At 44.9% G+C, this 72,089-nt stretch overlaps 3 protein-coding genes across 4 annotated transcripts in view; all 3 read left to right on the forward strand.

The window, feature by feature from the left end:
- The first annotated feature begins 528 nt into the window (after positions 1 to 528).
- Positions 529 to 14,331, forward strand: LOC119165470 (zinc finger X-chromosomal protein). Its single transcript, XM_037417640.2, has 3 exons — positions 529 to 806; positions 10,234 to 10,372; positions 13,892 to 14,331. Exons 1-3 carry the CDS (start codon positions 701 to 703, stop codon positions 14,253 to 14,255), a joined length of 609 nt encoding a protein of 202 aa, XP_037273537.2. The 5' UTR covers positions 529 to 700; the 3' UTR covers positions 14,256 to 14,331.
- A 2,892-nt stretch (positions 14,332 to 17,223) lies between these two features.
- On the forward strand, positions 17,224 to 38,942 carry LOC142768618 (uncharacterized). 2 transcript variants are annotated; one of them, XR_012885362.1, is made up of 4 exons: positions 17,224 to 17,364; positions 17,928 to 17,987; positions 19,956 to 20,029; positions 38,638 to 38,942. XR_012885362.1 is itself a non-coding variant. In XM_075870627.1 (3 exons), exons 1-3 carry the CDS (start codon positions 22,051 to 22,053, stop codon positions 38,847 to 38,849), a joined length of 399 nt encoding a protein of 132 aa, XP_075726742.1. In that variant the 5' UTR covers positions 21,969 to 22,050; the 3' UTR covers positions 38,850 to 38,942. The 2 variants fall into 2 exon arrangements, 1 of the variants encoding a protein (XP_075726742.1); XM_075870627.1 differs by lacking the exons at positions 17,224 to 17,364; positions 17,928 to 17,987; positions 19,956 to 20,029 and adding exons at positions 21,969 to 22,135; positions 28,621 to 28,722.
- A 19,973-nt stretch (positions 38,943 to 58,915) lies between these two features.
- LOC142768619 (uncharacterized) overlaps positions 58,916 to 72,089 on the forward strand; it is a 21,395-nt gene continuing 8,221 nt past the window's right edge. The window contains exons 1-3 of the mRNA XM_075870628.1: positions 58,916 to 59,104; positions 60,245 to 60,438; positions 70,025 to 70,128. Of these exons, the coding sequence (XP_075726743.1) occupies positions 59,000 to 59,104; positions 60,245 to 60,438; positions 70,025 to 70,128 (403 nt within the window). The 5' untranslated portion in view covers positions 58,916 to 58,999. The remainder of the gene's footprint in view (positions 59,105 to 60,244; positions 60,439 to 70,024; positions 70,129 to 72,089) is intronic.

Raw genomic sequence — 72,089 nt, forward strand, 5'->3', positions numbered from 1 at the left:
GTATTTTTATACCAGATTGATTGATTGTTATATGAGATGTTACGTTCCAAAACCACCGTATCATTATGAGAGACGTGGTAGTGGAGGGCTGCAGGAATTTCAACCATCTATGGTTTTTTACGTGCACCCCATTTCGAGAACACAAGCCTAAAGCACTTTCACCTCCATCAAAAATGCAGCCGCCGAACTCGAGATTCGATTCCGCGACCTGCGGTTCAGCAGCCGAGTACTTTAGCCACTAGACCACCGCAGCGGGGCTATCTTTATACCATTAGGGCGTGTATAGATTTATTTTTTGTGCTCTACATCTCAATATTCTCGTCAAAATTTCAGCCTAGGTTGTCGTTTTGTTGTTCTTTTTTGTCCTTTGAAAACGGCTCATACCCAATGCAGGTGACTGGCTCAGTAGTGGGTTATTGTTTTACACCATTTTATTCTCCAAAAGAATGGTAAGTTATGTTATTCAGAGGAACATGGCATAAGAAAGAGCTCACCTTCTAAATTTTCCCGCAACGACAAAATCCGTAACAATAAGGGCCCGAAGTTAACGCGTGAATGTAATGAAAAGAAGAAAAAGCGCGGGATTTTGCAATGCCCGGCTGCGGGATCATGTCAAGGTCGGTGACGAAGAAGAAGACACTCATCAACTGTGCGTTCGAACAAGAGGACGAACCAGATCGGCTGTCCTCCGCGTGTCACCATGTCATCTGAGCAAGGTTCACAAGACGTCTTCGTCGATGACGCCACCTACCTCGACGTCCCTTGCCTCAGCGCCACGGACACATGCAGCGTGACTGTCGAAACGAGTGAGTATATATATTTTTTTTCCACGAACCCTTCGGCGAGCCCTCTGTTTAATTGCGCGCGTACACCGCTCTCGGTCATCGCTCCGAGTGTAATTAGACTTGACGAATGATGCGAAAGAATGTTCCCTCGCTTCTCTGGTCGAATTCTTGGATTTCCGTGAAGCGATAGCTTGTGCGCCCTTAGCCACTTCCTTCTTTGTCGTCGTTAGCATTCGTTTAACTTTTAAAGCATTTTTTAACTTTTAACGTGGCGGCCGCCCACTGGAGGCGCAATAACTGTGCGCCATAAGATGCTAAAATCAGCCAATGGCCGTAAATTTCGGTATATAGTGCGGTAATTTCAATAGATGGCATGATCTGTAGTGCGAAGAGGGAGCGATTTTCGGGGGACTTTGAGAATTGACTGTAAATCCTTGGCCTTGTGGTGCGTTATCTAATGGCAACGTTTTCTCACCGTGCTTGAAAAGTGTTACAGAGCCCCTTAAGTAACCTTATGTTTCCGTCACACAAAAAATGTTCAGTTTTTTAGTTAGTTTTTTAATGCTCACAAGCTGTGACCTTCGCAGGACTAGTCTAGCAAAGTATAGAACGACTGTTGGAATTATTGTAGTGCTGACGAGGTAGTCAGCAGTCCAAGCGATATTTTGTTCTATTTCAGGGAATTTACATGGAAAAAATGTTTCATAGCTTTCAAGATACCGTGAAATAAATGTGAACTACCGACGTGGTGTGCACAACCATTTCACGTCGTCTTTCATGGCAATAACTTCACTGCTGCGGACATAGCTGCCCGAGAGCTACATTTTAGTACTATAGCGTCTCGCATATATAGCGATACTTAAAAAAAACGAAGCGATCTTTAGAAGTACGATGAACTCGAATAGATAAAGATGATTGATTTTTAGATTTGATTAGCCCAGATTGGAGCACTATTACAGTGTGTCATCGTTTGCCTCTGAAGTTAGTGAGATTGTCATGTAACAGTATGTTGATTAGAATAGATTGGCAAAAACGAACACGAGATATCAAAAGATTATAACAGCAAGTTTTAGCTTCTGGAGTCCGGACTTCGGCCGTCTTGTATTAGCCGTGATGGGTTAGTGGTTACTGCTCTCGGTTGCTGACGCGAGGTTCGTGGGTTTGATGCCGGCCGTGGCAGTCGCAAGGTGACATGCGAAAGGGCCACGTACTATTCGAAGTGAGCTCGCAATAAAATGCACCAGATGGTCTGAATTCGGAGCCCTCCACAACGGCGTCTTGCGAAATCATAACGTGGTCCTCAGATGTAGTGCCGAAGACACTATTATTATATACTATTATATACCCAGGTATATTAAACCTAATGCAAATGGAATTTCCCCAACTCAATTAAAAAAAACAAGTAAAAGGGTGATTGTTTTCGGAGTCATGAGCTGTGGGGCTCAGTTATGTACTGAAGTGTTCTTATTTGCTGTGCAATCTATATCGAACAGCACATACTGCCACATTTGTACAACTATTTTGTTGCTGTTTGTTTGTTGTTTATTTTCCTCTAGAAGCTACAAGAGCAGATGTTCTTTTTTATTTTCCTATTGTACTATTAAGTGCTATTGTGGTTATGTTAAGTTGTGAATGACATCACGCACTGTCACGACTGCTGTCGGAGTGATGCAACCTAATTGATTGATTTGTGGGGTTTAACGTCCCAAAACCACTATTTGATTATGAGAGACGCTGTAGTGGAGGGCTCCAGAAATTTTGACCACCTGGGGTTTTTAACGTGCACCCAAATCTGAGTACACGGGCCCACAGAATTTCCGCCTCCATCGGAAATGCAGCCGCCACAGCCGGGATTTGATCCTGCGACCCGCGGGTCAGCAGCCGAGTACCTTAGCCACTAGACCACCCTGGCTGGGCGGAGTGATGCAACGTAGTCAGGCACTTTTCGGGTATTTTGCTGCGTCTCCTAAGACAACCCTAAATTGTCCTAAATTTTCGTAAATAAATTCAAGAAAAGCATTCCGAATGAATTTTTGCACATACCGGACGCCCAGTATAGCATTGATTTGTGTGCACGTTAGAGAACCACAGGTAGTCGATATTTCCGCAGCATTACACTACGGTGTTTGTCATATACTGGTTTCGGGGCGGTAAGCCCCACGTACCAATAAGTCAATATAACATCTACTTTCGAGCCACTGCTACCAAGCCTAGGCACGTCTGCACAGCGAACAGAGTTTGGTGAATGCACGCGCCATTAAGGAGGTTTTGCAGCGATTGTCACTAAGCATTACCCTGCGACAACGCACTGTGGACACTAACTGGGGAGTTCACGTACTCAAAGCCTACTTCGTGCACTTTGACTTATTGCGCTTCAAAGCTGAGGCATTTGTAGTACTACCCCAGTGTACTCTATCTTACTGCACTAATCAGTCCATGTAACCAGTGTCACAGAACGAGCGCTAAACAAGAGCGCGCCGCCAAATACTTGCGACAACGGGCGGCAGAAACGCCGCGAGGTAAAAAGAAAAAAAAAAGGGAAAGCAAACATCCAGGGCTCCCGGGCGCGCGCTCTCCCCGCAGAAGCACGGCTTCGCAGACGATCCTCCTCACCCCACATCGGCGGCCCAGCAAGGCCGCGATTTTTCTCGAACGAAGGAGGCGGGGTCAGACCGAGTGAATCATCCTCCGGAGAGGGCAGCCGAACCGTCTCGTGCCTCTCCCCAGCCTTCGCTGCGTATCGCGCCGACGAAATGACGAGAAACATCTGGAAAGTCGCGCGCAAGGTATTTAACCGAGCAGCCGAGACGAGAAATCAGGAGGAGACGGAAAGTTAGCGCCGGAGCGCGTAGGAATTCCGCCGTGTAGTCGGCGAAGGTTCTGCCCGTAGTGACAGAACAGGAGGAGACGGAAGTGAGCGCCAGAGTGCGTAGAGATTCCGCCGTGTAGTCGGCGAAGTTTTGGTCCGTAGGGACGGCTCGAGCTACAGGCAAGAGCGTGGGTTTACCGCTATCGAGCGAAGACGCGGGCAACAGCTGCGTGTGTGAAGCCGACGGATTTCCGGCGAAGAAGTTGAAGTTTGAAGAGTGGCCTATTGAAGACGGGAGTTTTCCTGGAAGAGAAACTCCGGCGAGGTTTCCTGGAAGAGAAACTTCGAGGGCTGCGGAACGACAACAACGTTGGACTTTGAGTGAGTGATTCTCGGAAGAGTATCATTCAGACTTTTGTTCCAAGGACTTTGGACTGAATAGGTTTTATATCTCTTTAGTCTCTAAGTGTCTTGGTTGTTCAATGCATGTGACTGCATTGTAGTGCGTATTGTTGTCTGTGTCAGTTGTTTTGAGTGGGGCTGATTGTACTGTGTAGTACGTTGTCTGATTGGTGACGTATTGTATGTAACTATTGTGGAGTGTGCATTTTTGTGTATTATTTTCGATCTGCCATTATTGAGAATATAATTTGTTTGTTTATCAACTCTCGGCTCTGTCTTGTTCTTTGGGCCACAGCCGGCGTCCGTTGGCGCACCAATAAGGACCACTTCTAAATTGTCCACGCTTTCGTGGTGCGGTTCGGGGGGCCGATACTTCGGCTCTTGGAATTAGCCCGGCGATCGCCTCCCTAATAAACGGGACATGTGTGAAAATTAATCTGGCGTCCGCGAAACAGGACCTTTTGGTGCACAGTGTGTCCAAAGTAGTGAGAAAGAGCCTCGAGTTGTTGATAGTGCTATCGGAACGATTTTGTGTGTTGTTCAGTGTTCTCGTTAACGAGTGCAGGGGAGTGTTCCGATAGACTGATTTAGGCAGATACTTTTTGCACGCGGCAAGGTTTTAGTTGCGAGTTGCGAGACACAATGGATCTCGAAAAGTTAGTTGCTCTTGGTGAAGAGATGGGTCTTTCTGGCGTCGAACTACGGAAGTGGGTCACCCAGAAGGAAAAAGAAGAAAAAGAGAGAGCCAAAGAAGAAAAAGCAGCCGAGCTGGAAAAAGAGAGGTTGGCGGTCGAAAGAGCCAAAGCGGAAAAAGAAGCTGAGGTGGAGAGAGAGAGGTTGGCGGCAGAGAGGGCCAAGGAAGAAAAGGCAGCTGAGTTGGAGAGAGAAAGGCTGGCCGCTGAAAGGGCGAGAGAAGAAAGAGAAGCAAAGGAGCGACAGCTGAAAGAAGAAAGAGAGGCAAAAGAGCGACAGCTGAAGGAAGAACGAGAGCAGCAATTGAAGTTGGAGCTGGAGAGAGAGAAGTTGGCAGCCGAAAGGGCGAGAGAAGAAAGAGAAGCGAGGGAGCGCCAGCTGAAAGAAGAAAGAGAGGAAAGGGAGCGGCAGCGGCAGCACGAGATGGAACTCGAGCGGCTCCGTTTGCAACAGCGAAGTGAAACTCCCTTCCAAGCTAGAGTTGAAAGCAGCGAACGGGAAGATCACGGCTTCCGCTTGAACCCAAGCAGGCTGCTCGTAGCGTTTGATGAAAGGAAGGACGACCTAGACGCGTACCTCCACAGATTTGAGACGATTGCGAGGAGCCAGTATTGGCCGGAACAGCAATGGGCAACTGCTTTGAGTACTTGCTTGAGTGGTGAAGCGTTCAGTGTGTACGGCAGGCTGACGCCGACCGATGCAGCCAACTACGCAAAGGTGAAAGCTGCTTTGCTGAAGCGATTTAGATTTACTGTGGAAGGATTCCGGGACAGATTTCGGACAGGAAAGCCAGCTGATGGTGAGACGGCTACGCAGTATGCCGCCCGACTGTGCCATTATTTCGACAGATGGATTGAACTTTCAGGGACAGCGCAGGAGTACGATGAGCTTAGAGAGCTGCTAATTAGAGAACAATTTCTTACTAGTTGCCTCCCAAGCCTGTCACTGTACTTAAAAGAGAGGAAGGCTGACTCACTTGAAAACATGCTTGAATTGGCTGATCAATTCTTGGAAGCGCAAGGTGGCACTAATTTGGCCAGGGTCAAGAAGGAGTGTTCTGATGATTCGAAGAAATTGGCTCCCGAAGAAAAGAAGCGTGCACCAGAGAGCGTTCCGCGATGTTTTCTGTGCAACCGAGTGGGTCATCGCGCGAAAAACTGTCGAACGATCTTTACGAGCCCTACGACAGTCAAATGTTTCAAATGTGGTCAGACTGGGCACAAAGCAGACGCTTGTCGTAACGGAGTGAGTCAAACTCACCAGGTATCTTGTGTGCAAGTGGCACCGAAATCCGATAATAATGCCGTCACCGATGGATTCGTAGAATTGAAAAATGGGGAGAAAATTCCTATTGTTGGTGCTGTAATGTCAAAACAGCCAACCGGTGTTACGAAAGGAATGCCATCGCTGCCTGGAAAAGTTGCGGACAAAAAGATTACGGTGTTAAGAGACACCGCTAGCTCCACGGTTATCGTGCGGAGAAATTTGGTACGGGAAAGAGAGTTGACAGGCAGAACGAAACCGGTTTGCCTAATTGACCGTACGGTCCGGATGCTTCCCGAAGCAGAAATTGAGGTTGAAACCCCGTACTTCAGCGGGAAGGTTACTGCGTTATGCATGACGACCCCCCTGTATGACCTTGTCATCGGAAACATCGACGGGGCGCGAGGGCCAAGTGATCCAGAATGTTTGGGAGAAGACCCGAAGATAGAGCCCTCGCCAACACAGCGGCCGCGAGATACAGTGGAGGAGCATCCCGTGACGGATCTCACTAGAGCCCAAGGCGAAGCCACGGCGCAAGAGACAGCGAAGGAGAAGACGATCGTGTCGAATAAGTTCACGGGTCGAGCAACCGGACTTAAGTCGGCACGACCTCAACCGACCGACAGTGTAAAGGAGACGGAGTTGGCCAGCCGGGAAAAATGTAGAGGCATGATCAAGCGGGTAAATAAACAGACAGGACCCGTCGAATGTAATGACGCGTTAACGGTGTCGGAAGAGACAACGATGGCTGAGACGACGCCTCAGATATCGTCGTTGGAAAGGGCTCGCCGAAAAAGAACGTGGAAGCACAAGAAGAGATCGAGCGAGCACCGCAAAAGGGGGCGCAAGCGCTGTTCGAAGTACTCAAGATAGGTGCTGAGGTGGAATCAGAATGTGTTCGGCAGGGCTGAGTGACATATGTTGTGTTAAGGTTCTTGTTATCCTGTGTCTCAAGTGTATGTCGAGTGAGTCAGTGTTCTGTGCGATGGTGTGATGTATAGTGTTGTATAATTGTTGGATAGACAGAACTTTGTACGGTTGTATTGTTTAGAATGTGTGATGAAGTGTTGTAGGCATGTACCTGTGGCTATATTTCATGTGTTGTGGAATTGAACTACAATGTACGATTGTATTGAGTGATATATTGTGAATGTGAAGTGTCATGAGCGACGGATTGTGTTACAGTCTGTGAGAATGTGTGGTGACTGTTCGCGCTCGTCTGTGTGGTTTTTGAATATTATGAGATAATATTCTTAAAGTGGGGGGCAGTGTCACAGAACGAGCGCTAAACAAGAGCGCGCCGCCAAATACTTGCGACAACGGGCGGCAGAAACGCCGCGAGGTAAAAAGAAAAAAAAGGGAAAGCAAACATCCAGGGCTCCCGGGCGCGCGCTCTCCCCGCAGAAGCACGGCTTCGCAGACGATCCTCCTCACCCCACATCGGCGGCCCAGCAAGGCCGCGATTTTTCTCGAACGAAGGAGGCGGGGTCAGACCGAGTGAATCATCCTCCGGAGAGGGCAGCCGAACCGTCTCGTGCCTCTCCCCAGCCTTCGCTGCGTATCGCGCCGACGAAATGACGAGAAACATCTGGAAAGTCACGCGCAAGGTATTTAACCGAGCAGCCGAGACGAGAAATCAGGAGGAGACGGAAAGTTAGCGCCGGAGCGCGTAGGAATTCCGCCGTGTAGTCGGCGAAGGTTCTGCCCGTAGTGACAGAACAGGAGGAGACGGAAGTGAGCGCCAGAGTGCGTAGAGATTCCGCCGTGTAGTCGGCGAAGTTTTGGTCCGTAGGGACGGCTCGAGCTACAGGCAAGAGCGTGGGTTTACCGCTATCGAGCGAAGACGCGGGCAACAGCTGCGTGTGTGAAGCCGACGGATTTCCGGCGAAGAAGTTGAAGTTTGAAGAGTGGCCTATTGAAGACGGGAGTTTTCCTGGAAGAGAAACTCCGGCGAGGTTTCCTGGAAGAGAAACTTCGAGGGCTGCGGAACGACAACAACGTTGGACTTTGAGTGAGTGATTCTCGGAAGAGTATCATTCAGACTTTTGTTCCAAGGACTTTGGACTGAATAGGTTTTATATCTCTTTAGTCTCTAAGTGTCTTGGTTGTTCAATGCATGTGACTGCATTGTAGTGCGTATTGTTGTCTGTGTCAGTTGTTTTGAGTGTGGCTGATTGTACTGTGTAGTACGTTGTCTGATTGGTGACGTATTGTATGTAACTATTGTGGAGTGTGCATTTTTGTGTATTATTTTCGATCTGCCATTATTGAGAATATAATTTGTTTGTTTATCAACTCTCGGCTCTGTCTTGTTCTTTGGGCCACAGCCGGCGTCCGTTGGCGCACCAATAAGGACCACTTCTAAATTGTCCACGCTTTCGTGGTGTGGTTCGGGGGGCCGATACTTCGGCTCTTGGAATTAGCCCGGCGATCGCCTCCCTAATAAACGGGACATGTGTGACAACCAGTTTCTAGCAGGATGCTGGTTACATGGCAGTGAAGAAAATAGAAGGTTGCCACTCCAGTTAGCAGTGGAACATAGAGGCGAAGTGTAAATTCACACCGCAAATCTTACCTTACATCCGCGTTCATGATTGCACGTGATTAGAAATAACTATGAGCCCCGTTGAAGAGGGACTACGATGGCGTCATGAAGTCTGATTCAAAGTTGTAGATTTTAATCTGTTTGTAAATTTAACATTCCCGCTCGAGCACCATAACCGAAATTAAACACAAAAGGCAGCGGTTAGAATGGTCAAAGTAGGGGCTAGTTGGTTAAAACATAGTTGACACTTGTGATTGATTATTTCATGCTCGTTCTGTGATTTATCATGCGTCTTTCTGCGGTTTCAAACAGCTTATTGCAAGTGTTAACTAAAACAGAACATCATTCTTGTATAAGCTTGGATATCAATGCAGGTTTAAGAATTTCATCTCTTGGTAGCCTATATATAGTAGTCTTCTCGCGTAAAAAAATTTCATAAAGTTTCATATTGAGGGACAAACGAAGTTAACAGCGCGTTGAATCGATAGCGCCCTGTTACAATATCTTGTTCCACGCTAGCATAAAAGGAAACATAGCATTGACCTTGTCCACCCTAAACACCTCTCTAAAAGGCTACTAAAGAGAAATAATAAATCTGAACATATTAGTAAGATGTAAGGTTTATTGTCGGTAATTTGAACATCGTATCTTTATGTGTTCTTGATGCAAATGTCACGTGGTGGGTTAACGCTGCTGGCTTCAAAGCGGGTGGGCTCGCAATATCTGGTGGCGTGACGTCACGTTTCCCTCTCTTTTTTTTCTCCAAGGCCGCCACCCTCATTTACTTTTTGGATGTTGTTTCGCTTACTAAGCGTTTTTTCGCGGCAAGCATGACGTTTTCGGAATAGCAATATAGCAGTTTATTGATACGGAAAAAATCATTTTGCTTATTAGCATCCGCTAATTACACAAGCCGCTGAAACAATAGCGTTTACTCTACTGCACGTGAAAATCGTTTGCTATATCTTGTATAAAAGTAACAATAATTTTTGAAGGTAAATATAGAGGTTCTGTGAGGCTTGGAACACCTTTAGTATCTGCCCATTACACATGGACGAACCTACATACACGTGGAAGCTTGCTGGTGTGACGCCTGGAGCTCGCACCTTGAAAGAGCCCTGACACGCTTTTTCACTCAGGTCAAAAAACGCTATATACTGATCGGTAGTAGAGGCTACCGACAATACGCGATCTGATTGTTATTGCGCAGAACGCGGCTGGGAATTCATAATCATTTCTCGACCACTCGGAAATCGCTTCCTTCTTCTAGAGAAATGAAGATACAATTTCATAAATTACACGTCACAGCCATTGTTTCAGCCACTGTTATATTATAGCATGGGGAGCTCGGTCGTTTCTCAGGCCGCCGTGGCAGGCCGCGACTGGTCATGCACGCACTTGAGATCGCACTGAAAAGCTGTGTATTAGAAGAAAAATAGTGAGAGAGAGAAAGCTAAAGTGCCCAACGTCACAAGGCGCGCGTGACGTATTTTCTTTCTCCATGCCATCTCTTCCTGCTTAGCTTGCAGAGCTTTCGTCGGGACCACAAAAGAGAGAAAGCAATTGCAGCGAAGGATAAATCTTCATAACTCCGCCCGTATAAGGGGTGGATCCGAAAAATTTTTGTGGTGGTGAATTCGTAAAGCAATAAGCTCTTTAAGTGAATCTCTTCAATGGCTACTTCAAGCAGCGTTGCAGGGCGCATTTAAACAGTCTGAGCATTATTATACTCGCAGGTGAGGAAGCGGCGCCGAGTACTTCCACTGTTGGGTTCGACTGTGACATGTGTTCCTCTTCGTATTCAACGTACGACTTCCTGATGAAGCACCGGCGCAACTACCACGCTAAGAGGCTTCAAAAAGCAAAGCAAAACGGGTAAGACGCCAGAGCGCTGAGGCATGCTGAATGGTTGCTGGTTCACACGTTTAGATTTGTCGGGAAGTATTGGAGACATTGTGAATTATTTAGCTTATCTTCAAATGCATAGGTGTGCGCAAGGTTAGAGGCGGACATGTTGTAAGCCCGTGTGCTCAGATTTTGGGTGGATGTTAAATAACCCCAGGTGGTCAAAATTTCCGGATCCCTCCACTATGGCGTCTCTCATAATCATATGGTAGTTTTGGGACGTTGAACCCCACATATCAATCATCAGTGAGGTGTGCGCAAGGGGGGGGGGGGCAAGGGCGGAGTTGGGAGAGAAACGCAAAGCCAGTCCCAATACATTGACATTACAGGGAGGGGGTGAGAGGGGGGTCCAAAGTCGGCCCCATACCCTGACGTGATAGACAGGGTGCTTTGCGATGAACCCTGAGACATGAGTGCTTAGATATAGGCACACGTTGAAAAACCGCAGCTGGTACCAATTTCCAGAGCCCTCCACTTCTGTGTCTCTCGTGATGATATGATGGTTATGGCACGTTAAAACTCAACAATTATTACTAATGTGAACTCCTCCCCTCTCTGAAAGGGAACTCTGGGCCACATTACCCTCAAATGCGAATATCGAAGCCGTGAGCGATAGCCCAGTAGGTGGTTCCACCTCGTGGGGTCAGAGTAAACCATACGAACACATAGTCGGCAATGCAGAAGTTCAATCCACTCTACTCTTCAAGCATAAATCCCTTGTACACTGTACTTTTCTTGTGGGAAAATTTGTTGCAACAGCTCAAGTTAGATTCTGTATTACAATATTTTCTCCCTCAAAACCAATAAATGAAAACATTTTTGTCTTAACTTGTGATTGAACGAAGCGCAATAGTGTGTTGATGCCATCGTGCGGATATTCGCTGTTCCGCGTTATCGGAACCTTGCGTTATGGCGTACTTAACCTATAGTGAAATACTAGCACATGCATTCTGAGCGGAGAGTCAACTACGCTTCGCACGACATGTAGTTTAACGTACCGTTAAATTTAGATGTAATAAAATCCTTGCAATCAGTAAGTATTACAATTTTGACTACTCTGCCTATGAACATCATTACACCAGATTTATTACAGCTGAATCAACTGATTACGATACTCATGACAGGCCCATAGCCAGAGGATTGCCCTAGGGAACCGGTCCTCTCCATATACTCAGAGAGGGGTGTGTTTGCCTCTAACGCATAGAAAAATTTATTACTTAGTGCTAAAAACATTCAGAGTGTGATCTACACCTGAAATATACCTGGCCACGGGCCTTACTCAAGTCTTATAAAAGTTTCATTGGTAAAAGTGATAATTACTATAAATTTGTTACACCAAAAAAGTGAATTGAGTGGATGGAAGGCTGATGGGAAGAAACTGTAGTATCGGGTGGGATATAACCACTGACTTCAGGGACGACAGTGATTACCTGCCAATTTGTCGTATTAGTTTGAAAATTTCTATACTTTAAAGAGACCGCCACAAGTCCCATACAGCCAACGTGTGAGAATGCTTGACGTTTTGGACATTGAAATTACTCGCAGTTTCAACTTCCTAATCAAACTACATGCTTTAACATATACCACCTTTGCTCTCACGTCATGGGTAGCACGCTATGTTTGCACAACGTTGACGCAACCTTTAAATGCTGCGTCAACAGTTTGTCAAAATTTCGTGCTACTTAGAAGCGCATCTTAAAAGTCAGCTTGGCCATAACATAATGTCAGAGGCTATGCGCTGCAGCATATAGCAGTTCCCAAAGGGCACTGTGTTTGGTTGAGGTAGCATTCAGGTGTTGAGCAGCTTATATTTCTTGCTTTCTTGTTTCTTTTCAAAGATTTTGCCTTACATTGTCTTTTTAATGGGTTCCGAAGAGCCAAAATAATTGTTATAACCGATAATGTAGCTTCCAGGCCCTGCTGTAAGGCGGTTATTGGAACCTAGAAAAATACAAACGTTTGGGGTGCAGTGTTCTTGTTGTTGTTATAAACAATATATTGTGAAAAGCGGTATCGTAATAAGTGAGTTCGGCTGTAAATGGAATCATCTTTATCCTTGGTCTCAGTACAAAAAGGCTTCGGGGCTGTCACAGGAAAGATCGAAGCGATAAATGAACTTTGAGCTGGGACCAATAACAATGATTTTAGCTAGCTTCTTGGACGCGTTGCTTTTATAGGATTTTACACCGCAGCTCAATCAATCAATGAAAACAATGGACTTTGTACTTTCATGATAATGTTCAAAAACAACAAAAGACTGTTTGGACCGACAACCTGAAGGGACTGGTGGCCAGTCCAGTACAATATGCAACAATAGATTCACAGGGCAGCATTGAGGGATGAAACAAAAGCAATAATGCAAATACAGACAATACACGCATTTCTTTACTATAGTAAGCAAACATGCTTTCATCTTGTAACTACCTTTTGCTTTTTTGCAGAGTTGGGTGGCTCTAAACTTCCCCCGTTCATCGAAGCGAGCGAACAATGAAGGGTTTTGGTTCAGTTATTGCTATGGCATCCGCGTTTCACTACTCCGAAGAACTCTCCAGGTTTTCATCAGAAGCCGTGCCAGCACAACCGGCTCAATAGCTTTGCTTAGTCTATATTATCATGGGGCCAATGGCCTGCATTTGTTTCGGACTAATGCCGTCTATGTGATGAGAACGTCTCCCGTTCTTCATCTACCGTGCATGGTTTTGTAATTAAATATTGCAGTCAAGAAAAAATATCTTACGGAAGAAAATGTTTGTCACAGCGCTGTTGCCTAAGCCTTCCTGCAAAATTTTTCGTACAGGAAGCACTGTCTAGCTACAGATTCCGTAAAAAGGCGAAATACTAAGGTAATAAATTTTCAGTGCACATTTCCAGAAGTTGTTTGGTTTCTTTTCGCTCCTCTTATATAGCTTATTTTGCACGCGTATTAGGCGATATGCTTCGCCCACGATATGTCTAAAACATATAACCGAATTTTTTTAAAAGAAAGTTGCTAGTAACTCTATTTTCTTTCTTTTCTTAAGTCATTCCGTGTTTTCTCAGTTTCAATTACAATACAATGATATAAACTGCTGATCAATTTTATTTACCTTGTAGATGTGAAGCGCACATCGTCAAAATACCGCTACTTAGCTTCAAATCTATCATGCCAGTTTCAACAATATCGGATGGTTGGAACAGAAACAATGAGTGGGGGTTGCGAAAAAGCTTGAAAACACGCTTTGTGGTTCATCGTTTAATGTCTATGCATGCTTGGAAACTTCCAGATAGCAGATAATCTCACATCTCGGTGGAAAACACAAAACCATTGTGGTTAGCATAGTGTTGTCTTCCAAATCTCGATACTTTCAATCACTAAAACATGATTCCTGGCACTTCTTTTGCGCGTGGAAGTTCCAGGGCGTGGTGCTGGTAGGTAGATGTTCCACTGTATTTCGTCTTGACTCTTTTCGTCAAGCTAAATTTCTCTTTGCGTCGCATTTGCGCGTTCAGTGAGGACGGCAAGCGGGAGAAGCCACCCTTCATCTGCGACGTGTGCAACCGGAGCTTCGAGCGGAAGAACGCTCGCACGTCGCACGTCCGGATCCACGCCCGGACGGGCTACGAGTGCACCGACTGCGGCCGCCGCTTCTCGAACTCGTCGCACCTGTCGCGCCACCGCCGCGTCCACCTGGAGGACTCGGAGTGGTTCGTTTGCCCCGAGTGCTGGGCGGGCTTCGCCCGGAAAGACGTGATGCAGCGCCACATGCTCTCGCACACCGGGGAGAGGCCGTACGCGTGTCGCGTCTGCGGCGACGGGTTCACCCAGCGCGTGAGTGCCAGGAGGCACGAGAAGAACTCTCACGGCATTGAGTGACCCACGCCGTCAAGCGCAGCATGTTTTTCGTCTTCTTTTTTTCAAAGACAAGAGAAATAAAGCAGCTGCGACTAAACCTGGCTAGGTGTAGCAGAAAGGTACGCATTTGCTTCGGTTAGCGAATTCTTATTCAGAGCGCTTTAATCACTTCACACTATCTTGTAGTGTTCTCCCCTGTCTGTAATCATGATCTGGCAGAGAGGTGTGCATTGATTTGTCTCGCCATATTCTATAGTGCTTTTCCCTGCATATATTGGTGGAATGCAAACTACCACCACGCGGCTTCTTCATAAGAAAGCTCAGATTGTTAGCATGGAGCTCAAGTACTTATCACTTTTCGTTCGTTGCAAGTGGAAGCCATGTTGGTCAGATTTTGCTCTTTGTGTGTAAGCAAGTCCACGTAATGTTGAACTAGAGCAAACTGATAACATAACACATTTAAGGCGATAAGTATAGCGGTGGAGCTGATATTGCAACGGCATCTTGTCTGCATTCAAGTAATGTGTCTTAATAGTACAGCGCACGCATGCTCGTCGCATTGTAGTACCACCCAGAGCACCGGTACACGAGCACCGGGCTAGGCCCAGCTCGTTTGTACCATGCGGTCGCACGGCTTTTGGATAGGAAGAATACAGATTATTGGCCTCCTTGGTAATCTACTTAGTCGTACACTTGTAGGACCACATTCACTTCGAGTTGGGGTAAAAAGTTCGCCTTAATAAGCAGATTTGTTTGAATCGTACCTGCGCTTCAGCTTCGCTATATGAGGAGAGAGAGAAACAAACGTTTAAATCGAAACAGTGTTCAGAGCGATGCGCGGTATCACCCTAAAGTGGGAGGGTTTCAGGACTAGGAAACTTCCAGGGAGGGTTTTTCTGGGAGAGACTAGGGAGGGTTCCTGTATTATAGGGTTCCTGGACTGTGGCTCCAAGTGCCCTCTTGGTCCTGGCAACGAGTTGTCGCTAGTCATCCAAGTTCTCGAAAACATGCTTGGCCTCCCATATTTTAATTAGGTGGACATCGTTCGTTCTTGGTGCTTCGTCCCGGTCCGTTTTCGTATCGCGGTTTGCATGGCACTAGCAGTCCAGGAGCAAGTGTACTAGGGTGTCCGGTACGCTGCAGAGCGGGTACAAGTAACCATGTGTCATTGGGTAGAGGCGTTGCATTAATACCTGTTCCTTCACAGGTGTCTAAAGATCACGCTTTTTATTCGGTTAGTTTTTGATGGGGTGCAGTGTACACCCGTCGCTCCAGTTTGTAGTGTTGGAGCAGTGACGAGTATGTGTTTTCTAACATACTGCAATGGCGAAGCTCTCCACTTCTATATACCTACGTGGGTACATGAAAAATTATGCTGCTTATAATCAGCATTATGCAGACGGCACCCGGTGCTTAACTTGGAGGTCAAAATATCGCTGTTGTCGTTCAGCGAATTTCTTTTTTATTCTCGCGAAACTCGCCAAACTTTCCTGGTTTTTACGACTGCACTGAGTAGGGTGGGTCCGTGATCTTTAGGACACCAGCAAACAAGTTCACTACTTTGTCCTGCAATCATACAACTTTACACTCCGAACACCAGAGGGTGCTGCCACACTGGGGGGAGACCTGTGACATCTTCCACATGATGTGGACGTGTACGAAAAATTACCAGTGCTTCTCTTCTTCTACCCTGGGCAAGAGGCATGCATGGTAATACTGTCATCCTCGACTGCTCCAAGGTGTGGTCTCAACAGACTCTGTTGAGACGTGCGCGAGATTTGGCCTTATAATTTGGTGTCCCGGACTATAGGCATGCCGTTCATTTATGGTGGGGTCGTGCCTTGGCCTGAAATTTTTTCCCTCTCTCTTTTTAAGAAATGTTTCATATCTCTCGCTGAAAACTTTCAGCACAACACAAAGGCACAAAGAACAACGCTCTAAAGGAACAAAGCTATATACGCAAGACAAGCACCAACAAACGACTGTAATAGTTGGGAAGAGCAGCGTGCTGCAAGGGGGGAGAGGGCAGCTGCTGAGTCTCTGATATTTTAAAACTGCGGCGCGTGAAGTGACTCCTCTGGGTCAGCTGCCACGTGTTGGCGTCTGGTGCATGATGTGCCCTGTTTCTCTTTCATTACGTTTTTCTACATCGCGAGTTGGTACACAAAGAAACCGCTTTCTTGTGTGTGTCTGAAGGGTACTTTTCAAACTGGTACAAAAGGTACGAGCATTACGGGAAGGAGAGCACGCTGAAGCTCTTTCAAGATCTTCCTACCGGTAGCGGTGAATAGCGTACACAAATATCCCGCCATCATTCCGGTGGGGGCATGGCGCGTTGCAGAGGCACACCAGTCTGGTGCTTGAAATTCTTTCTTCTGACTGATATTGTAGCGACGTGAAGACAGAGGTCGCATTCGAAGAAGCTGAGAAAGAAGCAGCGGGTCCGTCTTTTTACTTACCGTGCACCAGTGAGTACCTTGTTTTTCTCGTTGTTGCGTTCTGCATAAAAGCGTGCAGATGCGCGTATGCACTGTTGCCTTCGTCTTTCTTGCAGGACGCACGTGACAATATGCGTACCCTACATATACATCTACGGGACATAGCGGTGGGGGTAAAAACCCTGCTTAGCCTATCAACATAACTGCAATCCTGACTCTAAATGATACACCACAGCACTGACTTGAACATTGATTTTGATTCAAAACAAGTTCATATTTAAATACTTACAACGCAACAACTATTCGTTCTCTTGTAAATCGGTGTTGGTCGAAGCGGCACGTTTTCTTCTTTGAAACTTAGGACTCTGCTCTGGAAAAAAAAGGTAGTTATAGCCACGAAACAGTAACGTTTTGTGTATCCACTACCCGCGCTTACACAAAGAAAAACAGCTGCACCGAATGAATTTTATTGTAGGAACAGCAGCTGCTGTTAGGGCTTACCACAAGGCATCACCTTTTGTTCTTAAAAAAACAGTAGGCCAGTTGCTGATGCCGTGCTTATGTGAATGTATGAGTGCGATAATATGCATTTACAACACTTCTTTCTTAACTCCCTCTTTTTCAGCATAGTGTTAAGCGGGCAGAATAGCGCTCGAACTAACGTATATTGAACAGTAAGAGATGGATGGAAGGTAAGCAAAATTATTTTGATCATTATAGTTCATTCTTATGCCTTTTTTGTTGTCATGTAACTTGCAGGGTTTATAGAACTATTCAACTATGGCACATTTGTGAGTTTTATTGATAAACTATAATTAGTGAAAATGAGGGCATAGTTAAATAGCTATGTACAAAGTTCGCTCACCTTAGAAACTCACCTTACAAACTCACCTTACAAACTCAAGCAATGAATAGGACAGGTAATAAATTGAAATGAACAGATTTTTGGGGAAAAAACGTCACGTCTGGATTGTCATACCGTATGACGACCTCTCAATAATATCTGGGGTAAATCCCAAAACCGGGATATGATTATGAAGGATGCCGTAGTGGATGATTCCAGAAATCTTGACCGTCTAGCATCGTTTACCACGCACTTACACCGCACATTACACGGGTGTCTACAATTTCGCCTCCAGCGAAATCGAAATGTGACTTCAGCAGCCGAGTTCCACAACTGCTACGCCACCGCAGAGGGCCTGATTTAGGCACGAAAATGCACGAATGGGTTATCAGTTCATGCACTTTTTTTCAGATGTTCACTCTGCTACACCTTCGCCAGTGAATTCCAAGTCAAATTTTTGAAATCGATGTGGTAAGCATATGCTGAGAAGATCAAAACTGTCATGTTGTTTTAGCATAAAGGTGTGCTACAAATATATATATATATATGTATCAGAAGATTATACGTAGTTTCAGAAGGGCATTTACCGTACGTTATTTGCGCATTGCTCTACCCATCTTCACTTACAAACGTTCGTCATGATGGAGCGAAGTATTTGTCACCCGCTAATATTATATATATTATCCGGCTTCCTTTAAAAACATGAATTGAGCGCAAAAATTTCTGCGGGCGTCTTTTATAATGAGTGACGGTGCTTGACAAGCTCGAAACCATGTTTTTTTGTAATCTCATTGGATTTTCGCCACCCTTACAATCGAGTTATTTGTGTATGCAGAAAATATATGGTGTGTTAAACACACGGAGTCTTCATTCCCCATATGTATTGAAGTTCTTCTTTATTGCTGTAATAGGTTTTTCAACAGTAACTTTTCAAAGCTTCAAATTCACCGCTTAGACTGTTAGGTGAGTATCCTGCTGTTCTAGTGTGGGCAAAACCGGATAGTTTCGGTGAAAGCCAAGTGTCCATATTTAATTGAGCGAAACGCAAAGTTATCCACACTAAATTTGTCGCAAGTATGCTTAAGATCAAATGTTTTTGTTAACTGCCAATAACGTTGTTCTTTTATTTAGATAGCAACTATATGGACAGTCTCAGTCAGTTTTTGTTGTTGCTACCACAGTCATTCTTGTATATGCATACATATAATATTATTTAGGGGGAAGGATGCGCAAGCCTCATTTTTCTGCAGAGCGAACACCGCCATTCCGACCGGGCTCGTCTGCGCGCGTGCTTATCTGACCAGCGAACAAATGGGAGGAGACGCGCGTATGGTTGCCGTGCTATCGCGGCAACGATCAGTGCGCCTTTTGCCTCCACAGCAGGCGGGAGCTTCTACGGGCGGCGCTCCCAACACGAAAATACAGTGCCAAAAGTTTACATGGAACGGCTGTGTTCTCTTACCCCAACATGTTGTAGAGTTACGTTAGATCAGATCTTAATGACTTGCCTGCCAGCTTCACTTCCTATATCGATGCCGTCACTAGGTATGAGTCTTGTTGTGGTCTTCTACTGTGGCCGCACCGCAGAAAACTTAGTTACTAAGCAAGTGCGTGTTTGCTACAATTATTATTGCTCCTAAAAATGCTGGCCTTGCTTCATAACCATTCCAATATGTTGCTATCGCATTCACTGCTTCGCCTTTTTGGCAAAACTGTGACTTTTTGTTTTATTCTTCGAAGTGAAAAGTTGCCCGAGTGCCAGGGTCTTACCGGTTTCAACAGTTGCTTTTAAGGGTTTGTTGAAGTTGCCCTGAACGTCAATCACATCTGCCATTACTTCCTTCTCCTCAATTTCAATGCTCGCTGCACCAGCTGAGGCTGCTTTTTTGAAGTAGCGAATGCTTCTGCAACGCCTTGAACCGATAAACACCACCTCGAGCTTCCAAGAATACATATGTAGCCAAAGTCTCTTCAAACAAAAACAAACAAACAAGAAGCTTAGGCACTTTTATGCTGTTAGTACCCATTTTTTCTGGTTTACAAAAAATTAACGACTTAGGCTTGCCAAAAAATTTAAACATTTAGTGTGACTGTTAAAATATAAATAGGAAACGAAGAACCGATCTTTGAAGTATTTGAAACAACTGTCATTTGCCATACAACAACATTTTGTTGCATTAAGCTGTACGAAGTAAGGAATTGAATACGCAGAGAAAAGCAATGCAGATGCTGGCATGCCTGTATTGCCAATTTTTCTTTGCTTAATGTGAACTGAATTTTTCTATCAACATATCCGCAACTAATAGTACCCCTAGAAGTCATAAAATAATATTGAGCTATATTTTAATGCCTAAAACGTTGATTATTAGTAAAAACTTCATTTCAAACCATTCGGAGAATATAAATGGACTGTTCTCGTAATAACTCCTGCTCTTTCAGTTCCTCGCACGCGACAAACAATTCCTGATGATTACGAGGACGTACGAAGTCTCTGGTGGGCTCAACGACTCAATGTGTGTGATGATTCCCTTTTCACCAAACATAGATAAGAAGCAGCGGGCACTGAACGCGACGTTCACTTATCGAAACCTGAGTTCGACTCACAAGATGTATCCTCAGAAATTGAAAGACAGCGCTTCTTATTGGTAAGGTGATCATTCTTTCAATATAAATTCGTTTCCGAGTGATGAACCTTGGTTGCCTTTATTATTTGTGCAGGTAACCCTGAATATAGAGCCATCCAAATTTATTTACAGGCATGAACTTGAACAAAAATATGCTTTGTTATGTATCCAGCATCCCTTGTAAGTTAAGAAAGTAAGAAAAGGCAATGCTGAAGCGTAGAGAGATTCTACACAAGAGCGTCTGGTTGGCTTAAAGATTGGAGGAGGGGAAATGTCTACGCTAAGGAAGAAAATTGTTTCACTGAGGAATTGGGAAAAGCGGACAGAACTGTGAGACAGATAGAAAAATAGAGATTAGTCGAGGGAAGCATTTAAAGTATTGAACGGTCAATTTTCTAGTTTATAGTGGTAGTTGAAGTTTAACGAGAATTTATACAGGGGAGAACACCAAAAATTGGACAGCAATCACGCGTTGCGAAAAGAAAGCCATTTCGAATGTAAAGCGCTTATTTGCAGTTAGTCCCGTTTATCAGTTGAAATCGCATTTTCCCACTTATTCGCCTATGACGATAGTATAAGATTCTTCGCACGTTTTGAAAAATAGTAAGCACTTTATATATATATATATATATATATATATATATATAGACAGTAATGCCAAGGAATGTACAGGGGAAGTTATGAGAACCAATGGAATGTAAATAAGAAGAAAGAAGAAAGAAAAGTGGATGAAAAAATTACCAGCTGTGAGCAGGAATTTTTTCATCCACTTTTCTTTCTTCTTATTTACATTCCATTGGTTCTCATAACTTCCCCACACACACACACACATATATATATATATATATATATATATATATATATATATATATATATATATATATATATATATATATATATATGTGTGTGTGTGTGTGTGTGTGTGTGTGTGTGTGTGTGTGTGTGTGTGTGTGTGTGTGTGTGTGATCCCAGTTGATTGGACCAAATGCCTTAACCCAATCAAGCGGGTTCATGCCTGTTCAAGAATGCTGCCGACGATACACCTGGCTTTCGTGGTGGCAGGTTGGCATAACTTTTGTTCAGCGTTTTTTTTTTCGTAGCCTCGTAAGAAGGGGCTGCAGATAATGACTCAAACACAAGTTTCCCTCTTTGGTAATGACGATTGCCTTAGCACCTTCAATATTGGGATCGGCTGTAACCACGTGTTGCGCAAGTACTATGGATTCTATGTTTCTTCGTGACGCAATTTACGTGTTCTTTCAGTCGTCTTTAGAATTTACCACACTCCCCGTTATGAAAAAGAAAACGCAGTCTGCACAAACAATATTATAAACGATGTTTGAGAATTTTTATCGCCTTATCAAATGATTCGGGTGAAAAAGTTTGTCTTTAGGTTTATGGGCAGAAACATGCGCGACGTGGCTTGAGGGTTCGCACAACCCGTGCATACACTTATCGAACACCTGGTATATTAGGGGATGGCGGCACCAGATCCGGGCGGTACCGAGCGCCGCGCAGAGTCGTTATGTGTGTAGTGTTCTATGGAAAGAGCAAAAATGACAGGGTACTCGTTGTCAGAAATTTCACTGCACACTTTGGAAAGGTCAAACGCATAATCAGCGTCATTGGAGCAAATATGATGTGATATCAGCATCATTTCATCTGTTGTTAAAACAGGTATTTTTTTACACCGACCGCTTGATCAAAAGCAGCTCCGATGGTAAAAAGCTCCTAATCATTAGAGCAACTCTGAGAGGATAAATGCACAATAGTTTCGAAAACAAAGCATGAAGACTCAAGAACTCAATGAGCCAGCTGCAAAAAGGTGATAGTTTGAGCAAAAGTGTGAAGCAATCAGTATATTAAAACAAAAACTGGTATTTCATTGTAGGCCCATCGCAAGGTCTGAGATGAAGTTTTATCTTCGCAAGCTCAAATGGAAAACAAGATTTGGAAAGAGACGTTTTGATTTCGTCAATTCCACAACCTTGTCGAGTAAGTGTTAGCACATCATTACATTGTATATTAGAGATCATCAGTAAGTCGCATATTATGCTAACACCAAGCTAGTTACTATACTGGGCAAGGTCATTTGTTGTTATTCCCGAAGTCTGCGTCCATATTTAAAGAATACTGTAACTACGCGACTTCTTGCTTCTGCACTTCCCACGTTAATTCTTGTAAAACAAACAACTTACATTCATTAAGTGACGTAAAGTGAGCGGTTGTACTTTCTAATCACTGAATGAACTCATTTGTGAAACGCAATGTTATATGACACTCACACGTTTATATTTTACAGATATAGTATACTAAACCTGCGTCATCGAATACGTTCGTGGATTTTCTTCATGAAGTGCACAAATAGAGAACACGGCTTTCAAAACCATGTACATAAAGGGTACTCAAGCTATAACATGCCATAATTTAAAATTGTGCTGACGCGCTCTATGAAGACGTGATTATTTTATGTTGCTGACTTTTCCACACAGTATGCCATACATATTTCAACTAGAAAGTAGTTTATGCAGAGGTCTGTCCCGGCTTCTCCGAGATTTTTTCGGCATTACCATGGTGCTGTAAATTAAATGCTGACAGAATACAAAGAAAAAACTAGAAGTAAAGGTTTTATCAGGCATGCACCCCGTGACATGTCCGCTCGCACGCGTAGCTAAGTTGTGATTGCAGTGTTCACTAATTTTTCTACGTACGAACTATATGCTTGCCTGGTCTCCAGGATCAAGGTCCTCGGCACGATTATCGAGTTCCGTGGGACCAACATCCAAACAGTACACAAGGTCAGCACTAAGACTGAGAATTCCATACGACTCGTACGTAGAGTAGCCAGCCGGCACCATGGCCTCAACGACAACAACCTGCTGCTTCTTGTACACGCGTTTGTTTTGTGCCATTTTACCTATGTCGCCGTTATACACAAATGGCTAGGTTCTGAGTGCGATCAACTCAATGCGCTTATTCGCAAGGTGGTGAAATATGCCCTTGGTCTCACTATCATCACTCTAACGCAAGATCCCTTTGAGCTTGGCGTATATAACACGCTAGAAAAGATCGCCGAAGATCAGGAACGTGTGCAATTGACCCGACTCACCACTACCAAGGTGGGCCGCCATATTCGGCGCAAGCTCGGCTTCTTGACGGCGAAGGATACGCCAGAGTTGACTCTAATAACCCGTGAAATCCACGACCTTATCACGATCGCTCCCATTCCGCGAAATGTACACCCCGAATACAACAGAGGCAGGCGCCTTGCGCGGGTGACCACCATTCTCAACCGCATAGACATGGAAGCAGACAACAAGTGAGGCATGGGGGTGAGCGTTGTGAGCGACGAAAGAGCCAAGTGATGGGAAACGAGGAGGTGGGTCAAGTATGCTAGATGGGGAGTTAGCTGCTCCAATGAATGAAGACTGATTTTGACTCTTCGAGTCGTAATGGCAGATTTGTGTGCATGTTAAAGAACCCTAGGTAGTAGAAATTTCCGGAACCCTTCACTACGGCGTCTCTCATAATTATATGGTGGTTTTGGGACGCTGAACCCCACATATTATTCAATCAATCAATCAATCGTCATTGCATTTTCGGTATTTTCCCCATGCGTCAGCTCGTCTACCGGAAACAAGGCTTCTTCATGGCACGAATGGTGAGAGTTAGGAGCCTTTGAAGAGCTGCGTGAAAAAGAACCTGGTGCTGGACTATGTATGCGAGGTGAAACATGCAGGGCACAGTAGGGTGAGTAACGTCTCATGTGGTATGTTGGAGCGACGCCATTGAAAAGCCTGGCTTTCATGCTCAAGAGCAACTTGTCGGAAAGCTATGTCTCCTAAGGAAAGAGCATGAACTGTGGCGGCTGAGTGGGGTTGTCTCCAGATTATTGATAATAAAAAAGTCCCTGTCACAGTTGTTAAAACGGGTGATCGTCTGTTTGATTTTTTGCCCTGATTTGTCGTTCTCGAAGATGTGGGTGAGGCAACATTTGAATGCCTCACCGATGACGTAGTCGCTGAATTAAGTGACCATTTCCTATTCCGACTAGGAGGCAGCACTGGCGTGGATGGGCCCAGTCCTGCTTGGGCCCATCGTCCGCCGATCCGGTATATTTGAGGATGTCAAGGTCGTCCGATTGTTCTGGCATGATGCTGGTGACTGTGTACGGCTAGATGATTCGGTGGTCGATATACGGTCAGGTCCTCTTGTGGGGAATTGCGTCGATATTAAGCGACTGACGAAGGGGTGGCAGGTTTCATCCTGTTGACTTGTGGGACGCTATGATGATTTAGAGACGTGGCCTGGCTCATACCACATGTTTATTCCATTCTAATTTGCACGCATCCCAGCTTCCCATTTATTCTTCCTGGTTCTCGAACCGCGCTTTCGCTGTTCCTTTCAATCAGAACAGTGGGTTGGCCAACATAAGAGTTTCATCCCAGTTGTAATTCTTACTTGTACGTTCGTACCATGGCAACCATTGTTCAATGTCGACACCATCCATGCCACAGAACGTGCCATGAAAAAATAAAATATGTCGCTGGGTGAGTTAGTGCTTGTCTAAATATAATAGACAGGATAGAGCATTCTATCCTGTCTACTTGTTTTCCTGTATTCCGTCTTTATTTGCTCTATACTTTTTTTATTTTTAGTGCAACGAAAAGATGCACACCCTTTTTCGGCAAGTCTTTGGGTAGAAAGGCAGCAGCCAAGAAGGAGTTGGCATCACGTGCGTGAACGTCAGCAGAGTGCTACATGACTTACATACAGGATGTGCTCGCCCTTTGCCGAAAAGCAGAGAATGGCATGGAAAAAACGGAGAAAGTAGCATGCATATTGAAAGGCATTGCAGATGATGCATTCATCCTCCTGATATGCAAGGACTGCAAAACGGTAGATGCCATCATGAAGGAGTGCCAGCGTTTTTAGGCCAAAAAATCCGACGTATCGCCCACCATTTCAATTGACTTCGAAACGCAGCATCAATCTGGTCGTGCGAAGACGGGCCTGCAATTCAGACGCCGTTAACTTCAGAGCACGTGGCTAAGATCATCAGACGTGAACTTGCTCTGTATTCTGCGTGCACGTGCTACAATGCCTGTGACTCTAGCCCTCAGTTGGTGCCACTGGTACATGCCATTGTGCGAAGAGCTTTCCCATGCTGGACTGGCCTCCGAGTGCACTACAACTACATCTCAGCCAATTGACCATCGTCGACCCCCTGTTTCATATACCGAAAGCCAGAAGTCTCTGGTGCGCCTCCCAATCCAGCCGAGTGGAGCACTTATGATGGTCGTCCTCTTTGTTTCAGCTGCCACCGTAGCGGTTACGTGGCCTGCCATTGTTACACCCGGTCATATTGGCATCAGGTATAATATGGGTACGCCCACTGCCCAGAGAGGGATAATGGACGCGTTCAACCTTACCGGGAATTACCTCAGGCCACCTGTGAAGACGTTTCTTTTATGCTGCCATATCATCGTCGTTCTCCATCTCCGCATGCTCACCAGTCCAGTTCACCGCTGTCCCGTCACCCGTCGTCTTGCTAGTCTCGATTTCGCTGACCAACGTCGCCGACTGACCACCTGCCGCGGGAAAACTAGATTATGCAGCTCTCGGAGCCAACGCTGCATTGACCACTTTCCCTGCCAAATCTTCTGACCGTGCTGCCGACCAGACGCAACCTTGTTGACGTTGAAGTAGACGACACGCCCATTGTTGCACTTGTGAACGCAGGGGCTCACATATCAGTTATTAATTGGGAACTTCGTTGCCGCCTTAGGAAAGCTTTAACGACACCCACAGTACCACTAATTCAGATCACCGACAATGGCACGTTTCCCGTGCTTATAATGTGCTCCACGCGCATAAGCATTGCCGATCGCCCTACGACAGTACGTGTTGTTCTCGAGAAATATTCCCATAAACTCATCCACGGCCTGGACTTTTTATCCGCCCACTCTGCCTTATTGATTGTGAGACCAGCATGCTTAAACTTATTTTACTTATTTTACCGTGTTACCATGACAACCCAACACCAGCTTAGCCACGTCTGTGTTCTGTCGATCACGTTCGCCTAGCACTTCAGGCCGTTACCTACGTGAACTTGAGGTCTGTATCTCCTGTTCCCGACGGTGACTACATGTTGAGACCTATTGCTGACGTTTTGCTGGCCCATTTTGACCCGTCAGCCCATACTGAAGTTTGTACTGATTCCTGCGGACATATAATCGCTGCTGTGTTTGCCCATCGGCCACGAGGACAAGATCGCGTCATTGCTTGTGCCAGTCGCCTTCTTTCTTCTTCAGAGAGCAAGTTTTCCGTCACAGAGCGTGAATGCCTCGCACTAGTCTGGGCAGTCGAAAAATTTCGACCATACTTGTATGGCCGCACCTTTTCTGCATTTACGGATCACCATGCCCTGTGTGGGCTGTCTCTCGTTAAAGATCCAACTGGATGACTTGGACGTTGGACCTTGAAAGTTCAAAAATACAGCTTTGACGTGGCATACAAATCTGGCCGATTGCACCAGGATGCCACCTGTTTATCTCGTCATACCGTGGACCCACCTGACCTTTCCGCACATGATTCTGACTCTTGTGTCTTAGCCATGTCTTCTTTCATCGACATACGCAAGGAACAGCTCAGCGGTATCCACCTGCGGTCTATCATGCACCATCTCCGTCTGCCCCAGGTAGACCCGTCCCTACACTTGTTCGTTCTACGCGATGGCATTCCTTACCGGCTTTACACCAGCGCAAAGGGACCACAGCTACTACTTGTAGTTCCTGCGACACTCCGTTTCGCTCTTTTTGAACAGCTTCACGACGCCCCAACCACTGGACATCTCGGAATGACGCGCACGTACGATCCTGTGCGGTGTACACTCTTCTGGCCAGGCCTTTACCACTCTGTGCGCCGATACGTTGGTGGTTGTCAAATCTGCAAGTGCTCCAAACATTCTACCTTGCCACCAGCTGGTCCCCTCCAACCAATAGACATCCCTACTATCCCCTTCTACTACGTTGGTCTCGATCTCGGTGGACCATTTCCTACGTCTCTGACTGGAAACAAGTGGATAGCTGTAGCCACTGAACAAGCCCCAAAATACGCTATCACATGAGCGCTACCGACAAGTTTTGCCACTGACGTCACGGACTTCTTGCTTAATGACGTTATTCTTCACCATGGCGCTCCTCGACAGCTGTTGACTCATCGTAGACGCTCATTTCTTTCAAAAGTGGGAAGCGACATCTTTCGCTCGTGTTCGATGCGTCACAAGCTCACTACGGCCTACCACCTGCAATGAAATGATCGTACCGAGGGCCTAAATCAAACCTTGGCAATAAAGCTATATATGTACGCTTCCAAAGTTCATCATGGTTAGGATAGTTCTTTCCCTTATGTGACGTTCGCATACAACGCCGCGACAGCGCTAGCTTCTCCCCCGTTTATTTATTCTTCGGCCGCCATCCAGCGTTACCCTTTGAGTCTCCTCCATAAACTACGCAAGCGGTTACAGAGTACGCCCGGGATGCCACTGCTCTGGCTCAAGTGGCCCGCAAAATTGCACGGGAACGTCTTTTCGGTTCGCAGCTCTCTCAGAGGGCCCGCTACAATAGCCATCAAAGAGTAGTTTCCAACTCTCCGTGTTCATTGGTCCTCCTCTGGACACCGTGCCGCCATGTTGGTCTTGCATCGAAGCTCCTACTTCGCTACTCAGGGCCTTACAAAGTTTTACACCAGCTTACTGAGGTCATATATGAGATCGCTCCGTTGGGCAGTCATTCGTCATCGTCCGCACCTGCCACTGACGTCGTCCACGTGTACCGTCTAAAACAATACATCTTCGCATACGATCCTACGCACCTGTAGGCGCCGAGATGGCGCTACCGGTGGCGGGGTTTATATGTTACACGGCGCCGGGAACGCGAAAGAATCAGGTAGACAATGAAGACGATCAAAGTGATCGCGCTCGTGTTGTTCTTTCTGTTGTTCATCCATCTTGGCGGCAGCTGCCTCTGAAGTTTCCCGTATGCTTTGTAAAAATATTGATTTCATTCATAATCTAACCACCATGACAATATAAATATATGGAGAGAGAGCATTTATACAGACAGGACCCTTGCAACTAAATCTCATCCAAATGACATCTACATGTGTGCACATACGTGTTTTGATTGATTGATTGATTGATTGATTGATTGATTGATTTGTGGTGTTTAACGTCCCAAAACCACCATGTGATTATGAGAGACGCCATAGTGAAGGGCTCCGGAAATTTCAACCAGCTGGGGTTCTTTAACGTGCACATCGATTTTAGCACATGGGCCCACATTTTTGCGTCTATTACGCATACACGTGTTGTTCTCCCAGTTGGTCTTATTGGCTGGTTGTATTTATATTTGTTAAAGTAGGTGTTTTCTTCGTTCTTGTAAGTGACACAAAGCCAATTGGAAATGCCTATTATGCAGGTGATTACGGATACGTCCTGTCTCCACCATTCTGGCGTTTTATGTATTGCAACAGTCGATGTGCCATTGTCAAGGTCCTCAATTTGATGCGTCGCACGCCTGGTACGATGAAAACAGTTTATGTTATGCCTCAATAGTTACCTATAGCATTTGTAACTGCTCTGCCATTTTGGCGCTTTTTCGAAAAGTACAGTTATGAATTTCACAGTTGCATTAAGCGAAATTCATTTCTGTTTGTTTACTCGAGTGCAGCTATTGATTGCGTGTTTCAGGTAGTCTGTCTTTCTAGAGTGCAGGAATTTTTATGCCTATGTAAATATTAAGCTGCGTGTCATTTACAGGTTTAATTTCGAGCTTGGTGGTGCAGTTTGAAGTGTAGCCACATCAAGGTCATTTTATGCAGATGTACCTGCATAGAGGCAGGTTGGAACAGAATGAAAGAAATTGGCAGCGCTTCATAGTTCACCTCCATGGCAGACAAGGCTAGAAAGACGAATATACTCAAACAATTAATTTGATCAAACTAAAAACCAATAAGGTATGGGCCATGTCAAAGAAAGCGATAGAATTCTGACCAAGGCGCTCATTTGCATGCATATAAGCTACAATGGCAAAAGCACCTTCGTTTCCCTCTTAACACTATGTCATGTGAGAATCTTAGATCAGCTATGTTAAACAGTTCAAGTCGTCTTCGGTAATATAGGCATTTCACTTAATTGTGTCTCAATGCAATAGATGAAGGGCTCTTGCATAATTTTCTCCCTGCTGTATATATATATATATATATATATATATATATATATATATATATATATATATATATATATATATATATATATATATATATATATATATATATATTGTCGCGGTACAATGTGCGCAAAAGGCAGATAGGCATTGACGCAGCGATTCTCAGCTGCCGAAAGATCACCTTCTTGGTCTACGATCAGCCAGAGCCACACTACCTGGTGTCCACCTAATCCACTTATCGTCGTTTTTGTCCACCAGTACACACGCGTCATTAGCACACACCCCTCTCTTAAATAGCATCACGCCGATGCTAAATCAGAAGTGCAGTTTTTTTTTAAAGAAATGTTTTGCGCAGTCACTATCTGGCATAAGGCTTCATGCGTAAAACGTAAACTAGATTAGGACGTTGCTGTGAAAGCCTCGTACTACACGAACTGTCGAGAATGACCATGTAAGTAACATCACTCAGTGTTGCAGTACGGGGTATGACCCGAAGTATCTCCTCAGCAGCTTTTCGGAGAGTCCTTGTTTTCGTATGGCCGTATATGTTGTTCGCGTTGTACAACGACAATATTGCCACGTTTCATTTCACAAGTTTTTGTTATCGTTCCGAAACACCACACGATTCTCGGCGCAAACCGCGCCTGCAGGTTTAGAGAAGGTTCCGGACTGTAGTAGATCATTTCGATAAGATCACGCCCACTGTGCGAACGGTACAGATTGTTCTGGAACCTACGCCACCGCCAGCGATAACGCTAGAACATTCGACGGCAAGGGTATAAATGCCGACGCGCTTCGCCGCTTGTCAGTTGTTGATCGAAGGCCGACGCTGCGCTCGCCGCTATCAGTCCGAGACTGCTATCTGTGCAAGACTGCTGCTGTAATTAGACTTTCCCTTTACCGGGCACAGGTTCGCCCAAATAAACAGTTAAATCCCAACACGAAGTTTTCTGTCTTTGGCCACGTCACGACCCCGTGACATCTGGTGGAGGTGCTGCTTCGTTCATGTACCGGACGCCCCCGTCAAGCCGTGAACCCAGCCCCCTTCGCGGAGAAGACACCGACGCCAACCAAGAGCAGCGAACGAGCCGCCGACCGCAAGGTCTCCCACCGGAGTACGGCCTGCTACAAGACAAGGCGCGGAAGACCAAGACCATGACCTCGACTGCAGCGACAATGACAACCGGAGCATCCCAGCCCACGATCGTCATTCATCAACCCAGGGAACCACCAACGTTCCATGGCTCATCCTTTGAAGGCCCGGAAACATGGCTAGAAACATACGACCTTGTGGCCGCCCTCAACCACTGGGACAACGAAGAAAAGCTCCGTCGTGTGTACTTCTACCTGGAAGACACCGCAAGGACCTGGCTAGAGAATCGGGAGTCCACGCTCCGAACGTGGGATGTCTTCTGCGGCGCATTTCTTCAAACGTTCGCAAGCATCGCTCGCAAAGAGAGGGCCGCTGCTCTACTCGAGACCCGGGTTCAGCTACCAAATGAAAAGGTTGGAATTTTCACAGAGGAGATGACCCGCCTATTCCGTCACGCTCACCCAGACATGCCTGAGGAAAAGAAAGTTCGTTTCCTCATGCGAGGGGTCAAACAGGAGCTCTTCGCGGGACTAATGAGAAATCCACCGAACACCGTCCAAGAATTTGTATCTGAGGCGACCACCATCGAAAAAACGCTGGACATGCGCACCAGACAGTATAATCGTCGCCTGACTCCAGAATGCGCTGCTGCTCAAGCCAGTGACTCCGACGACCTGCGTGAAACGATCCGAGCGATCGTGCGGGAAGAGCTGCGCAAACTGTTGCCTTCGGTGCAGCCTCAAGTGGATTCGATCGCCGACATTGTGCGAGAAGAAGTCCGGCAATCGCTTCGAATTCCCGAAACACCGCCGCCCGAGCCAGAAACTATGAGCTACGCCGCTGCAGTACGCCACAACGCTCCTCCCCGTCCACGCCAAAACGCCGCCCCGTCACACTTCCGTCGCCAGACGCCGCCGCCGCCACCACCCCAATCGACGTCCTACCGTTCCCCAGCGGGCCGGCGCAGTGCACCGAGGAAAACGGACGTTTGGCGTGCACCTGACAACCGCCCGCTCTGCTACCACTGCGGCGAGGCCGGGCACACATACCGCCGTTGCCAGTATCGACAGATGGGACTGCGTGGCTTCGCCGTCAATGCACCGCGTCCGCAGCCAGGAGATCGGCCACGTGACATCGCCGACTACCTGGCAGGAACTCAATGGACACCACGAAGTCCTTCCCGTTCGCCGTCGCCCAGCCGCCGCATGTCACCGCACCCCCGGCAGTACTCTGGCCCAACGCGGGGCCGGTCTCCTAGCCCGTATCCGGGAAACTAAGGGCAGCAACCGATGGAGGTGCGGTTGCTGTGCGACGAACTACCGAAGATCCTCCGACGACGACGACGCCGCGACGGAGCTTTTTGAACACAACCCCAACCAGGCAAAGCCCTGAAGGCAAAAGCTCACTTACCGAAGGTGGCCGGACGACGCAACATGGAAGCAGCGGAACAAGCCGACGCAGCCGTGACCCGACGCCACGCCCTAACTGTAATGCGAGACGGCGAACTAGCGACCTCGACGTTCTTATCGACGGCCACAGTGTGACCGCTCTCGTCGATACTGGAGCCGACTATTCTGTCATCAGTGGGTCGTTCGCCGCGAAGTTAAAGAAAGTTAGGACAGCTTGGAAAGGCCCTGAAATCCGCACAGCCGGAGGTCATCTCGTAACGCCTGCAGGAATCTGCACAGCGAGAGTCACCATTAACGGCCGTATTTATCCTACAGACTTCGTAGTCCTACAGCATTGCTCGAGAGATGTCATCCTTGGCATGGACTTCTTATGCCTCCATGGTGCTGTCATCAACCTAAAAACAAGGTCGATAACGTTATCCACAGAAGAAGCACTACCGCCGCGCACGCCGTCAGGACACCTTGCCTTGAATGTGCTGGAAGAACAAGTCACCATTCCACCTCGCTCAAGCGTCATTATTTCAGTCGGCGCTCCTAAATCACCTGACTTGGAAGGCGTCGTTGAAGGCAGTCAGCATCTGTTGGTCACCCGAAATATTTGCGTCGCAAGAGGAATTGCAGAACTGCGGGGAGGCAAGGCAACGGTTATGCTCACGAATTTCAGCAATGAGTACAAACATGTGAACAAAGGAACAACGGTCGCATACATCGAAGAAATTGTCGGAGTCACCAGTGCTTTCGCCCTCGCCGATTCTGCGGAACCTGCTCAGAGGAACCAAGCCCCTCCCATAGCTTTCGACGTCAATCCCAGACTTCCGAACGATAAGCAAGAACAGCTCAAGGCCCTGCTCCTGCGATACGAAGATTGCTTTTCGTCGTCATCGAAAATTCGGCAGACCCCAATCACGAAACATCGAATCATAACCGAAGAAAATGCCAGACCACTCCGTCAGAGTCCGTACAGGGTTTCGACGCGAGAACGTGAGGCAATGAAGAGACAAGTTGATGAAATGCTGCGAGATGACATTATCCAGCCGTCCAAGAGTCCGTGGGCATCCCCCGTGGTGTTAGTGAAGAAAAAGGATGGGACCCTACGTTTCTGCGTCGATTATCGCCGCCTGAACAAAATCACAAGAAAGGACGTGTATCCTCTTCCACGAATAGACGACGCCCTTGATCGGCTCCATAACGCCAAGTACTTCTCGTCAATGGACCTCAAGACTGGCTATTGGCAAATCGAAGTCGACGAAAGAGACCGAGAGAAGACGGCGTTTATAACACCGGACGGCCTCTTCGAGTTTAAGGTGATGCCCTTCGGCCTTTGCTCAGCGCCTGCAACTTTTCAACGCGTTATGGATACAGTACTGGCAGGATTGAAGTGGCAGACTTGCCTTGTGTACTTGGACGACGTCGTCGTGTTTTCGTCGAGTTTCGACGAGCATCTTCGGCGCCTTGAAGCGGTACTTCAAGCCATCAAGACGTCCGGACTCACACTGAAGCCAGAAAAGTGCAGATTTTCGTATGAGGAGCTCTTGTTTCTGGGGCACGTTATCAGCAAGTCTAGAGTTCGTCCCGATCCACGGAAAACAGCCGCTATCGCCGACTTCCCACCGCCCACTGACAAGAAAGCCGTGCGCCGATTTCTGGGCCTGTGTGCCTATTATAGGCGGTTCGTGAAAAACTTCGCCCGCATCGCCGATCCTCTCACTAACCTTACCAAGGCCGACGTGGAGTTTAAGTGGGAAACGCCGCAGGAACACGCTTTCCAGGAGCTTAAACATCGCCTCCAGACGCCTCCGTTACTTGCCCATTTCGACGAATTCGCCGAGACAGAAATACATACTGACGCAAGCAGCATAGTTCTTGGCGCCGTTCTTGTGCAGAGGGCTGACGGACTTGAAAGGGTTATTAGTTACGCCAGCCGATCGCTATCCAAAGCAGAAGCAAATTATTCCACAACAGAAAAGGAGTGCCTCGCCATCATCTGGGCTACGTCGAAATTTCCCCCTACCTCTACGGCAGGCCCTTCAAAGTTGTGAGCGACCACCACGCCTTCTGTTGGCTAGCCACCTTGAAGGACCCTTCAGGTCGCCTCGCACGATGGAGCCTGAGACTTCAAGAATATGACATTACTGTCATTTACAAGTCCGGCAAAAAACACTCCGACGCTGACTGTCTCTCTCGTGCGCCTGTCGACCAACCGCTACCCGACGACTCGGATGACGACTACTTCTTGTGAACGATAACTACCGACGACTTCGCTGAACGACAGCGGGCCGACCCGGAACTTAAAGCCCTAATAGAATACCTCGAAGGCAGGACCGCCGAAGTCCCGAAGGTATTCAAGCGCGCACTTGCGTCGTTCTTTCTACAAAACGGTCTTCTACAAAAGAAAAACTTTTCACCGCTTCGAGCTAAGTACCTCCTTGTGGTGCCTTCAGCTCTGCTACCAGAACTCCTGCAGGCCCTGCACGACGATCCGACGGCAGGGCAGCTCGGTGTTTCCCGCACGCTCGCGAGGATACAAGAAAGGTACTACTGGCCATGTCTTACCACCGACGTCACTCGTTATGTGAGGACATGCCGGGACTGTCAGCGACGCAAGACACCGCCGACAAGGCCAGCGGGACTTCTGCAGCCAATTGATCCATCTTCCCGACCTTTCCAGCAGATTGGTATGGACCTACTGGGGCCGTTCCCGACGTCGGCTTTCGGAAACAAGTGGATCGTGGTAGCTACCGACTACCTCACCCGCTACGCCGAGACAAAAGCCCTGCCAAAAGGCAGTGCATCCGAGGTAGCTAAGTTCTTCGTCGAAAATATCGTCCTACGTCACGGCGCCCCGGAGGTCCTTATCACCGACAGAGGAACGGCATTCACTGCCGACTTAACTCAAGCGATCTTGGCATACAGCCAAACAAACCCCCGCCGGACGACAGCGTACCACCCACAGACCAACGGCCTCACCGAGCGGCTTAACAAAACGATCGCCGACATGCTGTCAATGTACGTCGATGTCGAACACAAGACGTGGGACGCCATTCTTCCGTATGTGACCTTCGCATACAACACGGCGGTGCAGGAGACGACGCAGATATCTCCATACAAATTGGTGTACGGAAGGAGCCCGGCAACGACGCTCGATGCCATGTTACCCAACGTCACCGACGAAGAAAACCTCGATGTGAGCGAGTACCTTCAACGCGCCGAAGAAGCCCGACAACTTGCGCGTCTTCGTATCAAGAATCAACAGACGACCGACAGCCACCGTTACAACCTTCGACGACGCTTCGTGGAATACCAGCCAGGTGAACGTGTTTGGGTGTGGACGCCGATACGCCGACGTGGACTAAGTGAAAAGCTTCTGCGACGGTACTTCGGACCGTACAAGGTGGTTCGACGTCTCGGCCCACTTGATTACGAGGTTGTCCCCGACGGCATCACGAACTCTCAACGACGCCGATCGCGACCTGAAGTCGTCCATGTCGCGCGCCTCAAGCCGTTTCATACACGTTAACAAACTGAAACAGGGTTTTTTGTATTATTGTTGTATTGTAATTTATTCATTGTACTTTCTTGCATTATTATTGTACCTTCATCTTTAGTTAAAGCATCGGGACGATGCCTTTTTTCAGAGGGGGGCAATGCCACGTTTCATTTCACAAGTTTTTGTTATCGTTCCGAAACACCACACGATTCTCGGCGCAAACCGCGCCTGCAGGTTTAGAGAAGGTTCCGGACTGTAGTAGATCATTTCGATAAGATCACGCCCACTGTGCGAACGGTACAGATTGTTCTGGAACCTACGCCACCGCCAGCGATAACGCTAGAACATTCGACGGCAAGGGTATAAATGCCGACGCGCTTCGCCGCTTGTCAGTTGTTGATCGAAGGCCGACGCTGCGTTCGCCGCTATCAGTCCGAGACTGCTATCTGTGCAAGACTGCTGCTGTAATTAGACTTTCCCTTTACCGGGCACAGGTTCGCCCAAATAAACAGTTAAATCCCAACACGAAGTTTTCTGTCTTTGGCCACGTCACGACCCCGTGACAATATATATATTCTAGGATTCCCAATTCACTCCGGAAAAATATACGGCACGCTGCTCGCATAAATCTTCGCTGTAAAAAGTTGTACCAAGAAATCAAAAGCATTCGTGGGAACATTTTTTTAGCTTAGAAAGTATTGGTATACGTAGTTCTCTTGATAACTATATCAACGCAATGCAAATGATAGTGCTATGTTTATGTTGTTTAGGGCCTAAACGTTCTGGTTGCCAAACAACTCGCAGAGCCTTTCTATTAAAGGGACACTAACGCCAACTATCAAGTTAAAGTTGATTATTGAAATAGTGGTTCAGAAGCCCCGTTGTGCTACTCTTGAGCCAAGGAAGGGCTTGTTTTTGAAATAAAATCACGTTTATTGGTCCGAATCGGAATAGCAAACCTCTAACCCCCCCCCCCCTGCCTCAAGAAGCGCACTGACCATGTCAGTGTTGCAATGCACAACATTGCCGGGCTTTAGTGCACGTTCACCGATAAAAGTAGCAGCAGTACGAAAGCAGCAGGAGCCACAGCAGGAACAACGGCCATTCATTAATTTCCTGCCATTGGCTCCGAAATCGCAGACGTGTATTGGTTCAACTGAGCGCAGATATATAGCAATGCCTGCCCAATTTAAACACGCAAAAATTTAAAAAATTGAATTTTCGAACCAATCACGCCATTCTTTTTAGTGCCCTCCCGCGGCTTCTTTTTTTTCGTGAATCAAACAGAAACAAACAAGGATAATTTTACTGCATCTCTTGATGCAAAAACGGTTCGTTACTTAGTGAATCTAGTGATTAATTTTAGGCGGTTCGTCTGACGTCATCAGCATCATTTTGAGAATGCTCTACTCTGGCGCAAGTATTCTAGTGCATTTACCTTAATTCCTCGTTAAGCAGGGCACTGCTCTTGATTATAGTTTCGTTTTAAATGCTTTCATGCGTTGAGCTTCACTCTGACGTAAATTGTTATTTGACATTAGTGTCCCTTTTAAGAAAACTCGTATATGGAGCGTTCTTAAAGCATGGAGGTTCGAGAAATGCAATCCACTCTGTTTTAACAAAGATCAACGAAAACTATGTACTATCTTTGCAAAAAACGGAATCAAATGGCAGACACACAACTCTCGGTGTCTCTACACCTTCAAGAATCTTTATGATCTCAAGCAGCCCCCTGGGACATGGGTGTTCACTCTTGTCCGGCGCCTGAATGAAGCGAGCCCAAGCATGTGACTGTGCAGGCAGGTTTCAATCCTACGGGATTCAGCCAGGCGATTTCTGACGTGTATGAACGCCTCGGCACAAGTGTGTATTGGTAGCAAGGTTTCATGTGCAGCAGTAACCTCACGCTGAACCCCGCCTTCGAAGTTCTGTGTGTGGTCTGACGTGATGCTTAATTATTTTTAATCACGTAATAAATGTTTGTATATTGCTTCTGAGCCGAAGACTGCGTACTGCGCACGGACCAAGCGTCACGTACCTATGCTCACCGCTAAGAACTTTTTTTCAAGGCTCACTAGAGGTAGGTAGGCCCAAAAATTAAATAAATATGAGGTCGCTGACAAATGTATCTTTTAACTCAATCTTGATTACTATTTACTTTGTCTAGTCATGAAATATACTCCTAACTTTCTTCGCGCATGGAATTATTAGAGAAAGATGCCTTAATTTTTATTTATTTATTTCCGGATCAGTGACGTGAGCTGCAATGTAGGGTAGCGCTTTGTTTTGGATTTTGGTTATTGTACTTAACTTACTTCGTGTGAATACTTTGTAAGTTGTAATTTGACTGTTTTTCTGTCTTGGTTCATTGACCCTAGCTCTCTAGTAACGCTGTCAGCCACTTCTCTTTCCTCTTGAAGTTCTCCTTGGCGTACTTTTATTTACTAAAAAGGATGTAGGGGTCATAGGTTATGACGTAAGTGACGACGCAGGTGGCGTACTTTTATTTACTAAAAAAAGACGTACGTTCCATAGTTGATGACGCAGGTGATGACGTAGGTGCCGTCAGCATCTGCGTCATCATCACGACGGCCTCTAAATTCTAAACTCCATGACATCGCCACGTGAGCCGCGTGTTAGACGAGTGAGTCCAGCCTTGTAAAGTCGTGGTTTGCTAAATATGGCCCAGATAAGTGCGTAAGTTAGGGATATTTTGTTTCTTTCAAGGAGAATTTTAATTTCTCTTTAGATTTAGGTATTGGTAGGGCTGTACTGTCATTAGTCAATTACCTGTCCAAAATTGGCCTAGTCGGAAAGCCTAACGAGAAAATAAGTCACAAAGTAAAATCTTAACTTACCTGTACCGTAACTGTAAATACTTTTATCAAGTTCACTTGCACAACTCCTGTGAGTTTATATTTTTTGAAACTTTCTTTTCTTACCTCATTTCTGCAATTTTTTAGTCTTCTTACCCATCCTTATACAGGTAGAATGCCACCATCATACATGCGCCGGCAGAAATATCTGTTTTTCTAAACAAAAGTGTCCCTCTCTTTTTCCCTTCATCTTGGTGAGGAAGCTATCTTTCGGCGCGCTGTCATGTTCATGTGACTTCGAATAACCAGTTAAATAAGTTGTTTCTTGTTTATTTCAGTGAGTAAGTGTATTAGTGCAATAAGTACGTTTTCAAAGTATTACTCAATCGCGCTTCATCTTATCTGTCCCAGCATACAATTACGCGTAATTATTTAGGATAAATCGATTTTTTTTTCTTACAGATGCCGAGAAGAAGTGGTCGACGCGCATGCGGCAGTGTGAGATGTGGATCAGCGTAGGCGTGGGGAAAACGCCCACCAGTCACGAAACTCGCATAAAAAGAAAAGAACGCTTTTGCAAGGCGTTCTTCAATAGATGGTGTGACACAAGAAACGTACAAATTGTCTACGATGACTACATGTGCAACCGAGAGTTTTTAATACCCGATACTTAGCACTCCATGACAAGCGAACAATTCAAGCCTCGGCAGATCATAAATGCAGCTATATTAGTGACAAAAATTCAATAAAGTGTAATGCCAATTTTAGGTTGTTTGCGCTGAACGTCTACATAGTGCGATAACAAAGATAAAATAAACGCCACATATTTGCTCCGTAGCTTTGCTCTGTTGCATTATTGCCTGAAATATGACTTTTTTTCGCCCTCAATAAACTACATTATACATGGCGCATAAAATAAAGGTCTCTTAGACATGTTCAGGAGGTTTTCAATAGACGCAGTATTTGCAAGCCAGAGTAATCTCAATATCCCACCGTTACGTGTTTACATTCCTTTGTTTATTACTTTTATTACACAGCAGGGAGGCTGTGCTCCCTTGATGGACGACGCGAAAGGCCGCCACAGTGACGCGTCAGGTCACTGTCCATAAACAAATGCGCTAGGATGGCATGGCCAGGTAAGGACTCAACAGGAGCGCTTACTAAAAACCACGGTGTGAGAATGTACGTATTTGAAAGACGATAGCCTCTTTTCGGATACCTCAGCGCAGAAATTCAGGTCTTTCTGTTAACCCTGTGTGTCACACAGTTCATGCACATAGCCCAGTCATCTTGATCTGCTTGCTGCGTTCATACTTCTGAAAATTGTCAATGATTAAGAAAGTATTACGCATATTGGTGGTAAACACCAATTCGTAAGTGTTAAGTAATATATTACGATATTTGTAAAACGCATGGATACACATTTCTGAAGATCGCAGTGCTTATTGCACCGCGCTGACAAAGCTATGCTGTGAACGAAAAAGTGGGTGTTTCTTACGCTTTAGTAAAACGGCATGGTGCTGCGACGTACCATTGGGTCTACGTTCTCTAAAAAAAAACTTTTCTTCAAGTTCCTGGAGATGCGGTCCACATCTCACGCAGCGCCTACTCACTGATCTTTTCGCACACAACGCCAAGTAAACGTTCTATTCTATCTCTTCTGACAAAAAAGTATCTTCTTTCAACAACATTTGCCACCGAAGCACATTGATACGTGGCTGATTCAATTTTTATACAGCGTGTCACAACTGAAAATTTTATTACATGAAAAGAAATAGACCTCTAAACCCTGACCGCACCTCCTACTCGCACCTGCAAATCACAAACAAAAGCGAGAGATCGACCACTAAATCCCATGTCGCCTAACGCGGATCCTGACCACTGCTTTGTGTTGGGGACAGTTCAACTGCGTTTAAAATTGTGGCTTCCTTATGGTATTGACTACAAAGTAAGTAATAACTTGAGGCAGTAGGATAGCCTTGACTAAGCCATTGTTACACGCTCTGTAAATGAGGGTGGTACCCGCTACACTTTTGTACGGTATAACACACAGTTTGTTTAGGCTGCAGGTAACCGATCACGAATGAAGAATTTTGATTCGGCACTTCCGAGTTGGTGCGAAGCATAAAGCCATACACTCCTGCTGCAACTGTTATTGTGTGTTCACTGCTTGTTATTTTACCCTTCTGCCCCGCTATAGAACATAGGTTAACGCGCTCTGTTGCTCGACATGACGTCTCTAAATGGGCTCTTTGTTTAGACAAGTTTAGTGCATGAGCGTAGCACAGGGTACAGGTTGAATTTACGTTCAACCCTGTCTTTTTTTTTTCACTTTACTTATCGTGGCTATCAGCTACACACTGATGGCGACGGCAGCAGTGACGGTGACACCACTAAGTACAGGAATGGTTTCTTAAGGGCTACGCACTAGAGCATGTATTAATTGTTTATGGTATAGCACTCTTGCTCACAAATCACTCGCACCCATGCTCACGAAAGCTTTCCTCAACCAGACACACTTGGACGCAGACTCCCCGAACTATTTCACTCTGGTTCCCTCAAACTCGGAATCCCCCTCGACCTGCGTCCGAGTTAGTTGGATTTGATTGATTGATATGTGGGGTTTTAACGTCCCAAAACCACCATATGATTATGAGAGACGCCGTAGTGGAGGGCTCCGGAAATTTAGACCACTTGGGGTTCTTTAACGTGCACCCAAATCTGAGCACACGGGCCTCCTTCATTTCCGCCTCCATCGGAAATGCAGCAGCAGACCCGGGATTCGAACCCGCGACCTGCGGGTCCGCAGCCGAGTACCTTAGCCACTAGACCACCGCGCGGGGCCCGAGTTAGTTGGCTGACCTTAGCTTTACAATATAAGAAGAGAACTTGTTTGGCAAAAACAATACAGAAAATAAAAAAACAATACGAGAGAAAGGAAACAGAGTGGCACCAAACTTTAATGCCGTAATATATTCGCTAAAGAATTCCTCTTATTATACTGCTATGTACCAAATAAACGTAACAAAAGTTTCCTTCAAGACACTTGCTTGAGACTGTTCAAAGCATACAGTTACTACCAGCTGGTTCACTGCGTTGCTTGGTATGTGCTAGGGCTAATAAATTGTTCATTGTAAGCATGACGAAACTGCCTTCAATAAGCTACGTTAGTAGATGTCTTGTTAGGCAGCTGCACCAGTTTGCTACCAGCAACTATTTTTCTAAAGTTCATTGTTCTTTTTAAGCATCTGTTGTCATTATGATAAAAAAAAATTAGGAAACCATAAAGCTACGCCCTCTGAAGTTAAAGGCGATAGCGACATGTTCTTATAGTGTGTACATATTTTCTACATGTAACGTTTTTGAACTTGTCATGCGCCCACTATGTGGCCTTAAATGAATTGGCACCGTAGCATGCGTGCATTTTTATTGGGTGACTGGCTTCAAACCACGAAGCCATTGTGATAATCACGTGTTCTTCACGCCCGCTGGAAATCGGCGTTTGCACCGAGAAATATTACTGCAATGTTTGATGTTGGATATTGAAGCATAAATAGAAACCCTGTGTGTTTTTAAATTATGAAACCGAATTTGGCTGCATTTACAAGCCCAGGAAGTGTTTTATACTGTGATCGCAAGTAGACGTGAGGCCGTGTGGTAGAACATGCGCCCGCCACTCAAACAACCCGGGTTTTACGCCCACTCGGAGTCAAATGACCCTAGTTAGGTCTCCACGATGGCCCCGGATATTTTTCTCATTCACTTTTTTCTTAATTGTGCTCGATTTTTCGGTGACACATGCGATCATGATTTTTCATTCACAATCAACGACGCCGATGCTGCTGTTTCTGCGAAGCGAGCTCTTTACCGCTGTCACGTTAAAAATGCCGGCCTCCTGCACTGACTAATCGCAATCACGTCATCTGTTGACTATGTAACGCTACGCTAGATTTGCAAAGTGGCCGCACCGAAAAAGAAGTGAGCTGCGGGGCTCGCGTCCCGTGAGTCATGAGGGATTTCATAAAGGCCTAGCTTCGGAATTTGGCTGCACGCTGCAGCGGCGACTCCGCCTACGCCTGCATCCTAAAATAAAGCTGAGACCTCGGCATGGGCTCATCGTCACCATCTCGCCTCTCTTTCCTCAACAACTACATTTCCCTTTGTCCACGGAGAATAAACGCGAATCGAAATATTTCCAGCGAAGTTTTTTCTGATCAATATACCATGTCGAAGCGTTGGTTGCATTGCAAGGTAAAAGTAGTTTGTTTACCTGCGGCTCCAGCTATTTATACTCATAGTTTAGCAATATGCCGACACACACAATGACGAGGTCAACAGTTGTTAGGACTGACTCATACTATTTTTGTGATCTCGTTATTTGAATATTTAGGCTGTTTTTTATTGACTAAATTTTGAAGCAGTGAAAACGAGGCTAACACTTTATGAGAAAGTTCTTCATCGGTTTTCGAATTGTCCAATTAGAGAGTTTTGAGCTTTATATATTTAAAGTTTAAGGTTTTTTGGCTAGCAACAAATACCCGCATAATACGAAAAATGCACTTTACAAGCCTGTTCACGTGCCCATACGCACAATGATTCTAGTGCTCTATTGCATTTCGTGTACGAACGACCATAGCCAATTTTGTGGTGTCGATAACGGTTTATTTAGGCGTCCTTATTTAGCTATGTTTCGAGGAAACGATTATGGGTCGAAACTTCCAATGAGAATGTTGTAAATCGACTTGCAAAACGTCTGATTAGACTGTTACAAGCTTCAAACCTGTTAAGTATAACTGTTTTTCTGCTACTACGAATGACCGTGAAATAAAAAAATTGGTTTCAAATGTGCATGTTACACCGCATATGTCGTCAAAAGACAATAGTTTTGCGTCTGGAGAGAGTGAACAAAATGTTTATTTGTTGTTCTGCGCAAGAAAATCGGTGAATGGTATTCTGGAGGCGCTGCGTTAGAGTGCCTCGAGCGTGTAGCGGAGGCGAACGAGCGCATCGAGGTACGTTAGACACAAGTGCCATGGGGCAGTTATCCTCGAGAACGTAGGCGTGCAGGCAACGGAGAAAGATGCGCGCCAGCTCGGTAGTGGTAAGGTATAGAACGCAAAGTGACGGGCAGGTGCCACCACCACGACGTCATAGCAAAGCGTTGGAAACACCTTTTTGAGCGTCGCATTGCACTGTCAGTGCAGCGCGGTTAAATGGTACATTCCTTAGAGTTACTTGTGTGTGCCTCTTCTACTATAAAGGAAGACATACAAAACATCGAAGCGTTGAAGCGTTGTTGTGGCACCTCAGATGTGCGCAATAATTCATTTTTAATTGACAATCTCACAACTATGAACGCTAAACCTTGAGCTATAATATTGGTGGGCGCTGCGGATGGGGTTGGCCATTTGGTGCCGTTTGAGGTACTGTTAGGGCAGATAAAGAGACAAATGTACAGACAGACAGACAGACAGACAGACAGACAGACAGACAGACAGACAGACAGACAGAGCAAAGTTTTTCCGTTGAAGGTCACCAAGAAAGACTATCGTTTTTAAAAAAATTACCACGTGACAAACCCACCGCCCATTTGCTCGATTGTGCTGTTTCGACAGGACCGCAGCGACGGTGGAGGCATTGTGAAGGATGCGGTTAGCTATCGGCCACAAAAGCGATAACCGCTTTGACTCCTTATCGCTGTCATGGGCCTGTGTAAAGCAATTGTATCGTTTGTGCGCGGAAAGTCAGAAATGAGCAGAATCATGGCGAGTGATGGTGCGCCAGTGAGACTGTCACGTGGTATTTTTTTATTTCACGGGTAGTTGTAAAACCACTAATAATTAATAAAAGTACATAAGTGTCTAGGCAGATGTTTTGCAAATTGATCTACAACTTTCTCATTAGCATTTTGAACCCATCATCTTTTACTCAACAGATAGCTAATTAATGACGCCTAGAGCAAATATTCAAATAATAAAGTAGTCTCATTCACTCCAGGCAAAGGTCATTATTGTATATTTGGTCGCGTTGTCCCTGTGTGAATCAGCATACTTTCAAACTCTGGCTAGAGATAGCTGGGACACCCAGCATATCACGAATATGACATTTTCATCCTGCAGTTCTTCAAATGGCGTATGCAATGTTATATGCTGAAGCGCAAGTGCTTGTTCCTGCTGGAAGTTAAAACGCTATGTGTGTTTAGCCACTGTACTTGCCGATATTATACACAAGACAGCACAAAATGAAGAAGACATCTACTTACCGTAATATTAGCTGAACATGTAACATACACTCAAAGAACAATTTATCTGCTTCTTAGTTGTAAACCATTTCATTCTTTCCCGTCGTGAATTGCTTTCATTTTTCAAAGAAAAAGCTCATTGCAATGTTACCACAGTTCTAGCAACAAAACTTTATTGAATTTCTTCGTTATTCTTATGTTTTGTAATCATCAGATGGAGTCTCCATCTGCAATGGAGTGTGTGTTTCTTAACACCACATCGTCGGCGTCATTTTGGTACCTTGTTAATTAGTAGTGGAGCTAAATATACATGAAATAGAAGTCGCAGAGGTTCTTAAGCTTATAATTATGACATGACAACATGAAGCATCTTCATTTGACTTAGTTGTTAGGGAGATGTGCTCTTCATATGGTGGTTTTGGGACGTCGAACCCCACATATCGATCAAGGAGATGTGCTCTAAGGTGCTGCTACCAAGCCGCTTTGAAGGCCAACTATTACGGCTGACAAGTCTGCAATTCATTTGTAGATGCTACGTCGGTGGCTACGTCTTGCAAAGGGCGGCACGCGTGCATTGGCACAAGCACCACCAATACTTTCGCGCTCTCGTTCTCCGGTTCGACTTTCCCATCCTACACAGAGGCTGTGCAATGTCATCTATAGTAAAATATTTCAGGCCTGCTCTTTATACTCCGGGCATGGCCTCTGACGTCACTCAGTTTTGGCCCTCGTCTCTTGTCGAGTAGACGTGTGCATGCATGCTCCCGCCCTGCGAGATAGCAGAATTGCTAAGTCTGACAAAAGGCTGTTGTGGGAAGCAGGTGTTCCTTTAGGCGTGCATGAATATGAGCATGTTTTTCTGCGTCTGTGAAGTGCTGCGTGGTGACGGTATGTGTTTTGCTCACTGAATATTCACGTAGTGTACACCTGCAAGCATTTGCAGTGGACCAGGCCTGCTTTCCTAACTGTCGCCGATATTGACAATGTGCCGAATGTTTGAGTGTTCTCTTGCGCAAGCGACGACCTAAAAGAGATATGAGAGTCTGCCGTTCATCGGGATGGCATCTGTACACGCTCCCTCTATGATTAGAAGGTATGTGTCTCTTCATACTACTTCCTCTTGAGTGGCTTCAAAAGCACAAGTTAACACGTTTGGTTATTTCTGTGAAATGATGTGTGCGCTTCTGAATTTTTAGCGGAAGCCTTGACCTAACCTCAAGCTCAGCGTTTATAGTGCTCAGTCCTGCACACGGTGTAAGATACAGTGCCTTCGCGATAGCGTAGCCTCACGAGACAAGTCAAAATATTTAAAGACGACTACCTAGCACACCAATCTACTAAGATTCACAACAGCACAAACACGCTCACTGAGCCGAGAAAACTGCAGAAGTTTAGGAAATGAATTAAATGATTGCAGATCACCTATCGACCATTATCACTACATGACTGTGAGTTTACTGCATAGATAATATTCGGACAAGTGCTTCAATTAAACGCTTTCCATGCTGCTCGTACAGTCTCCATAACCTTTCTGACATGCGCACTTATATGAATAGAAGTGGCTTTCGACCGTGAATATAAACCGCTTCTTACCACCGTTACTGGGTGGAGCCAGTCGAAAACTTCGTGGGATTGCCAAGAAAGCGCATGGCCGTTTACAGTCTCCAAAAACGGGGTATGCTGCGATCATTTCACAATCAATTGTCGTCTGCTCGTCGGCTGCTCCGCGCACTGTCTCCGAAGAACGGTGCTGGCTACTTGATTTATTGATTGATTGATTTGATTGACATGTGCGGTTTAACGTTCCAAAACCGCCATATGATTATGATAGACGCCGTAGTGGAGGGTTCCGGAAATTTAGACCACCTGGGGCCCTTTAACGTGCACCAAAATCTGAGCACACGGGCCAACAACATTTCTGCCTCCATCAAAAATGCAGCCACCGCCGCCGGGATTTGATCCCGCGACCTACCTGTGGGTCAACAGCCGAGTATCTTAGCCACTAGACCACCACGGCGGGGCGGCGCTGCCTACTTGAAGCAATTCATATCCTAAATAGTTTGGTTAGCGAGATGCATATTGTGAGCTTCCCCAATACAACCTGAGTAGAAATGAAAATGAACGCCAGTTGGCGCTCGACATGAAGCCTGAATGGTTCTTTGCCCCGCGCTCATAGTTTGCCTGGTTGCATTCCGCGGCTGTTTTCATGTGGCGAGTTCGTGCTTGCGTCGAAAATTGATGGCTTCTCGTGTATGTACTAAAATTTGCTGGTAAGCATTTCGAACGCTTGCATCTGCAGTAGATAATGAGGCGTTCTTTACGTAAACATGCTGATATTTTAAAGTGACAGAAGGCTCTACGAATAAAACGTGAATGCTTAAAGCTTGTACATAGATTTATTTCATGTGATGTAGTATCATTTGTGTGGTGTCACGTTAACTGTTCAGCTTGTCGGGAGGAATAACGTGGTCATTTGTATTTTAAGAGTCAACTCATTATTTTCGTGTTCCCAGCACGGCAACGTGTTGCAAAAAAAATGATACAGAATAATTATAGGAATATATTTTTTGTGACAGTCTGTACGTCTCACCGCTCATTGCCGTACTGCATAAAAATTTTCCAGAAGGGATTCTGCAAATTAAGTATTTCTAATTTGGTAGGTGAAGAGCGTCGTCTGCTCACGCCGCACTATAAGTGGTGCGCACCAGCGAGCCAGTTTGTTCGGTATGCGAAAGAGCGCGAGCCTTGCAGCGCCACGCGGGCAGTATGTACAAGGTAAACTACAGGCCAATATATTGGCCACCGGCAGGGCCAGTGCTGCTTCGTACCGTACTCGCTCTCACTCTAAACCAGAATGTAACACTTTGGTTTCACACGCATCCACGTGGAGTGGTACATGTACCAGGCAGCCAAACACTCCGTGCGTCCTATTTGTATCCTTGAGTGGTACATGAAACTGTACTTACTGGGCAGTATCGTATTATCAGTTACGTCTAAGACAAATCATTCAGTTCGTCTATGTTTTTCGGTGATTCTGCCAGTAACTATTCATAGATTGATAGGTGTGCTAGTAGTATAGAAAATTAAAAATTAGAATTACAGTCACAAAGTAATAATTATTCGGTTTCTTTTTGTATCTCAGACCTATCGCAAATTTTTTTATACAGTTTGACGTTTCTGAGGAAGCGAAAACACACAGTTGCCTAATAAACTGTGATAAGTTCAAATACGTAAACTCTACTAACATGATGAGGAAGTACGATTCCGCGAATTACAGATGAGACTGCAGGTCGGTAAAATCTCAAAAAACGTCAGTCGTCAGAACTGGTGCCATATGTAAGCGAGATTCAAGTGATATGGACGGGTTTGTTAAATAATAAGTGTGTGGAGCTGCAAGACGCTCCAGCCTATTCAGAAGAGAATTTTTTTACGCAGCAATTCCTGCTACAATGTAAATCTGGAAAAGATGCTCACGCTTTCTCATTGGCATACCAAAGGCTGATATCGTATTTGATGGTTCATACTCCCAGCCAACCACAACAAGAAAGCCACAAGCTTTGACGTCGAGTGAACGCGATCACGTGATTTTTTGCATTATAATCGTGTGTCCGGGCAAATATTCTCGCAGGAACATATTCGGCAGCCTCTATACACAAGATTCATTCACTAAGTGAGTTTCAGGTGAGACTGAGCATTGCGGGATACGGAATTCGGCAAGACGAGGCATCAAAATGCTAAAAACTGATGAAAAAAGTCCCGTGAAAATAAGTAAGCATGTTCCATGCATTCGGAGACGTCTAGGGTGCTAGTTCCCGCCCTTATTGAAATCACTGCTAACGCACAGGTAGTTTGGCGTGAGTATGCTTACTCCGCCAGCCTTTTTCGGCACATACTCATGTCGTAGACAGCCGGAAGGTAACGAAACGATGCTAAACACCATTTATTGCAATGGTTTAGTGAGTCAATCTATTAATTAAAAATAAATTATGGTGTGAGAATTTACACCCGAAAATCAAGATATGCTGATTAGAGACGCCGTAGTGTAGGGCTCCTATATAAGTTTCGACAAAAAGGTGTTTAATTGCCCTGACATCGCACAGGACACGCGCCTCTACCATTTCACCTCCATCAAAACGTGACTGCTACGGCCAGAATCGAACCCGCGATCTTTGTTCAGTACTCGATCACCCTAGCCCCTGAGATTCTATGGTGAACAACACAATTTTATAAAATTCACGCTCGTACACATGCACTCAAAGAAGCCCGTAGGTGCAGAAACTGTTTCTCTTCCGTTGTGCAAAATGTTTACACAACTGGTGTGTTCACCATCGCTTGCAGTTTCTGCAACTTGACTCAAGACGTAGGCAGGCACACTGCTTCATGTGAGATGTCAAGCTGGGGCTCATGTAACGCACAATGTATGGCCGGATGTTTAGTTCGTCATTGTGCTCAGTGGGAAGAAATAAGCGTTAAGTTTAAGGCACTGCTTTAAGAAGCACTGTAAGGCCAAATAAATCACGCGGGTTAAAATGAACGCAAGGTGCACAACCTCATATAATGGTATGCCATAATGGTCACCTTGTGGTCGCTACGAAAAGGGCTTTCAAGGGTACCTCTTTTGAAACATAAAACAAACCACGGAGGTAGGTGCATTGCTGAAGGGGCACGGCCTTTCGAGTACATGACCTAATGGTATAGTCAATCAGGCCACACCTCTAATTAATCCCTCTGCTTGTACACGTGCAGTGTAGCTACAGCATTGCCGTGAGATATGTTAAAGACCTTACGTTCATTGGGATGCTATAAATATCTGCGCGTACTACAAGCCAAAGCCTACTGTATGGCAGAATGGCTGGTTTGAGCCGCTTAAATCTACTGAAAAAGCAGTTAACTAATTACCCCTCTCTTGGAAATATGTTATGGTTGCACAATTCCTCATTAATGTTAATTACAGCCCATTATGGGCAGTTGAAGACAAATTTGTCATCCTATTCATTAGAAAAGAGCTCATAGTTTTGGACCTTTCATCAATGTGACGAACTCACGGGGTGCCTTCTTGCGGCCTGTGGAGTCCAGATTCATAGGCATAATTCATATTTGACTCCTCTGTCGTGAACAACCAGCACCTGCATGTGTCACATGTAGCTATGGCCTTTCTCAAAAAAAACGGTGAGTACGTGGAGGCATAGCTCACCCACTGCCAGCGTGAGAGCAATTGCAACGGCACCAATTTTGCCACTACGAGATCATGTCCATCTGTTCCAGACATTGTGCAGTTGTGGTTCGAGAACCGCGATAAATTACTAACAACATGATATCTCTTCGCTAATACAATCATTGAGTGCTTCAGAGATTGTATCACAAAAAGAAGGCGGGCCGATTCGAAAGTGCTTCAGCGTGCTCAACGAGAAGGAAGACCAACGAGAAAGAACCTATCATATTTTAGAAAGCCAAGTTCTATTGATGAAAACGGAGTCCCGTGTGGAGTGAGGGGTAAATATTTAAGTGTTCTCCGTCAAGCATCCCAAAACTAAAATGCGCCCCAGCAACCAATAAGGACATGCTTTGCTGACTCAGGTTCTCGTCACAGTAAGCAATCGGCTCGCCATGGCAAAAAGTATCCTGTTTGTTCTAGCTGCCCTTTAACCGGCAGCGTATTTGTGTGCAACTTAAAAGAGATCGTTTTAACTCCAGCTGGTACGATCAAATTTTCAACTCTATTCAAAACGTCTCCTCTTTGGCCTCGATTGTACCGAGAACAACAGAGAGGAACTAGAAAAACGCTTTCAATCAAGTTTCTCCACAAATGATTGGAAGTGACACTCGACAGTTACTGCGAACTAAATCTGGCACTAAAAAATCGAAAAGCCGCAACAAGTTCTTGAACAAAGCTACTGACAGTATAACGCAGTTCATCGTTGGAGATCACAATAAAGTTGGGCAAAGCTGATGCCAATATGATTCGCTGAAATGTTCGTAATAACGGGTCCCGATGATCTCGTAGGAAGAGAAGCCTTGATACAATCCGCCTCAAAAGTAGGTGCGGCAAGGCGAAACCTCCTATTTTAGACTTAAGAGGAGGTAATTGCAACTTGCTCGTTCTTACAGGGATTGTCTCACGAAAACAACAAGAAGCCTAAGAACTATCTAACTATCACTCTCACTAATGAAGCAGGTGACGTGGCCACTGACTCGGAATGTGCCGACCTGTTTATTAGAGCTTTCTCATCGGTTTTTAGCACAGAAACTGACATTCCACCCCCACCACAGCCTACAGTAGTCAGTACTTCCATGCCGCCAATCCTTTTTGTTGAACCCGGAGTTTTGGCAATCATTGATAAACTTAAATTATCTTCATCATCAGGTATCGACAACATAAATTCAAAATTTCTAAAGAACACTCAACAGATCTGTGCAAAATTTTTGTGTCTACTTTACTCGCAGTCTCTTTCCACGGGTGAGCTTCCTAGTGATTGGAAACATGGAAATATCACCCCAGTATTCAAATCAGGTATTAGAGAGTCACCCCTCAATTACCGACCAATTTCATTAACTAGCATTCCATGCAAAATCATCGAACATGTCATCTACACCCGGATTATGGACTTCCTAGACTCAAATAACTTTTTCAATTCCGCGCAGCATGGCTTTCGTAAAGGTTTGTCGTGTGAGACTCAACTGGCTATGTTTTCGCACGACTTGCATATTAACTTGGATTCTAACGTACAGACTGATGCCATATTCCTGGACTTTGCGAAGGCATTCGATAAAGTACCACATAAACGCCTTCTGTTGAAACTTTCCCGCTTAAACCTACACCCCGACGTCCTAAAGTGGATCCGTGAATTTTTAAGTAACCGCACTCAAGCTGTCTCTGTTAACAATGCTACCTCTACTTCACTTCCGGTAACATATGGTGTCCCGCAGGGGTCGGTTCTGGGCCCGATTTTATTCCTGATATTTATTAACGATCTTCCATCTCATGTATCCTGTAAAATCCGAATGTTTGCCGACGATTGTATTATTTACCACACTGTTTATAACGCTTCTGATCAATTAGCTCTACAAAGTGATCTTAACAATGTAAAACAATGGTGCGATGATTGGCTAATGGAACTTAACCCTCACAAATGCAAAGCCTTGTCCTTCACCCGCCGCCGTTCTCCACTTGTTTTTCCATATTCCATCAGTAATATTCCAGTTGAAACTGTTAATTCCTTTAAATATCTGGGGGTCACACTCTGCAACGATCTTTCATGGGGTTTGCATATCACGAAAGTCATATCATCGGCAAACAAAACATTGGGATTCTTGCGACGTCATCTACGTAACGCACCTAGAAATGTAAAATTATTAGCTTACAAAAGCCTTGTTAGAACTAAACTTGAATATGCTTCCCCAATCTGGAGCCCGCATCAGGCCTATCTTGAAGACGCCCTTGAGTGTATTCAAAACCGTGCCGCTAGGTTTATCAATAATTCTTACTCCAGTGACGTCAGCGTATCTTCACTTAAGGCAGAACTTCAACTGCCCCTCCTTTCCCTCCGCCGCCGTATCGCCAGTCTTTCGTTATTTCATAAGTTTTTTCACAGCTCGATGCGCATGCCACCTTATTTTGTTCCCCCAGCGTACATCTCTCAACGAACTAATCATCCACTTCAAGTCGGACGCCCACGTGCACGCACCGTTACTTTTTCAACATCATTTTTTCCTCGCACGGCAGTTGCCTGGAATGGCCTTTCAGGTGACATTCCTGCCATTACTTGTACTTCTACCTTCACAACCAGTATCACTAATCATCTTTCACTTTAGGACAAACGATTGTTTTCTGCTCCATTATTATGTACCCACCCCTTATGTAATGCCCCGCAAGGGGTCTTTAAGGAAATAAAAATGAAATGAAATGAAATTCATCCTGGAACATGACAGTACTTCAGACAAGTAAATCAGCCGCGTTACTAAGAAGGCGTTGGAAATTGAAGCGCGAGTGAAGATAAACTTATCACGGCCTCCCCACTACTGTGTCATGACAAATAGCTCTTCAGATTTTTTTAGCCCACAGATCATCGTTGTTCTAATATGTGTTGAGTGGCACACCAAGTTAAGTATTAGGCTTGTTTGACGATGTAATTATTTCGTAAACCATTGTACGATTACTACTGAAAGCAATGAACTGAGCCACAAACGACGCTGCAGCGTTGATGATAAGCAAGGGTTTGTCAATATACCACACGCTTTTAAAAGACCACGATTAAAAAAACTCGTTAGCGAACAATGTTATGCTACTTGCGGCATGTTGAGAATAGCTTCAATTGAAAAATGAATGTCAGGACTATATTTTTATGTACTGACCATTTATATAAATAGCATAGTCTTATCATAGTGATCGGTTAATGGGCTATTTTTTTATCCGGTTCCCTGGACTCTCATATTACAATCTTTAGCTGCTCTGAGAACAAAATTGAAGCTTACTGCGACATGATCTCTGAAGTCTCCTCGTGTGTTTAGGTTCCCAAAAGCGCTCTGTCACCGTCGTTTTTTTTTCAACGTTCACCCTCTGCGTTAAGTATTTCGGGAAAAACTTGCTCGTTCCATTGAAATTGTGCAAGCATCGCACCGCGAGGGCCAGGGGCTCTGGTTGGCATGTAACCGAAAACTCTCGACATTTTATCACATTGTGGTGTCTTTTCATTCAATAGCGTCTCCTAAGCCGTGCTTTTCTTTAAGGGGTGTCCGAAATGAGTGTTTGTCTTGCCCGGTTTGCAACGTGATTTGTAAATAGCTGAGGAGCACACAGTTATTTCACGCTTTTAGGTGCCTTTTCTTGTAAATTAGTGTAGCGTGAGCATGTCTCCAGCTCACTGAAACCATTGTTGTTTTGAAACACTGACTGTTAAGCGTTCCATCTTTCCTCCCAAGATATTCCCCTCCATCACTTGTTACATTGGCAGTTATTTCGTCATTACCAGATGCCTTCCTTCGACACAATGCACATGGTCTTTCTAACCTGGCCGGTAGTTAGACATGTGTTTACAATTTCTTGCTCCTCGCTTCTTTCACTCCAGTCTGGAGGACCTCTTTTAATATATTTCTGAGATTGTTGACGTTTTTTGCTTGTCATTGAGAGCATTCACTTTATTTCTGTTTGTTCACAGTTGCTCTTTCGCTGTTTTTGGTGCTAGTGCTTTTTCGCGACTGCTCTTCCCAGCACTATGACGTTCTGTTTCCTGATGTCACTGACTTTCTGCTTGTTATTGAAGTTCTTCAGGTCAGTGGACTTTATTTGAAATTGTCAGTCTCCTTCACGTATTTCCGTTTTTATTCGCCATTTTGTGAATTCAGAGAGCTTAACGGTTATTTTTGTCACGGCGCTTGATCTTAAACTTCAATTGTTGCTTGTGAAAAAATGAGTTCGATCACCTTTTTTTATTCTGCCGACGTCATTTTTATATTTTTCTCCAAAACCTATGTTTTGTTTTAGATCGCCACCTTTAAATGTTTTTCTTATCCTACAAACTCCTTATTGGTTGGTTTGTATTCAATTCGTTACTCTTGCTTGAGACCTCCTGAAATTAACCGCTTTATTAGGCCTGTGTTACCGCACCGAACTTGTTTGTCTGTAAGAGATGTTACATGATCGTTTCTCTTTTCGCTTTAGCGAAACTGAGTAAGATTGCATTAGAAAGCTTTAAAGCCGTACCTGTTCAACGCCAGCACGCCCGCACGAGCGGCGTCACTGCGCAACAGCGACTATGTATATACAGCGATGAGGATGTCACTGATGTTCCCTATGGTGATATAAGCCTTGGTGACATATACCTTGTTGTCGTGGCTGTATGAGTAGTTTGATTTCATAACTACATGCGAGTTCACCGCCGTTTTTAGATGCGAAGCAGCTCTTTCACTATGTGTAACGTTGCCCCTCCGTACGCATCACTCCCCTCGACGCAGGTTTTGGAGCAGTGCCAGGTTGGTCACGCCCTCTTAGCAGTGTGCGGTGACGTCTTTTTCCCTCGCACGCCATACACTTGCCTCGTGTCAGCTCACTCTCACACCACCCTCTCCATCACTGGCAACGCTCGAGCCCACTCCTCGCGTGGGTATCATCTCACCCGCGCCACCTCTCTTCATTTACCAGCGAGAAGAAGCCGCGAGCCGGGGGGCGCACGCGCTGCGCGCACCACAAGAATCTCGATGTGCCGAAAATGTGGACAGCGCGTCGCGGCTTGCCGCGGGATCGCGCCAACGGGCAGGACGACGTCGTAGCATGCTTCCCGCCAGTGTGCGCGTACCTTTCCCGTGTAGTGAGTGAAGCCGATTAAGTTCGCGATTGGTGACATCAATACTGATGAGTCGCGAACCAGGGAAGCCGAACGCAAGCGTCGGCAGTGGAAGACCAGCGACACCGACGAGACGCGAGCTAAAAAAGCCGAGCTCCAACATCTTCAACGCATCCCGCCTCCCGTGTTCTTGGGTTTGAAAAAAACGTTTACTCGAATGAATGCTACACCGAGTCACGCTGCAAACCGTTCTTGCGGCACACGCGCCCACGCCGGTTTCAACCGGGTCAACGCCGTGCGCAACACTGCTGCTTCAGATTGCATCAAGGCGGCCTTCGTAAAAATGGTGCATAGTTTTTACAGGCCAAGCATTTCTTAGTAAACTTCGGCGACTTTGACAGTATCTATCTATCTATCTATCTATCTATCTATCTATCTATCTATCTATCTATCTATCTAGCTAGCTAGCTAGCTAGCTAGCTAGCTATCTACATAGCCGCTACGACTTTTAGCTCTCCTGACTAGTTCAATAAAGTTATTCATACCTGAATTGGTGCGGCATAACATGACTGTATGACAACCATAAGTGACTAATTATAACATGAAAATCATGACACGTATGTCATGAATGTCCTGATTTACATTTCATGATATTACTGCTCTTGTGGTGGTTTTGTTCACATGACATACGGCAAAATCAGTATGGTAGGACATGATGGCATGGTGAACATAAGTGACCGACCCTAACGTGGAAATGATGACATTTTCGTCATGTAAGTCATGACTACATACCACGCTCACGGTGCGCTCGTGGTCGTTTCACTAGCTTCAAATATACCAAGTTTGGTATTACGAGACACGAATGAATGACAAATGTACATGACTGGTGCAAACATGATAACCATGATGTGAGTGTCATGTAAGAACATGACTACATACCACGCTCATGATGCACTCGCAGCAGTTCCACTAGCTTCACATATAGCAAATTTGGTATTATGGGGTGTGAGTGGACGATGAAGGTAAATGACACGTCCAAACATGATAACCATGACATACACATCAAGCAAAACATGACTACATGCTGCGCTAATAGCGTGCTCACGGCCGTTGCACTAGCATTTACAAAATTCGGTAATACGTGACGTGATAGACGACGAAGGAAAATGACACGTCCAGACATGATAATGATGACATGCGTGTCTAGTAAAACTTGACTATATGCTACACTCGTAGAGTGCTCGCGGCCTTTCGTTAGCTCGACATATATCATATTTGGGATTCGGTGACGTGAAAAGATGACGAAGGTAAATGACTCGTCCAAACCGGATAATAAAAAACATGGAAGTCATGTACGGCATAATTTACGTCCGCCTCATAACGTTGTGATGATTCTAAAGTGACATATCAACCATCCTTAAGGCTGGTGCACACCGGCGACTAGCAGCGGTCACGCGGCCATTTGCGACTGGTCGCAAACGGTCGCAAAGTGACGGCTTTGGCTAGTCACTTCCTGACCAATTTTTCAGTCGGGCGACTGCAGTGGCAAAGCTGCTTGAGCATCAGCGATGCTCAATTTTCGTTCTTTTGTTTTTTCATTACGCTGGCTTCCTGCCGCCAGATACAAACGAGTGCGTTCCTCTGGGTCTGTCGCACAATGGCTACCACGGAATAGTTGGCTTGGAGATGGCGAGGCGCAGCAGCTCGTGCAAAGTGTCGAATTTACGTGGCGGTATTCGCAAGAAGGTAAATACCGTCAAAGCAAAGAGAAAATAAATTGTGCATTATCTTTTCTCCGTATTCAGAAACGTTTTTTTGTCTTGAACTTCACTTTTCACCGCCTACAATGCAGCGCGATTGAAACGTGTTTGTGCTTCATGCCTTGGCAACGACTTAAGACACCACGTTCGAGATGCGTTTGTCCTGTATTGTAGGCTGTGGCAAGTCAAGTTAAATTCAAGAACCGTTTCTGAATACGTACGACTCTTGGAAATACTCCTCGTCGTCTCAGAGAAGCACAGGAGGCAGGCGGCTTGCATTGCCGACCAACTCCTGCGATTAAAATGACGGTCACACCCACTACCGGCTTTTTTTCTTCGGAGGCATCTGTGATGCCAGCGCTGACACCATGGCACAGTGCATCAGCACCACGACAGTTTCTTGTTCTTCGCTTGAATCGAACTTGACGTTTTTTGGGAACGCTGCGTGAGAACGGATGAAAACAATAAATGCGGCGCGCCGCTTTGCTCCGCTCACTCAGCTGGTGGCGATCAGCTGATCAGCGCCAGTCTTCAGAGTTCTTGCTGATAACGAGATCCGGACGTGACTCGCCGCTTTTGCGACTTCCGGTCGCTCGCATGCAGCCTCTGCCGGTGTGAACATCAATCGCTTTTTGGTCGCCAGTCGCAAATGGTCGCGCGACCGCTGCTAGTCGCTGGTGTGCACCAGCCTTTAGTCGTGCTTCGCCTATCATCGAATTCCACTGTGCGTGGAATCTGCGTTTTTTTAAATTAATATTCGTAAATTGAAATCCGGTTTTTTGGCATAAAGAGCGCGTTCTGAACCGGCACGTGTTCATATTTAAGACTTTTGCAGTGCAACCTTTAGTGCAACCTTTAGTTCGTCTCTGTGTACCACCTTTTATTATGAATGCGTACCAATTAGGTAAACATTGCGTTGTTCTAAGTTGGGAAAGGGAGTTCCTTTTTTAGGTTTTGTCGCAGCACTCTGTTCTGGTCTGTAGGCGCACCGCTTAACAGACGTGCTATGACTAGTCTCGAACCAACAAAACCGTAGAACGTTTAGGGGCGTAGCTCCTTAAGGTGTACACTAGTCCCGCGTCGGCGTAGTAGCCACAGCGAGTACTTCTTAGATGGCGCTGTGGCGCTCGTACCACTAGTACTCGGATTGCTCACTAGATGGTGCCACGGCGCTCGCTCATCTTTAACGCGTGCTGTCATGTTATTGGATAAAATGTTTGCTCTTGGGTTGAAATGCGTTCGCTCTTGGCGTGCTTACTTTTTCGCCGGCACTCTGAGTGTGTCGGGTATAAGCGACAAAGACAAGGAGGTGAAGCAGAAGGCTCAGAAAACGGCTGCAGCGCGTGCTCGTTGTTTTTACATAATCATCGACTGGGCGAGATTCACAGAGGAATCATGTTTTACCGATACACCTCCGGAGCTTTGCCAACTCATCATCATGCACCCCGTGTTCGTGCTGTGATATTTTTGTGAAAATATTTGACTTTGTTTGTTTCACTTTTGGAGGGTTTTTTATATTTTTGTTGATATTATTAACAGTGACTTCATATTTATACGTTCAGACATGATAAGTATAACATGCGTGTCATGTAAAACATGACTACATGCTACACTCGTAGAGTGCTCGCGGCCTTTCGCTAGCTTGACATATACCATAATTGGGATCACGTGACGTGAAAAGATGACAAAAGTAAATGACTCGTCCAAAGCGGATTCATGACATGAAAGTCATATACGGCATGATTTACGTCCACCTCATAACGCTGTGATTATTCTAAAGTTGCATATCAACCATCCTTAGTCTTGCTTCTCCTAGCATCGATTTCAACTGTGCGAGGAATCTGCCATTTTTTTAATTTTAATTGAAAATTTAAATTCGTTTTTCCGGCATCGAGAGCTCGTTCTAAACCGGCACGTGTTGCGACTTAGGACTCTTGCAGTGCAACCCCACTCCTGCCTCCCTGTGCCTTATGGTAGTGTAGTACAAAAGTACCTTTGGTATATGAACTGCACTTGTTGTTTAGAAGTTTTGTGGACTTTAACAAACGCATGGTATATAGAAAACGGCTGTAGATATGAAGGTTCACGTGCTTCACGCATGTGTTTATACAGATGCCTGCGGCGGCCTAAATGAGCCTTCCTAAACTTCCGCAAATTACTCGACACAATTTGAATGCAAAAAAAAATGAATGCATTTTAGCTGTTTGTGCCACCAACTGAAATGTCGGATATTCCTGGGGCCACCTTACCGTTGTACGTTCTCTCTATGTGCGTCCTAGGAAATGTCTTGAGCTAGAGTGTACTGAAGCCACTGACCAGGACACTCAGTCATTTGTTAGTATGTCATGAAATATAAAATACCAAGAACACGCACATATTTACCACAAACTCTGTGTTCTCTGTTGGATCTATAAATATACGAACGCATATCGAATGTCCCTCAACTGATAACACTGAAGCCAAACAAGTGCGCACCCAAATTTAGTGCAGCTAGTTTAAATTATTAGTTCATACTTTTGACTTTTGTACGTAGACAAAAGACTATGCTGCTAATATTGTTTGTTAGTTGCTTAACCCTAGTTGCCAAGGCGCAGGAAAGTAGAGACACTGATAATATGTGTGCTTCTGGCGACATGACAGGAATGGATGTAAGTACAAGGATATTTTGAGTACTATCAAAGAATTCAACAAACAAAACCTTGGGAAGCTGCACGCGGGAAAGTGCTAAGCGTGTAGAAACATACGATTATTTTATGTGTATGGTATATGAACAATTCTGAGCCATCATGAACAATTGATTGATTGATTGATTGATTGATTGATTGATTGATTGATATGTGAGATTTAACGTCTCATTGCTACTATGTAATATGAGAGACGCCTTAGTGTAGGGCTCCTTCAATTTCGACCAGCTGAGGTTCATTTAAATACACCCAAATTTGAGCATACAGGCCCAACAGCATTTTCGTCTCCATCTAAAATGAGCCGCCGCAGTCGAGATTCGATCTCGCGACAAGCACGTTAGCAGCCGAGCCGAGTACTTTAGCCACCACACCACGACGGCGGGACCATTATGAGTAACCAAATAGCCTTGTGCTTCGCCTAACAATGAGCTTCATACAACCTCTAATCTTAAGTTGATATCATTTGCATCGAGTGGTGCAGTTATTGCACTAGAAGCGTTCAGAGTGGTATCCATTTTGTATGTGGGAGCGCCTGCTCACACATACAACAACACGTATCAAAAACGCGTATTGAGCGGAATCGCATCAGTTAGATTGCACAGGATGTATGATTCGCAAAAGGTACTTGCTTGAGGCTTACAATTTAGGAACTGTATCTTTCAAGTTTAAAACTGCCAGACTTGTGGAAAGATATTGAATAATTTATGTCAGAAGACAATTTTAGAGTAAACAAAAGTGTTAGAACGTCTTTACGCAGTTTGAGTAACGACAGTATTACTGACGGCCACACAAATGCACTAAACTGCAGCCCAATATTTACGTGTACCAAATATTTTTTTGCTAATTTGTATTATCGCGGTGCTCAATTCACAAATTTGATTGCGTGAAAGGCATCGGTATAAGTGGTTTAGTATAAACAATTAAAAACCCCGCCTCGCTAGATATTATTCGTTGCCACTCCTCTCGATTGTTTTCTTCATTTCTTCAGGATGATTTGCTACAAAATTCAGCTGCCTGTCTATAATTTTCCACGAAGTTTTAAAGTTATGTAAATAAAAATAAAGTGAGCAAGCATGATGTGAAATCATTCTCTTTGAACAAAAGTTCTTCGCAGGTAGCAAGAAGCAGGTTATGCTACAACGAACGTACAATTTTACTGGACCGCTTAATGACTCTGTTTGCGTCCAGGCTCCATTCAATGCCACTTTGCTAACAAATAACTCATTAAGAAAAACGTTCACGTATCGAAATATGAGTTCTACGTACAAGATTTTTGAGAATTCAACTACAAGTTTTTGGTAAGTAAACCATGAGTGGACACTTTTGCGCATGGCCGAAAAAGCTGCTTGTAATGGCAATAGCAAAGAAACGAGAAGTTACTGGCCTTCTGCTTATTGTAAAGGTGACAAAGTTTTCGCGCGTCAAACGGACACATCACGCTTTGTGCGGATTGCCCTTTAATCTTATGAATGGATGGATCGAAAACGCAGTTCAGGAGGAATTATTACGATGAGTTTATTTTCTCAAGCTTTTTTTTTTCTAGTTCTATGTAATAAAGTTATCTGAAACCTTTTCAAACTAGGATGATGACATGCTCTGAGTTCCTGAATATCAAACTTTCTTCTTAAACAGGACTATACACATCAAGGCGCAGGCGTGCTATACAGCTGGTATGAATGGAACTATGATGTACGGTGTTACCAGAACCTTTCCTGATAAAGACAGGCTATAAAGGTTTCAGCGTGCGAATGCAAAAATACGTTTTTCCTGTTTTGCTCGACCCACCTTACGGATGATATCGACGCATGCTTTTTTTTTCCTTGACAGGCTGTCAAGTTCAATCTCATAGGTGGTGACTGCAACATTATCTTTCCAAACACCGAGTGCGCACGTGATTTACCACATATTCTTAGGTGCCCTTATTGCAGAATTGTGACATAAAAGTCAAAGCTCCTTAGCAACATTCCCTATATCTTCCATGATCTTTTTTAGAATGAACTGTACTAACAAAGACTACCAAAGCGGATGGTGTAGTAGCTGACATGGAGATCATTTTCTAAGTAATGTGTTCTGACCATTCAGTTCAACATTTTGAGGTGCTTGAGTCACTCCAAGAGTTTGAGTTTCAGAAAATTAACTGTATTGTGCTAAGCGTTTCTCGTACTTAAATTGGAAAAGTAGCTTGAGAAGCCGTATTTCCGTGCACTGGACCTAATAGATCCTGCAGAACGTTTCTAGACATTTCAAAATGTGTCTATGGGAAGCGCTTTGCGTATGCACTCGTTCCAAAGTGCATAGTTATTCAGAAACATTACCTTAACAATGATTGCGCTGCTATGATGCACAGAAAGATCTCACTAATATTTTTGTCAAAACTAGGACAACCAGAACTATCGCAGCCAGATAACTAATTTCTTAAAGAACACTGAAAATAAAGAATTTCAAAGTCTTTTAGTAAAACCAGCAGTCGGGGGACCTGCTTCGGCGCGAAACTCACCAGTTGTTCGAAAACAACAAAGACTGAGGAGCTTCAGCTCATTCATTATCATTGTACACTAAAAGGCGTAGACGTTTCAGATGAGCTCACTGATTACTTCAGGAGTTAGTGAGACAATAAGACATTTTTGTACTGACGTAATAAAATTTATTGGTGAGGGCAATGCCGAACTTTTCTCGCGCCCACAACCTCAGATGAAGTGTTTATCTTTAATGGCCTTAAAAATAGCAAGACACGTGATATAAACAGGTTTTAGATAGGACCGATAACTTTTGCGGCTGGCCTCTTATAAGTTCGACTTTTCCGCATGTTAAACGTTTCAATATCTGTTGTATTTTTTCTCGTCAAATTCAGTGAGCGAAAGTTGCCGACCTTGAAAAATCGGGCAACAGAAATCTACTCTCGAGTTATCAGCCAGCCTTTCTTCTGCGTGTTATGTGAACATTATCGGACAGATATTATGCAGAATAAATACGACTTTCTAGTGTAAACGCTTGATCAAAACGGTTCAGCCGTACGGCTTTCGTAAAGGAAGGCCCCAGAACTTTCCCTACTAGCACAAAAAATCTAATCTTGATTTGATGATTGATATGTGGGGTTTAACGTCCCAAAACCACTATATGATTATGAGAGACGCCGTAGTGGAAAACTCCGATAATTTCGACAACCTGGGGTTCTTTAACGTGCACCCAAATCTGAGCACACGGGCCTACACCATTTCCGCCTCTATCGGAAATGCAGCCGCCACAGCCGGGATTCGAACCCGCGACCTGCGGGTCAGCCGCCGAGTACCTTAGCCACTAGACCGCCGCGGCGGGGCGAAAAAAGTTAATCTTGGCAATTTATTGCCAAGATTAGTGCATCTTTGCTGACTATTCTAAATCGCTCAACCGGCTGCATCGCCGCAGTTTTATTACAAAACTTGAGCCTTACGAAGTTTGTGGCACTCACCTTACGTATTAATTTGTATCTGCAGCAGCAAACAAAATGCGTTCCCACCATGTCAGAACAATCAACTGTCAGATAAATAACTCAAGGAGCACCGCAAGGTACCATACCAGGGCCCATACTGTTCAATACATCCAGGATGAAATAAACATTCCTAATGAGGCTAGCTTTAGAGTTTTTGCAGATGGCCCCAGTATTCTGTTAGAAATCTAGCTATTAAAAGCGCTAAAATTTGAGCTATTTACGCGCTCAAAATACCAATATGTTCAAGTACAAGCTCGCCCAAATTTCAGTGCTTCTATACCTGATTATTAGTAAAAAGGGCTGTTTTAGTCAGTCTAATTTACTTTTCACTAATTCGGTCATTCTGCCGTCACTGATCGCGGTCTACACTTGTCGTGCAAGGACAGCGTCGTGTTACGCCACGCCTTCTTTGTGTCCCCTGAAGCTGCAAGCCCAGTGTTGTGTTCTGCGTCCTTGTGTTGGTCACTGCAAGAAGATGTGCTGGCTACTCAATTCAGAGTATCGGAATCAAGCACGATTCTTAAACGATTGCCAACACGTTGCGCGCAACAAAGACAACAGCCAGAGGAGCACGACAAGAAACGTCTACATGTGGTCTAAGGTGAGCAACCAGACTACGGAATGACTTTGGCATCAGACACGCCCTTTATTGCCTTCAAAGACGAAAAAGTCAGCTATGGTGTCGGGCAGTGTGCTTAATTTTAGCAACCAGTTCATTCCTCAGAAGAAGAACATTTGCTTCGTCTTGGTCGGACGTTCTGCCTGTCACTGCAGTTACCGCCAGCGGAGTTCCTAAGACTGGACGGTAGCGGCTCGAGTGTCCTAAGATTCCTGGTCAGTGTACATGGTGAAGTGCGCCAACGCTTTGTCAAAACTGGGTCGATTGTCATCCAGCAAAAAGAACAGTGGATCCGTGGTAAACTTCCTTGCCACTTCTGGTCTCATGGCAGTTTTGTCGGGCAAAGAGGGTTTCTTCATCGTTATGACAGAAGAATTGTTCTCACAGAAGGGAGCGGCAGCGCTGAACAAGAACTTCAAACAGGCTTCTTAGAGGCTGGCAAAGTGAGAGGTCGTGCCGTTGACTTACTAAACAAGTTCTCGTTTCAAAAACATGCAATTAAAGAACAACAAAAGATGACTAATGAATGTGTTTTTTTTTCCGCTAAGATGCACTAGCCCAAAGTTCCTTTTAAAGCCATTCCTTCCAAAAAAAGGTACCTGGCTTTACACAATGTCAAGCTACCTACAGAATCATTTCGCGACTCTGACCATTGGTGACTTTTTCTACATTTTTAGTTCATCCTCTGTTGTGAAATTTCTGTGCCAGTGGACCCCGGTTGGCTGCAGTGCTTTTAGTATCCATAATGAGGACCTTTATTATTCTTTCCCTCATGATGCTTTGTAATTGAATGTAAAGGAGTGTTTTCGGGATAACAACAATATTGAATTTCGTACCAAGTACGGCGCTTCTGTTTCTGGGAGCTGCTGTTCTTCTACTTCCGTCCCACATTTATGTCTAGGAAGTAGGCCATTTATGCTCAGCGTTTTGGTGTGTGTATTAGGTTTTGAGGTGCACCCACATTGAGTGACATTTTCTTAGCTGAAGTTGATAGAGAAGTTATTTAGGGCCTCCGTGGGTTGGTTCATGAGATAATGAAGTATGTGGATTATCACCTCATCTTTGTTGATGCACTCTATATCAGCCACAAGGTAGTGGATGTGTTGAAGGTCTTGAGGGAAAAGGAACTAGGACTAAAGTTTTTGTTTGAGACCCTTTAGGACCAGCCAATTCAATTCCTTGACCGGAACCTTGTGCTAGCTGGTTTGCACGTGTACTAGGAATCAACTCCCCGCTCTTCTAAAGCCCTGCTACATTACCACTCTGTGCATTCCAAGCTGGTAAAAACACAATTATTTTAACTGTATTTGTTCAGTGGTCACAAAATCATGCCAGCATTTGATGCACGAAGCTGCAACCTGCCAAGTAAAGAAACTGCGCGAGGCTAGCTACCCTGAAAGCAGTATCGCCAACGCTAGCCGAAAGTGCATTAGGCTCATCAAGGCGAAAACTAATGATGAAGGAATAGTTGCCCCAGTGGTGGAGAGAAGAAAGGTCGCCGTCATTTCGTATGCTCACGGTCTTTCTCATCGACTGAAGAAGGTTGCCTCTCGAGACAATGTGGACGTCGTTTTTGTTGCATAAAATAGGTTTCATTTGTCTGGCTCTTCACAAGAACCTACATAACAAGTGATCGCCGAAGCCGTCTACATGCAACATTAACCATGGAATGCCTTTTGTTTCCGGTGTTTCCAACGTTTTTACAGCATTCCTTTCACATGCAGTCGATACTACATCGGTCAGACTGGCCGCTGTCTGAATATGAAGCCAAGGGAGCACCATAGCTCCCTAAAAGGCACTCAATATTCACGTCTCGCGTGGCACTGTCAAGAGTGTGGCTGCATTCCAGACTTCAGCAATACTTCCGTTTTTTTCGGCACAAAAACAGGGAAACAGGCGAAATAATGGAGGCCTTCTATATTCGCAAAAATCCTTTACGTGCGTCAGCCAGCCATTCATTAACATACTGACCTGTGAAGTGGCTTAACTAGATAAGTTTTCGACGTGGAGAGTAGGCCAGCGATAGCGACTTTTTTGCTTGCCACGACGTGTGTGGTCTTTCATCTAAGTTGTTTGATTTTTCTGCATGATGTCTTCATGCATAAGAGACACTTGGGGTTTTTTTGCGTTTGTTTAACTCATTGTGGTAGTTGACCTTCGGGGTATTTTTAGATTGTATTTTCACGCACGCGTTTTCGTGTTCGGTGTATGATAGAACCTGGCCTTCTCTGTAAATAAACCTTAGTGTGAAGTGAGCGCTCATCTGTACACATCTGTCTTTCCCTTCTTGTCTGTTTACGCGCTATAAATGCCACTAAAGTAAGCAATGTGAATAGCCTTTTTGGTCACCTCTAATACAGCCCTAAAACGCTTGGCTCAAGGGAGTTCTGTTAATAGATGCGAAGCAGCTTTTTGAATAGCCTGTCCAACGTTGTTGAGAACGAGAAGTAGGAGCAAATTAGAGGCAGGGGAATGAGCCGGAGCGTAGGGTTGGCCGAATGGGTGATCCATTTTGCGTTTTAAGGGCACTGTTAAACAAGACAGAGGAAGGGAGAAGGACGTTATGGACTCAGCGCTATGGTTTGCTACAGTACCAGACACGCGTCCGGTCTGCTATGCTGCTATGAGTAGAAGGAATGAAAGAAACAAGGGCATGAAAGTACGGTAAGGGCGCTGTTCATTTCATGCCTTTCCTCAACTATATTATACAGGACTATGCTTTGCTTCACCCTTGCTCTCCACCTTAGGTCTTCCTTGCCCTCTTATCGGTATTTCTCAACCTATATTACTTTTCCCATCCCTTTAGTGCTCTCTATAGAGCTATTTGATGCCACACTATCTTCTAGAATCCCATTCCAACAATCATAACTTATACTCATCTCACCCATATTCCTTTACGCTCTTTTGTATCACTGTACTATACACGAATGTGCTGTGCTCTATCCCTCCCTTCTTCGAATCAGGAATGCTCACACTCACATCTCTCTTCGTCACTTTTAGTTTTTCTTCTCACCTCTTGTCTTCTTGTGCTATGGAGGCTCAACAGGGAAGAATAGAATATACGCCAACTCCAACGATTTTGCGAGGTCAATGTATCTAAAGACAATTCGCTGAGCACGGGTTTCTGCCAGTTCCTGTGATGATTTCTAAAAAAAGCATGATTGAGAGATGTAGATATTCTTCGCTATAAACCTTCATCGATTACCTTGAAGCCCTCCACCACATTTCACAATTATTAGCAACATTGTGCTTAAGACGTTATTCAGCGCAAAGTGGTGCAAGTGACAAAACTGAGATGTCACAACGGCACGGGGTGATTTCAAGGCAACACTCTGGTGGGTTCGGCTGACATTTTTATTGGTTGAATGAGAGAATTTCAGGGTCTTGGGGGTATGTGTTTGATGAGATGTCAGTGACGTTGTATTGAGGGCTGTACACCACTTTCTGTACACGATGCATTGCTCCTTCATTTTCTTCTTAGTTTGAAAACTGCCCTGAGGACGTGCACATATATGCTTGTACTCAGTTGTGTGTAGATAACAAAAAAGGACATCTCCACACCTGGAGGTATGACTATAACTGCTGTTTATGGCTCCGGAAGGAGCAATATACAGTAGTTCTGCGCACGCCTTGTGTCAGATCATAGCCTCCAAGATGGCGGGCGCATGGTGTGTTTCTTTCCGCCCGTTCATATTGCCGCGCTCCCCAGCAAGATCAATGAGTATCGCCTTGCGCGCTCGGCTACCACTAGAGGGCACATTGAGTGAGGGTTCCGGCGGCGGCTGAGTTTTTGGCATACAGCATAGCGCACGGGATTCCAGCGTGCGCATTGTTTTTGTTCTTCTTTTTCACATACAAGCAAGAATCACTGTCAGGATATTCCGGCAAAAGCGAATGGAAGTTTTTTTTCTGTTACTGCAATTATTTTGGTTCAATTGGTGAAAAAAGCATAGCAACTGCTGCATTTTGCTGATAGTAATTGTAAGGAGGTAAGGTATTGTCTGTGGCAGTAATACGTTTTTTTCAGTACGGTCTGTTTTGTCTGTGTGATAAATACCCCGAGTTCACAAATATATAGGCATTTCGGTAGTCTTTCTTGCCTGTTGAGACTTGTATGTAGAAAACTGTACTAATTATTCTCATTGAATCACATTGCTCTCCCATCTTAATTTATATTTAACTAATATATCGCGTACGGATATTTACAAGTTGGTCAAACAAAGGGCAGTTTGCAAAAAGAGCGAATTGTACTGCTATGTAATGCCGCAGTATTTCTTACCAGGTCCATCAATGTCTGAATGCGTGTTGTCTAGTAATTGAACAAGCGAAACACTTCAGTGTTCCTTCTTACATTGTGTAACGCATCCAATGAACACTGTCTAATTCACAATGTGAATCGGTGACCATGACAGGCCAAAACGTGCCTATAAGCAGCGCGTGGTCGTCTCAGAACCATCAACGTTTAGTCTAGAAATAATTTAGATGCATGGCGACCACCTGCAACCTCCTCCCGGTATCCTAGCTTCTGCGGCTCGACGGGAGCATTTTTGAACCAAAGTTACATAGGAAAGCAGTGCTAGTTTTATGAAAGAAAAGAAAAAAACGCTTTTAATAAAGTGTAACCCCGGATCGTAGAACTTCGCTTGTTGATTGGGCTGTCATTTTTTTTCTTCGTCAGTGCCCTCCTCACTATACAGCCTGCAAATTTTAGAGCAAGTTTCAAGCACATGCGAACCTTCTGCAGTGGCATCGCATATCTAAGTGCCCTAATATGCCACAAAATCTACAGCAAAGTGTTAGTTTGGGAATATATGCACCCAAACATTGACTTTGCCTCCAGTACATTTTAACCCGACATTCCCAAATCAGTGCGGATGTATATAACAGCGCAGAAGCATTTTTTTTTGCTCGCCACATACAAGCTTTGCCAACATTGCGGCAGCCTTTTCTACCACACGAAGCAGCGCCGCGACGCGGGGAAAAGAGCGAGCCAAGCCCTGCTCTAGAAACACGCTCTCTCCGTGCGATTGGCACGGTCGGAGAGAAACCCGCCACGTGCGCGCCATCTCGGAGGCCATGGTGAGAGTCCACCTTGTGCCAGAAGGCGCAGATTGGTCCTTCCATGTGCTACACTTAAAAAACGAAATGTTGAAAAGCTTAGATTTTTCTGTTGTTCACACTTCATGCTCGTTTCTACACAAAAAGTCGTAACAACGGTGATAGCTGCTAGTTCAAGTTTGTACCGTAGATACCTGCACAATGTTATTGAGCGTTCTTCTGTTTGCTTCAGCAGGAAGATGGAAGCACTGAGATGCTTGTCGTTCTTTGTGTGACATTTCAATTTCTCGCTATCAGATACATTACTCCTCCTTTTGGCGAAACCGGCGCTTTCTATGAGTATTTAGACAATTGAGCAGTTGGCCACGTATTTTTCTTATCGGGCTCCTTCAAAGTATTGTCCTAAGAACATGAAGTAATCATTACGCTGACATGTAGAGAGGCCGGTGGAGTTCCGGTTAAAGTATAGCGTGACTCTTTGTCAAAGTTTATTGTTCAGTTGTTTTTGTATAATTCGTGATCACCTAGCCACCAGTACGTCTCCCGGCGTATCATGAGGTCTAGTCCCATCTTGTCAACACCAATGTCGTTGATTATTTGTTACGTTTAGTGGGGCACCAATGCTTCAAACATAAAATCTTAGCAGCCTCTGTCCACCATTTTGTTTATAAGTGCATCTGATCGCAGTATGTGTTAGTTCAACGTGAGCGGTTATCTACATCTGCAGGGTCTCTTGTCGCTAGTTTCCCATGGCAAAAGCATCCACCGCTTTCTTTTCTTGCAATATGCGTCATCAGCCTCGATTCTCCAAGGAGCACGTGCTCTGTTTTGCTTGTCTAGCATGTGCGCGATATCGGTCAGCAATAAGTTTAGCACAAAGCTAAATCATTTGCAGAATGAACTTATTGTCCTCTAGTCCCACCTGGTGGTGCTTAACATGCCATTGATTGATTGATATGTGGGGTTTAACGTCCTAAAACCACTATATGATTATGAGAGACGCCGTAGTGGAGGGCTCCAGAAATTTAGACCACCTGGGGTTCTTTAACGTGCACCCAAATCTGAGCACACGGGCCTGCTTAACATGCCAGAAGCTTCCTGTTAGGTTATCTCACTCTGTATTCCAGCTAAGCAACCTGTGCGAAAAAACTGCCATAAAATTCAAGATACTCACAAATTCCGGGGGGAAGGAGGGGTCCATATGTGACTATGAATGCGACTACAATAACACCATAACTAATGTAAAATGCGGAAAGTTTATGAAGCAAATAATATTAATAAAGTGCATAAAATTATTTTTAAAACCTTATGTATGTCACGGCTTAACAAACTCCTAAACTTTAAGCAATATTGACAGTAATAAGCACTGTGTTGCAAGATTTTTCGTTAAATAGTTTTAAAAGTATTACTAGCGTCCTTTGAAAACGATCAGGGCACATATAGGCGTTCTGTAATTAATTCCGCGTCAGTAATAGCGCAAACGTTTTCGCTTTCTCAATCTTATCACCCACGGGGCAGTACATAGGATTCTACAGTTCTTATTTTTTCAGAATTGAAGATAATACGTTGCTTGATGTTTGTAATAAAAGACACCCCTCCCTCAACACTTTATTTCTTTTTCTGACTTGTTATTTTTGTCATGCTGAGGTTTTAAAAAAATAAAAGAAATGAATGACTAGTAATGTACATATTCAGAAAGTTAAAGAGATTAATAGAGAGTTATTTGCAAACTTTGCAGGCCTGTGGGTATTTTTGCATTATATTTTTACACTGAAAATAACATATCATCAAATGTCGACAGATCTTATTCATTAAACTACGTCAACTCAAGCATGATTTACAGTAAGTACCGCCCATACTGTTTGTAATGATGAATGTTATTTGTGGGTTTGTTTCATATTGTGACATTCTATTTTGTGAAATAGTGAAAGAAGTGCATTTGGTGTCATTTGTACCATAAATTGCTCCAGCAACCAGACCTTGCTAGAATGATTTTCTAAGGAAGTTTTGATACCGCTACTGACGGTTCTATTTGATGCTATGCTGCTATAGAGTAATTTTCAGCGCTGTTGAATTCAGATTCTAATAGATAAAGTAATATCAGGCAGAAACGTGTTCCCAACTTCGTTGATCTAGTGTGTCACGCAAGTATGAATATGAAGCAGAACCAATTTAATTGACTTGCAGGCTGGCGTTGCATTTGTCCATCAGTTTTAAAGTAAACTATGTCCCATCAGCCTAAAAAGAGCATTGCGCCAGTTGCGATGCATCTCATCAGTAGAGCTAGGCGACAAAAGAAAACTGTAGAGTTTTTTTCAGATGCTTGCTTTTTGGTTGTCACTTACCTGAACCATAGCTGTGCGGTATGCTTTATGCGAAGCATCAGGTATGTGCCCCTACCGCTTCAATTATTGAAGCTTTCCTTTTATCTATACTCAAACGCATGACGCCATGAAAAAGACCCAGTTCCTACAAGCTAAAACTGTGCTCTAAATCTTTTCACGGAGCTAGTGACGGTAATGACAATTATATGAAGATAGCTGGTAGTGCTCGAACAGAATGATGTGCCAAACTGTTTGCCCGCCAGCACCCAAGCAGCTGACTTCCTGTGCAGCCCAGCTGTGTGCAGACGCTAGATGCTTTCAGCCGCGGTATACTGTTTGTTTTTATCTCAGCATAGTCTGTCCATCCAGTCAACCAATGCGGGAGTCATCGGTGGTTGCATTGTCTCAACAAACACTCTTCAGTTGAACCCTTAAACGGCGTCGGCAGTGGTAGTGGCGCTTTACACAATCTTTGCTTTTACAGAGCAGCTTTTACTGGCTCCCGAGTGAACGTAGGAGCTGCATGAGCCTCTGACTGATGCTTTCATTCACGCTGCAACATCTATTCTTAGACTGGTTTGCATACCTGCGTATAATCACACCGTACATTCGTAGATTAAACTAATCAATACTCATTTCATTGGCAAACTCGCATTTTGTGTCACTTCATATTGTAAATTATTCGGCCACCCTAGCGGCATGCCACCACTTTTTAAGTACACATAGCAGCAACATATGATGACTATTAATGAAACCATAGTTCAGAGTTCACACATCACACTAACGTAAATCTGAAAGTTAAAGTTGAGACCTTGAATCTGAGCACAAATCAAAAGTTACATTGGGCGTACCACGTGAGGTGTCCTCCTTCGTCACAGGTAGTGTGTGCGAACGACCACATAATTCATTCGATATTCGTGGATGTGCAATGCATATAGCATCATATATCGAGAAAAGCCAGTAAAGTAATTCTGGTTCGCCGCAACTTTGTCACTATTTTAACGTCACTTATTGCATCAGTCAAATAAGCTGTATGGACTTTCAATATCTGGATAACGGATGAGGGCAAGTTTACATATCCCAGGCAGCGTGTCAGAGGTATATCGGAAGAAAAGTAACCAAAATTCTTCGAAATTATGGCACGTGCGCCGCAGCTGCAACCAATGAGATGGTCGGGTGCTCTGTCCACACTTTACAGAAAGACAGTGAGCTTGTATGTTCATCATCATTAGCCTGACTACGTCCACTGCAGGACAAAGGTCTCTCCCATGTTCCGCAAGTCAACTCGGTCCTATGCTTTCTGGTGCCACCTTATTTATACCCGCATACTTCCTAATCTCACCTGTCCATCTAACTTTCTGTCTCCCACAACCCACTTGCCTTCTCTGGGAATCTAGTCAGGTCCCTTTAATGACCAGCGGGTGTTTTGCCTATGGGTTATATGCCCGACTCATGTCCATTTCTTCTTCTTGATTTCAA

Source organism: Rhipicephalus microplus, chromosome 8 (genome assembly GCF_043290135.1).
Source record: "Rhipicephalus microplus isolate Deutch F79 chromosome 8, USDA_Rmic, whole genome shotgun sequence".
NCBI lineage: Eukaryota > Metazoa > Arthropoda > Arachnida > Ixodida > Ixodidae > Rhipicephalus > Rhipicephalus microplus.

Bases quoted from the DNA above. Each gene is read 5' to 3' on its own strand.
- LOC119165470 (XM_037417640.2), top strand. From the start codon at position 701: ATGTCATCTGAGCAAGGTTCACAAGACGTCTTCGTCGATGACGCCACC. The intron at 807-10,233 runs GTGAGTATATAT...TTATACTCGCAG, and splicing joins CAGCGTGACTGTCGAAACGA to GTGAGGAAGCGGCGCCGAGT. The intron at 10,373-13,891 runs GTAAGACGCCAG...TTGCGCGTTCAG, and splicing joins CAAAAAGCAAAGCAAAACGG to TGAGGACGGCAAGCGGGAGA.
- LOC142768618 (XM_075870627.1), top strand. From the start codon at position 22,051: ATGAAGTTTTATCTTCGCAAGCTCAAATGGAAAACAAGATTTGGAAAG. The intron at 22,136-28,620 runs GTAAGTGTTAGC...CCTATTATGCAG, and splicing joins CAATTCCACAACCTTGTCGA to GTGATTACGGATACGTCCTG. The intron at 28,723-38,637 runs GTACGATGAAAA...TTTTTCTTACAG, and splicing joins TTTGATGCGTCGCACGCCTG to ATGCCGAGAAGAAGTGGTCG.